General features: G+C 38.5%; 5 protein-coding genes across 12 annotated transcripts in view; 4 read left to right on the forward strand and 1 right to left on the reverse strand.

Moving 5' to 3' along the window:
* The window catches only part of kank1a (KN motif and ankyrin repeat domains 1a), a 50,723-nt gene extending 49,566 nt beyond the window's left edge, over window positions 1-1,157 (forward strand). For all 7 annotated transcript variants that reach the window (XM_034871426.1, XM_034871430.1, XM_034871428.1 and 4 more), the window contains 2 exons: window positions 1-67; window positions 191-1,157. The exon at window positions 1-67 is cut by the window's left edge and continues 32 nt beyond it. In XM_034871426.1, the coding sequence (XP_034727317.1) occupies window positions 1-67; window positions 191-253 (130 nt within the window). In that variant the 3' untranslated portion in view covers window positions 254-1,157. The remainder of the gene's footprint in view (window positions 68-190) is intronic.
* Window positions 1-9,527, reverse strand: part of LOC117944572 (cilia- and flagella-associated protein 157-like) — a 15,709-nt gene extending 6,182 nt beyond the window's left edge. Inside the window, exons 1-9 of the mRNA XM_034871521.1 lie at window positions 9,274-9,527; window positions 6,620-6,891; window positions 5,778-5,931; window positions 5,075-5,342; window positions 4,829-4,950; window positions 4,466-4,616; window positions 3,594-3,754; window positions 2,837-2,989; window positions 1,530-2,460 (exon numbers count right to left, since the gene is read on the reverse strand). Coding sequence (XP_034727412.1) covers window positions 2,379-2,460; window positions 2,837-2,989; window positions 3,594-3,754; window positions 4,466-4,616; window positions 4,829-4,950; window positions 5,075-5,342; window positions 5,778-5,931; window positions 6,620-6,891; window positions 9,274-9,437 — 1,527 coding nt within the window. The 5' untranslated portion in view covers window positions 9,438-9,527 and the 3' untranslated portion in view covers window positions 1,530-2,378. The remainder of the gene's footprint in view (window positions 1-1,529; window positions 2,461-2,836; window positions 2,990-3,593; window positions 3,755-4,465; window positions 4,617-4,828; window positions 4,951-5,074; window positions 5,343-5,777; window positions 5,932-6,619; window positions 6,892-9,273) is intronic.
* Window positions 9,528-13,006: 3,479 nt separating this feature from the next.
* dmrt1 (doublesex and mab-3 related transcription factor 1) lies at window positions 13,007-40,107 on the forward strand. Of its 2 annotated transcripts, none has more exons than XM_034871537.1 (5): window positions 13,007-13,413; window positions 14,720-14,894; window positions 18,251-18,408; window positions 22,948-23,131; window positions 39,260-40,107. In XM_034871537.1, the coding sequence occupies exons 1-5, from the start codon at window positions 13,195-13,197 to the stop codon at window positions 39,418-39,420; spliced, it is 897 nt and encodes a 298-aa protein (XP_034727428.1). In that variant the 5' UTR covers window positions 13,007-13,194; the 3' UTR covers window positions 39,421-40,107. The 2 variants fall into 2 exon arrangements, with proteins under 2 accessions (XP_034727428.1, XP_034727431.1); XM_034871540.1 differs by having other exon boundaries at window positions 22,951-23,131.
* Window positions 40,108-48,468: 8,361 nt separating this feature from the next.
* Window positions 48,469-52,519, forward strand: dmrt3a (doublesex and mab-3 related transcription factor 3a). The gene is made up of 2 exons (XM_034871525.1): window positions 48,469-49,297; window positions 51,101-52,519. The coding sequence occupies exons 1-2, from the start codon at window positions 48,898-48,900 to the stop codon at window positions 52,120-52,122; spliced, it is 1,422 nt and encodes a 473-aa protein (XP_034727416.1). The 5' UTR covers window positions 48,469-48,897; the 3' UTR covers window positions 52,123-52,519.
* An 8,744-nt stretch (window positions 52,520-61,263) lies between these two features.
* Window positions 61,264-66,109, forward strand: dmrt2a (doublesex and mab-3 related transcription factor 2a). The gene is made up of 4 exons (XM_034871520.1): window positions 61,264-61,422; window positions 62,156-62,564; window positions 64,225-64,327; window positions 64,768-66,109. Exons 2-4 carry the CDS (start codon window positions 62,208-62,210, stop codon window positions 65,856-65,858), a joined length of 1,551 nt encoding a protein of 516 aa, XP_034727411.1. The 5' UTR covers window positions 61,264-61,422; window positions 62,156-62,207; the 3' UTR covers window positions 65,859-66,109.
* Window positions 66,110-72,089: the final 5,980 nt, after the last annotated feature.

The following is a 72,089-nucleotide window of genomic DNA, read 5'->3' on the forward strand; positions in this document are numbered from 1 at the left end:
AGCAGGACACAAGGACATTGCAGTGTTGCTTTATGCACATGTCAACTTCTCCAAAGCCCAATCACCTGTAGGTCCTCCCCCCCCCCCCCCCCCCCCCCCCCCCCCCCCCCCCTACTCTGTTCTTCTTATGTCATGTCTGTTTACATGTTAACTGTCACATTAATCATTTACACTTGTATTTATATTCTAGGGGACCCCTCGACTCGGCAGAAAGACGTCACCTAGTCCCACTCGGAGGGGCATGTTTGATTAGAGGCCCCGCCTCTTCCCAAAAACCCTACGCTGCTATTGGTTCATGCTGAACCATGCCTTACCCACAGCTAGAAGAGGGACTTGATCCAAGCACCAACCAACCAATAAGACTTCTGGAAATATTTTTATTTATGTGCACACTGACGAGCCCAAAGTGCCCTTTGAATATGAATGTAACCAGCTGGTGTCTCTAGTCCCCTCACATTCTGGCTGAAATAATCAGCAAACCAACACAGACACAAATTCAACTACTAAATGCCATTTATAAGTCCTTTCTTTTCTTAATTTTTTTTTTTTTTGCAATTTGATTTTTTTTTTTTTTTTTTTTTTTTTTACTTTCAAAGCTCAATGTTGATCATTCAAGAGCACCAAAACATTTGATTTTTTTCGGGGGGGGGGGGATTTTTTGTGTTGTCGAGCGCGTCAGAGTAGAAAGAGTGAGAATAATCCACCCACATGTTAGAGGAAGTATTTCTTGCATATATTGCTCACCTCGACATCCCGGCCTGTGCGCCCAGCTCTCTGCAGTACGTGTACAACTCATGTGGATGAATGCATCAATGAGTAGACGCAACCTAGACTGGAGAAATTGTACTTTTATACAAATCATTTGTACCTATTTAAGAAGAATCACAGTATTTTGAATATTTCCTATTACTACATAACAACCCATGAAGTTATATATTTATCAAAGTATAGTTTTTAATGCAGATATATGTATTTCATTGTACATACGGTGGTCATTAGTTTAGTTATTCTCCTTTTTGTGTCCAGTTATTTTCTGTCTCTTGTGTAATATAAACTGTCCTCCTCCTAGTGTTCTTCTAGGTACTGACTTTCATCTTTGAATGAGAATTGAAGTTCCTGGGATGCCATATAACAATAAAAATCAATTAAAGAATATAGATCAGTGTCTTGTCTTCATTGGTGACCCACAAATCTTTGGTAAGTAAACCTATTACATTCACACATTTAAGGAAATAAAAGTGCAGTACGGATCATGTTTCTCTTACCACAGCCTGTCGGGAAAACATTTAGTTTCTTTTGGTTTTTATCTTACATTTTCAGACTGTTCTGGGTTTCTACATGCTCCTTTGGAAGAATAGAAGTTATTGGATATTTTTCACTCCAAACGTATTTTATTTCTAGACCAAGACGACATCTTTATATCCAATATTTAGCAAAGTGCTCTAAAAACTGCGCACTACCACAAAACAAAATGATGGATGCATAGAAAACAGTTCATTATTTTTTTTTACAATAAACACATCTCAGACGAGTAATATATGACATGCCCACTTAATCTTGAGTGATGATCAGAAACAATGAAATACAAAACGCAACATTTCATCAACATGCATAAACCCATCATGTGTAAATAAAATGCCTAAAGTACAAATGGGAAGCAGAAGAAGACAAACACGGACTCAAGACATAAATCAAAGCAGAATTAACATAATCAATATCTTCCCCTTTTGTTAATTCAAATGATGAGAATAATATGGTAATGACCTCCTTTTTGGCACAACATTAGTTATTAGTTACTTCACGGATTCAGATGAATAAAACACAGATTAAGATAATCCCCGGATGGGAAAGCTACCCACCAGTATATAAAGTAATTTATATTACTACCACCTTTACCAGTTGTAACATTCGTGATGAACACATTAATGCATCAATAATTATCCAATAACATAATGTAAATGATTCTGAAATGGGCCATTCTGGGTAATGAGTACTTACGCTATAGTTACGCCATAACTGTTTTGTCAAGAAAATCATGTTCGCTCAACCTAAACTATCATTTTGTAGTGAGACATTGAGGATTTGGAAAGCCATCGCTAAAGGAATGGTCATTTATTCTTTGATCAATTCTGAATGAATAGGACTTAAACCAACCCTTGGTTGTTACATTAAAAATACTCAGGTGTTTTACTGCTACATCCTTATTTTTTCTGGTATGACCAGACGGTCAATTTACAGTCAACACAAAACACATTTATAAGAAAAAGTATATATGAAATTGAGTAATTTGCGAAGGAAAGGTAGAACTAGCAGACTGGCTCCTCTGTATTTAGGTGAAATGAAGGGTTTTCTCCCACAAGAATAGGAGTCTAGTTTTGTTATTTGGGTTTAGAGAGTAAGTTTCCGACAGCTGAATGATTGTGGTTGTTGGAACTGGCTGTTTTCTGACTGGAGGGCTTCCTGGGGGGATGGAAAGAGCAACAAAAGTAAAATAAGGGGAAATATTTATAATAAACAGCAAATTTCCAACACAACAAACAGAATCCTCTACAATTATAGTGACATCTATTCTGGCAAAATGTGTGAAAATTCAAACTGTGTTTATGCATTGAAGTCTTTTAAGTATAGCCTCTATCAATTTAAACTGAGGTGAATGATAGTAATAGTAATTATTATTGTTTGTAAAAGGAATCCTACATTTAACACAAGGGCCAATTCTTTCCTCCAGGGCCCCTTATCAGTCCTTGCACTATAATTTTCTGTTTCTACATTCAGTTGTCAACAGGGCTAACAAAGGAAACTGAAGTAGTAGGTATATGTTGAGACCCAAACAAACCTGTGCAGAGGTACGTGGGTGGTGCTGGACACAGCTGCTCCCATCCTGGAGAAGTTGTGTTTGAGTGCTGGACGGGGTACGAGACCTAGGTCACCCGGCCTGTAGCGGGCCAGCTCGAACTGAAAACTCAATGCTGGATTCGGGGTCACATCTCTGTAAGGACAGACGGAACAGGGTGAAGGTAACCAAGCAGCACCAACTCAGAACAGAACTGTAATGTTGTGATGATTGTCCTCATTGGCAATATCTGAGACTTTTAATTTTTTGTTGTAATTGTGATAAGTGGATAAACCCAAACACACTAAAGTTGACAACAACAAAAAAAATATTTTCCCCATGACAACCTAGAGACTTTCCATAAAATCATGTCAATGCAAACCAAACCAGCTATTAGGCTAACTGAAATAAAATCATGCCAGTCTCTAAGTATGGTGAAGGGTATGTGATGATACTGGGTGAGTTTAATTCCAAAGGCTAAGGGAACGTTGTCAGGATGCATAGTATCCTGATCCATGAAATAACTGGCCTTGAAAATAAAAATCTTGAAAATTAAAAGCCTCCATGGGAATTTAAAACAAGGGTGGGCTTTCTTCTGCCCCCTGTATTTTAAGGAAGAACATTTATTTATTTACGATACATTGTTCATTCACAAAGAAAATTGGTGTCCTTAAAGGTTGGATTTTTTTTTTTTTTTTTTTGATTCACCTATGCTAAGCACTGTATACGAAGATGACAGATACTTTAGTGATTGTATGACCTGGGTGCTGCAGGGTCAGAAGTCTGCTCCTCATCCAGTTGTTGTTTCTCAGCGGTGGTGTTGGTGGGTGTGGGCCGGTCCAAGACCACCAGCAGCTTCTCCATCAGCTGCTTCCACTGGACAACAGAGTCCCCCTCCGAGACGTGGTGTGTGGGAGCGTCCTGCATGGAACGGAACCAAGATCACGGGCTTAAGTCGTAAAACACTTCAAAGAGGCTGAAACAATCCCATCGCATTATTAGGCTACTTAATACACTCGCTTTTCCGTTGTATAATACAATTTAAATTTGCAGCAGCAACTTTACACTTAGTTATTTCATATACCTCTCTGTTACATACAACAAAAGTAAGGTTGTTATTCCCAAATCTATTCTGTGTAATTTGGGTTTAATACCTTCTAACACTTCTACTATCTAATCGCCTCAGTTAACTTAGTGGTAGAAATGCTTGAGTGTATTCCTTAGCAATTCAGCTGGTTTGATGAAATGGAGGATGTTGTGTAGGTTGATCATATGATCATAGGGTTTAGAACAGGTGTGTTGTACAGAAGTTAGTGAAGATGCAGTAGGGAATTAGGGAAGTTATTTTATTTAATAAAGTTATTTACTTAAGGACGGGTCCGCTAGGCTAACTAGCTAACCTGATAAGATGATAAGAATCTTAAACTTCCCAATTTTTACATAACCGCCAACTAATGATGTTGCCAATGAGTTAAAAGGATTACAACTTTTTGACCAATATGTATGATGTATATCTATTTCAGACTAATTTTTGTTAACCTCTTTGCCACAGAAGAATAAAACAAAATTCTGCCAATGGGCGGAGATAATTTTTGAGTTTAGATGTTTCTAATCCTATTCTTTTTTTTTTACCATCAGGGCTTGTCTGAGAGTAATGGCTGCCTCCTGCATGATGCTCTTCATCCTGCTCCTCCTCTTCCTCTCCTGCTGTAGCTCTGCCTCCTGCCCGCTCACCTTGGCTCTGTTTTTACTGCACTGCTCGGACAGCGAGGTCCGGTCCTGTCTGAAAACACAACAAAAACAGTGAGTAACTTACCCATTTTTGTTTTGTTTTGATTTGTCCAGAAACCTTTATTTTGACAATTTGTAAGGTTTCCTGTCTGTAAATCATATTGAGACATTCTTGTGAATTTCTCTTAACATTTAAATTAATTGGACCTTGGATAAAGCATGAGTCAGTGGTATGTTGACAGTAAAGACGGAGTAAACTTTGACCTGAGTGCCTCCATCTCAGCCAGGACTCCTGTGTGTTTGGTCTGAAGCTGCTCGAGTTCTCGCTTACAGTCTTTCAACTCCGCCTGCAGCTGCTGACACTTTTCTGTAAGCTGCTCCACCACCTGATAGAGCAAAGATGAAGTACATAGTATAGAAGTATATGTTGTTTCTAAAGCTCCACCACCCACAGAATCTGATCCCACATTGGGCCCAAACGACGAATAGATGGGTATCTGTTACTCTTACCTTCTTGCGGATACAGCTCTTGCGGGACATCTCGCTGAGCATTTGCTCCAGGATATCCACATCCACACTGAGCCGACTCTTACGGTCCCGCAGGGCAGAGTTCTCCTCCATCAGGACATGTGTCTGCTCTGACAGCTGGCTGATCTGAGCCTTGACCTCCGAGTTCTCCTGAAGGGCCAACCTGGTTGTCTCTGGGAGCTTCTGGTCCACCAGGTGCTGTAACTCTGCCGCCATGGCCGCCACATGTTTCTCCATCTCCTTCTCTAACCTTTGGGGTAAATAATGTAAGCATATTATAGTTAACGATACTAAAGGCTTGCGAAGATTGTTAGACATTTGTTTATTTTTTATGTTACTTTCTTAACCCTGTACAAAAACTGCTTTTTACCTTTCACTTAAAAAAAGAAAAAGAAAAAAAAAAGGCCTGGAATTTTATGCTAACACAGGTAGGTCAATACAGTAGAGTAAAAAGTAAAATATTTTCCCCTTCTTTAACAGCTATAGTAGTACATCATAATAACACGCCATGTGTTTGCATTTAAAGCCTTACTTTTACCTGTAACTTTACTCAAGTAGCTATTGCTACACTGTGTTATTGCTACTTTAAAGATCTGACCCAGCTAACAAATTTTGGTTCCCAGAACCTTCAGGAAACGTTCGTTTTTGGTAAAGGCAATGCTTTCACAAAATCAGCAGTCATAACCTTGTCTTTTCCAGCAGTGCATTCATCTCCAGGCTGTGGATAGCAGCTTTGTGTTCCTCGTTCTGATTGGCCAGCTGCTTCGCCAGAGACTCCATGTTGGACGTCAGCTGCTCCTTTTGCTTCTGGAACTCCTCCAGATTAGCCAACCTCATCACTTGGAGCATGAGAGAAGAGTTAAAAGTTCACTCACTAAGGTTTAAATCAACCAATGAGTTCGTTCCTGCATCCAGTTAGTGTTAAATGCAGCGTACAGACTGCTAAACTGTTCAGCCACCTATCCTCACCTATCCCCCCCTGTGATATCAACACATTATGGGTTCACTCACCATGGTGAGTAAACTTATACTTATTGATATTACAGGTCCAGTGAGTTAAAAATAGAAAAAAATAATACCAATGTATTGTTATGTAATGCTATCATTGTACATATTATAGTCCCTTTGTAATGCTGTCTATAGTTAACTGGGTAGACCTACATTATAACCTACATTGTCTGTCCTTGATTCATCTCACACCCGGATGTCTATAAATAAAATATATTCTGTTTTTAGTAGTTTTTTGTTGGATGTGTGAATTAGTCTGTGAGTGTGCAAAACATTTCTTTCCATGTCATGTGCTGTAGTATATATCTGAGTGGCATTATTAATTTCCAAGAGGGTGGAAGACGTGACAATTTCATGCTGTGAGAAAAACAAGTTTCTTGTAACACCGGTATTATTTTCTCAATGAAATAATTATGTCTCAGTTTCAGTCTCAGTCAGGAGAGAAATTTCCACCACAAAACTATCTTCATCATGCTACAACTCGACCCGGCTTTAACCTAAAGAGATATTCAGTCTTACCGAGTGTGGTGTTTTCTACGTTGAGTTCTTCAATCCGGTCTTGAAGCTCTTGCCTCAGCAGACTGTGCTGCAACTGCAGACAGTCTCTGTCATTATCGGCAGCCTGCCGCTGACTCTCCAGAAGCTCTGTCAGCTCATCCACCTCGTCCTCCTTTTCTATCAGGGAGCGTTTCAGATACTCAACAATGTCCTTTTTCTCCTTCTCCAGTGCAGTGTACTGAACGTTTAAGTCATTCTTCTGCCTCTCTAGTTGATCACATTTCGGCTGATATCTGGAGGAAGAGGATCATACAGGCCCAACGGTTAAGGACAAAATCTTTAATGCTTCTTGCAGCGATGGAAAGTAACTAAGCACATGTAGTCAGGTACTTTACTTACGTACATGAAATTCTATACTTCTACTCCATCACATTATAAAGGCAAAAATGCATTATATGATAACTTCAGTTACTTTGCAGATTCTGATTAATAATACAATATATAAGCAATAAATGCATTAAGATATAATATTATAGAATAAGATAAAACTTCAATGATCCCTGTAGGGTCATTCATAAGCTAACACTTAAAGTATAAAAAGTAGTTATAACAAGCCCCACCAGTACCGGCTGCAACATTTCAGTGATGACTGCTTCAATAATTACAATCCAATAATTTATTAAACGTTATCCTGTAACGGGCCTTCTGCACAATAAGTATTGTTATTTTGGTACTTTAAGTATATTTTGGTGCTAATACTTTCTTACTTGTACTCAGGTAAAAGTTTGATAGCACAACTAGTGCAAGATGTGACTACTTCTTCTACCTCTGGATTCTTGTGGTACATACTGGACATGTAAAGTAGGGTGATGTGTATTTGCTTCTGGATCTCTGGGAGATTGTATGTCACATTGTAAATCACCTTGCTTTCTCTTGTAGAGCTGTGACGGTTGCATGCTGTGCTGTGGAGATGTTTTTTTCCATGTTGGAATTATATTGCAATTATTTGGCAGCTGCTTTTGTCCAAAGGAACTTACACAAGTGCACTTAGCCTCAGTGCGAACACCAGGTGTCATCAGAAACTGTAACAGAAACTGCACAGTTTCTGATGAGCTGCTCATGCTCTTAAGGAGCTCCCTGTCACCTCCCTCTGCTCCAGTCAATGACATGTTGCTGTCGCCCTGCTCGACAGTCACAGAGCTGCAGGTGATGCCAAGGTCACCAAGGTGATGCCATCCACCGCGTGCTACGGCGAGTGGTGGCGTAACAAATGACGTGCTGACACAGTACAGCCTGCGGGGAAGAAAGACAAAGAAGGCCTTCTAGGACCTGGCTGTATGCAGGGTTTTAACAGGCAGGTACTATTTTGTTGTTCACATCAGTATTATGCTTAGCTTGGCTGATAAGAGGTTTCAATTTGACTTAAAACTTTGCTTCATTTTGACTTCTACTCTAGCAGCCTGCCAGAAAAACCTCCCTGTGCTGACTGCTGCAGACACGGAGGACTTGATTGGAGAAGACCTGAAGTTTGCCCCACACAGTCGGTAAATTCTGCGTGATGTTCATAATGATCAAAGAAATGTGAAAACTATCAATATTTGTTATCACAAAAAACAGAGATGTTAGGCATTTTGTCTTGCTTTTGTCAACGTGTTCATTGTTAGTATGACATATCCAACTTTTGTTTCTTTCTTTTAAGGCCAGCTAAGAAGGATGAGCCGTCAAACCATGGAGCTCTATTTATTTTTTAAAAACTTTTTTTTATTGTTTGTATATTAAAGTTAGAAATCCCATCAAGTTTGCCATCATTAGTATATATATCTTTATATGTAAATATATACTAATGATTTTGCTATTAAAGTTTTTTTTAGGTAAAAGGAAGGTAAAAAATAACGTTAGGGGAACGTTCTCTAAAGGTTGTAATGTTAGAGTAACGTTAGGGGAACGTTCTGATCAACCACAACACAACCAAACCTAACCTTCAGGGAACGTTCCCGCAACCAAAAACGAACGTTTTCTGAACGTTCTGGGAACCAAAATTTGTTAGCTGGGTCAGATTTTTAAAGTAGCAATAACACAGTGTAGCAATAGCTACTTAAGTAAAGTTACAAGTAAAAGTAAGGCTTTAAATGCAAACACATGGCGTGTTATTATGATGTAGCTGTTAAATAAGGGGAAAATATTTTACTTTTTACTCTACTGGACTAGTACAGTACTGTACTAGTCCAGTAGAGTAAAAAGTAAAAGTAAAAAGTAAAATATTTCCCTCTGAAATGTTAGTGGAGTAGAAGTATAAAGTTGCAGAAAATAAAAATGCTTAAGTAAAATACCTCCATTTTTTTTATTTTAGTAAAGCACTAGAATAAATGCACTAGTTGCTTTTCAGTAACGCTAAATGCAAATGGCGTATAACGTTACACTTTTAAAGAAGCTAGCTAAATGTAAGTGATCACATAACTTAACGTGTAGCAACAAATGAGTAATATACCATGCGTAACGTTAGCTACAACAGGAACTGTGCCCTGAAGAGATTATTTTAAATCCAAGTTTTAAAAAAAGATTAACAAAAATATCCAATAATACATTTGCCCATAGGAATTAGGGTTCAAACGGATATAGCGTTAGCATTATTTCCTGAAATAGAAGCACTTATTGTTATAGTCCAACAGCCTCACCTCTCCAACTGCTCGTTCAGATATCTTATTTGAGTCAGATATAAATTCCTCTCTTTGTCGTCAGACCCGGTTTTATCTGCGGAGGCTGCAGAACTTTCCTTTTTCGATGTTTTCTTGGCTTCATCTTGTTTGTCGCCGCTTTTCTTATCCTTCTTTTTGGGCATTGTGTCAGAGAAAGTTGGCTAAAGCCGAGCTACTCATGTCAAGCAACTAAACTACGCTGTTGCTAGGCAATGCTGCCTTCAGGGACTCCTCGAAAACTTCTTCACGCGGGTACTTGGAAAAGAGGATTTACTGGATCATAGGATTAATTGGGCATTTATCGTCTTCAGCATTTCTAATTTTTTTTAAAGAATTGCGCAAATACGTACTACAGTATTAAACGTATGGTGTTAAATGTAATGTATATATATATATATATATACAGAATACAGTATACACTGTACACTTTAGATGAGACTCTGAGACACCACAATATTGCAATAAGGGCAACCTGCCGATTGGTTCATTTACATTTTGCACATTTGGTTTTTCCCCATCTTGTATATATTTAAATATTTGTTCTTATATTCTTATATTTTATTCTTATATTCTGTTTTTATTATTATTATTTCATGTATATTGTATGTATGTATATTTTGTGTGCTGCTGTAACACTGTAATTTCCCATTTTTTTGGGATCAATAAATATCTATCTATCTATCTATCTATCTATCTATCTATCTATCTATCTATCTATCTATCTATACACACACACAAACACACACACACACACACACACACACACGCACACTTACACGTATGTATATCTGTGGGTGTTATTTTTTATCTATGGGTGGTTTTGAACGGATTATAAAAGATTAATTTGCTTTGGTTACGTTGTTGTTAGAATTCAAATTTTCTCTTTTTTTTCTGAGCTAAACATCACCACATTTGGCCAGAAAAGATTGAAAAATTTGATTTTGAAAAAGACTTTTTGAGAAATGCTGACAAGCAATAATTTAAAGATTATTTTTGGGCGATAAGTTGCACAGAAAAGATGAAGACATGGAAGCAGAGAGAGAGGAGGAACGACTTGCAGCAAAGGGCTGCAAGTGGGAGTTGAACCCTCGGCTACCGCGTTGAGGAGTAAACCTCCTCTATACCTGTGCACCTGCACCATCAACTGAGCTAACCCAGCCATGCTGACAAGCAATGATAAAGTAAGAAATAATAATAACTTTATTCATACAGCACCTTTCACAACAAAGTGCTTTGCAATAAAAACACATACAAGAAAGTACATAATAGAAAATTACACATAGACTAATGTTTAATATGCTTCAATTCAAAGGCTCGTTTGTGTATTGTAAGTATGTAAAAGAAATAGATAATGAACCTTTTTTTCTCAAAATAGGCAACTTAACAATCTCCTCAAGCCATACATCTGTCACTGGCACACATAGTCTAATATCCTTGTGCGAGAGAAAACTCAGATTTTACAGATAGTCTAGCTGTCTCAATTTACCATGCAGAGATCTGAGGAGCAGTCAACCCCAGTCCTCATTACACCACTAAAGTTAAAATTTCCAACACAAAGAAAGCGGAAGGAAACGGACATCGGTGAAAATACACGCATCCGGTGGAATTTCCTGCAGCTGGACCAATCCCAAAAGGGGAACGTCAAGGATAATAGAATACCTGGCCATGACCTTTGGCCCCCTGATGATTTCCAACGCCGTGGTTAACTTAGGTGGTATGAGTCTGTAATGCAGAAGTGCATACACAAACAATTTCCCAATACATCAGCTGCTCCACCTTTCATTTGGTACACACGGACTTCGCTGCTGTTACCGGGTAGCTCTGCCATCAGTCATAATAGAAAGTTTATGTTTTTGATCACAGACTTCAATACTGTGTATATTCTATCATTTTTATCATATGCTAGAAGCAGTTAAACTCAGTGTTGTAACCTTGCTTTCAGTTACCTCACAGCACACCTTAGCCAATGAAGTGTAGGAATTTATTAATTCAGCACTGTGTAACTGCTTTCTTTCTAAGTTGTAACTTTTCATCTCCACTTTATTTGGCTGCAGGGATTTTAATTGGGTCCCTTTGTGTGTTTCACCACACTTCACTCCCTGCCCATAAATCCACTTGGCTGACTAAGTGACCAGTGTGGAGGTTAATTCAGTTTAAGCTCAGTCAAGCCTTGTAATTTAATAAGAGAGTATTAATTCACCATGTAGCATAATGAAAAAGGAGAGCTACAGTAAATATATGTTAGTAGGACTAAGATTTAACAGCAAATCTACAACCACAGGTGGAATACCACAAGGCTACCACTGGCCATCATAAATTGAGTACCATAGACACAAGAAAACAAAGAAAGAGAAACTAAGCTTTGATTGTCAATCCACCCAAAGTTGGTTAGTCGTTTTTACATGTCCTTGTTCCTATACAACTGAGCTTATTATTACAAGTTAGATTTTTAAAAATTAGGTTATGTGGCTAACACTTCCGAGGGCGAGGCACACCATGTTCATACAACCCGCCAGTGATCGGGATGGAAGGTACAATGATAAAGGATCAAGGGAATAATGTTAAAGTTATAAAAAAAAAAAAACTGATGCATGGTTTTTAAGTGTTTTATATTTTTTAGGGAGTACAATAATGGGGAATTGTAATTTTTAAAAATTTATTTTATGCAATTTTGACGCTGTCCCAGAGACTGTGTGTTACTGGGACAGACATTTCAGCTATCGCAATGAAAAGGATCCCAAGAAGTAGCTGCACCCATATTTCCAAAAATTAAATGTTTATTATTATTTTTGTTGTAAACCATACTTTCATGGGTTCATGCAGTAACAATTAAATGAGTTGTAAGTGTTGCCAAAAAACCTTGCCAATAAAGGTGTCCCAGTTTGACTATGGCACCTGGAAAAATGTGGTGTTGGGTCGGTGTTTGTTGGAGGAAGAGTTGTCCATCCTGTGTTTTATGATTCTTTCTTTTTTCTGTATAATATATTAGAGCTCTTAGGCCATTTAGAATAGTATCACTTGAGGGGCTAAAACATTTTGATCATAATTAAAAATTGACGCAGAAGGTGCATTTTCAGGAAGTGCCCCACTTTACCACTATTCACCCTAATTGGCCATGCAATTGCGCCATTGGCTTGGAGATGTTTTGGAGGATTGGTGCCGTTCTCAAGAGTCCCTTAGCAGTGCACAAGAGTTAAACTGGCACTCTAAAACTCCCAGTCTACACTGCATACTTGTTGGTTTGGGACTTTAACAAGCCGCCCACAGAAAGGGCAAAAGGATTTGAGATTAAGTTAATTAAGCATATTTGATAATCAGAGATTACTGTACAATTTGCATGCAAATTATCAAATAGTTTACAATCTTACAACCCTTATCAACCAACATACTATGATGTAATATTAGAATTTAAAACAATGTTTATTTACCTTTGTTTGTAAATACCCAAACCCAATCTCCTCAACAACAGGCTATATACAGTACATCTGCAGTTTCAAAATGATGATTACAAAAAAGAATCACAAAGCATTATAATCCAATCACATAATATAGGCAGTTTTGCCTATGGTTTATGGAAGACAGCTGCACGTAGTTGACTTGTTGCAGTAATACATTTTTTAAATGAAATAACTGTAAAAGAAAAAAGAAAAAAGAAAAAAAAAAGTCAGTGCGTGCAGAACTGTCCTGCCAGCTTTCTCCCCCGCTTCCAGCTTGATCCTCCCACAAGTCACAGCAGCAGGGCGGGGAGGGACGGTGACCTTATAGCCTCTATCGTGGCACCAGTGCAGGGCTTTAATCAACCGAGCCTGCAGGACAAGCTTAATAGTTGCTAAAGTGTGACTTTTGTTGTTCTTGGTTAGTTTAGCAGTTTTTTGTTGAGGTTTTATTATCCCAGCAGCCATGAGTAAGGACAAGCAGAGCAAGCAGGTGCCGGAGTGCACCGGACCTCTGTCCCCATCCAAAGGCCAGAAACCCCCGAGAATGCCCAAGTGTTCCCGGTGTAGGAACCACGGCTACGTATCTCCTCTTAAGGGACACAAGCGCTTCTGCAATTGGAGAGACTGTCAGTGTCCCAAATGCAAACTGATAGCTGAGAGGCAAAGAGTCATGGCGGCCCAGGTAACCGTTATTTTTTTAATTTATTCTTTTAACTGGTTAGCTAGCGCGCGGCTAACGTTAGCTTGAGCTGCGCTGAAAAGCTTTTAAACATCAAGATTTGGCTGTAAAACAAATTGTTCCCGCGGTGTGAAACAGGAAATACAACAACGTAATTGTTTGTAAACTATTTTAATTCAATGTTTGGATACCTTTTAACCCGTGTGGCTATGTTTGTAGTAGTTGTTTTTCTTAATTTTAATTTATGTAACATTAGCTACCGACATGTCAAAGGTCAAACTGATTAGCGTGAACGTTAACGGCCGATACAGAACTTTAGTAGTTAATGTTTGTTTTAGGTATGTTTTATAAGTATTTTTACACCTGTTGCTTACAGCAGACAGTTACTACATCGGATTTAAGTGATGGTTAGGCTACTATATATAGAGCAGCTACTGTGTGTTGTGGTAAAATACTTTGTAACTTTTTACTGGTAAATTGAAATTACGTTAACTGTTTTTGGAACCGCCATTGTTACATATTCAAATGACTTGTTTTGTCCAATTAATAGTTCAAACCCCAAATAGACTTATTTTGCAATGATGTAAAATAGATAAACACAGATATACTCAAATTTAAGGAACTTGTGTCAGAAAATGTGTGGAAATTCTGTTTGAAAAGTGAACTAATCAAAATATTTCCTGATAATTTTTGTCATGCACTTATTTAGTTATAGTTTCAGCTCTAGATCTAACTTTAACCATAAGTACATACATCTGTGCCTGAATCTTGTTTAGTTTAGTTTAGTTTAGTTTTGCATTGTTATTATTACCTTCCAGCGCTATATACATTAAATGTATTACTATTATTATCATTATTATTATTATTATTATTATTATTATTATTATTATTATTATTATTATTATTATTATTATTATACAGTGATAGCACGTGGTAATAAGCTGTATATTGGTATTGCAAGTACAGCACAACCTGTGTATTGGTGTCTTTGAATGGCTGCACTCATAATATATACTAATAATCTTAATTAATAATCTTCTTATTATTATTATTAATCTTAAAATAATTACTTCATTTTCCTGTGCAGCAATTACATAATATGAATATGGCATCTGTCCTATCCATTTAATACACATGGCTTTGTTTTTTAAGTAAGAAAACAATAAAAAACATTATGAACTATAACACATATCAGCATAGTAGTAAACCAAGGGGGAAAGTTATTATGTTGGTGCATTATCTTTGCGTTACTCAGTAAGTAGATATGGTAAGGGTAATGTTTTGTTTTTATTTCTTTCCTCCCCTCCAGGTTGCCCTGAGACGGCAACAGGCTCAGGAGGAGGAGCTTGGGATTTGTAGTCCGGTGGCTCTCACTGGCCCCGAGGTGATGGTGAAAAATGAAGCTGGAGCAGACTGCTTGTTCTCTTTGGAGGGACGATCCCCAACACCAACCAGTACCTCTACTTCTACTCATGCTGTCACAGGTGAGGTATTTCCAACTTTTATGCACTTAATGTCCTGCCTCTCACTACTCTGTAGCTGACAGCCGGTTATATGGCTGGGGACCGTTTCAGGAAGGAGGTTTAACAAATTCTGAATATAACCCTGATCTCTGAGTTGATTTACCCTGCGATGGGAAACTCTTTCAGAACAGCTGATTCGAGTTGGTTAAATCAACTCAGAGTAGGTTCATTCAAAGTTAAGCGCATGCAGCACCACAATAAAAAGGCAGCACAAAGGAGCCATGATACTATGATTCACCATGGTAACAATCAAGAAAAAACTGGTTGGCAGAAATACTCATGCACACATACAGCCAGTTTGAACATGTATTTAGTGAAAAAAAGCAATACAGAAGTTTCTGTAAAATAGCGAGAATTGGTGTGGAACAAAATTGCTGCTTGAGTCAATGCGTAAGTTCTAATATAGTGTATCAACTTCCTATTTAATCACAGGTGGTGAAAACTGAAACTGGACTATAATTTTATTAAGGTGCAATCCTGCGGGCGAAAAAGTAAACTACTACTGATCCCATTCTGAGATTGCAGCATTGCATTCATTAACAGAATATGGTTTACAGTAATGTATTTCTTTTTAATGTCTCTTACTGGTTTGTGTCCAGGGAACTCTACACAAACGTTTAAAACACATTTCAGAGCAAGTCAAATTCTTCTGATGGTGCTTTGCTATACAGTGGTATTATTAGTGGTACTAATATGCTCCGCATCAACAATGTTGTAAAGAAAACTGCAGTTTGCAAAAAAACGTAATGAAACACAAAGAATCTGCTGGGATTTAGAGCATGTCCTCGATGGGTGAAATTAGTGATATGAGGACGGATAATGTTATGAAGCTACAAAAAGAGAAGGGAAGGAGTATAAAAAATAGCTTTATGGGACATTTTATCTTCAAATTAGTCTATTGAAATCATGGAATGGGCCTAATGTCAAAAAAATTTCATAACTGATAGACTTGGAAGAAAATCGATACTGCTCAAATAGGTAGTTATCTGAAAATGAAACTACATCTACTGTATATAGTCAGGGCCTAATACCATCTCCCGACGTATATTTACTCCCTGCAAAGTAATACAGTTTCTTCATCAACGGGTTTGTCAACAAAAGGAAATGCCATTTTCAGAACAAAAACCTTTTCTAATCTGCCTAACAGTTATAAACCAACCCTGTTTTTATTCATGCAGATAACAAACTGCGCTAAAATGTGCCTGATACAGACTGAATGAATGGATGAGGAAATGAAAGAGCGCTGTGTCGGAGGCAGGAGACTGAGAGAAACTCAAGGTTTATTGAAGAAAACCTGATCCCGACCAGTTTAGGTTCACAGACTCAGTTACCATAGTAACTGACTCTGAGGTTTAATTACCTCTCATTCTGAAATGGGCTGGAGCTACCCCTCTCTCTCAGCTTTGATCAACCTCCCTTTCTGAAACAGAAAACCCACAGTTTCCCTCATATCAGGGTTAACACACTCAAAGTTTTCGCTAAACCTGCTTTCTGAAACGGACCCTAGGACAGGTGAGTCATTGTGTCTAAACAACAGCTCTGGGAAGAATGTAGAAGTAATTTGGTGACATTAACATTTGTATATTCAGCATGGAAAACACAGCTGAAGTGGTAAACAGATTTATAAAGAAGACACACTAGTTTTCACAGAAATCTTACTTTTGAAGGCTAAAATGAAGGGACTGATGGTCGTGTGCGACGTTAACTGACAAAAGACCTAGTTTTTAGAATTAAATGTACTATTTCAGAATATACAGTATATTTTGTATATTATATGTGAACCAATATTGTAAAGTATTAATTGTAGCTGTTTAAAGCAGCCTCAGCGCAAAGGATTGCCAGTGTTTATACAACTGTGGATTTTTTTGACTTGAGTGTAATTGGTGTATATGTTGAAATGCATTTTAATAGATTGTGGACTGATACATTTGGTCCTTTTCCTTTGTCCTTGAAAATCCCAGTGAACAGCTGACATGCTTCCGGGATACCCTTTAAAAGTTGTTGTTTTAATTAAATCATTTCTACAAATTATTTTTCTAAACTACAAAGCTTCTCTTAAGTCTATACAATTGACCTATTGACAATTGGAAATTCAGAAGAATTCAGAAGATTATTTTAATCTTTTGGCTTTCTATAGATGGTCAAGTAAAACCATTTATTTTGACAGCTTCTTGTCAAGAATTTTTCAATCACTGTAAACTAAGATTGCAAAAGTTTTTGTTTAACAGGCAGCAAAGGCACATTATTTTCAATCAATTATTTGGTGAGTTATATATGTACCTAGAAATCACTTTTAAATATAAAGTTTCTATTTCATGGTCAAAAAGGCTGAATTAAATGCACAATAAAACATTAAAAAGTCAGCAGGACAAGAATTCCTTACATACACCCAATTAGGGGCATATTCATGGGAAAATAAGTGAAAATCAAAGTTGATTTTGGTGGCAGCAGCATAAAAGGGCATCCTTGATGTCTTTCTTGGCGGCGGTATGGAGGGAACACAGATATCGTGTTCCCTGTTGGACTGATAGCAAATTTTAGGAGGTGGCAAATGACTGTGGTCAAGGCTGCTCATGTCTTCTGCTTTGTGTTCATGTTAGAATGGGTCTCTGGCTTGGCTACAGAGAGGAAAATACTGAGCTGGAAAAAGGAGTCAAGCACTCACTGATGACAAGAATTAGAACAGGGACAACAAATGTCATTATCTTTGGATTCAGTGGTGCACAGAGTCTTCATTGTGTACGAACAAAGGGTCAAGGTCTGAGAAGAATGTGGCCTTGTTGATAAGGAAAGAACAACGGATGATGATGATGATGATGATGTTGGTGACGGTCATATTAAATTTGATAGGGCAACCCACATTCCTGTACTGTGATGGTGTGTTGTGTGTGGTCTGCTAATTTGACGTCAAAAACACCTACCACCGGCAGGTGGTGCCGTTGATCACAATTTGAGCTACGGGTGACTTGACACATCTTGTAAAGATCAAGTGTTCTTTTCCTATTAAATTCTTATTCAAATATGTAGTCCAAGCCTACATCTGTTTAGGTTAGATGGATCTTTGAAGATCCTTTCATTGTTGATTGACTGGTTTTCATCATCAGCAAATACTCAACTGGGAAAATAAAATCCTAGAGCTTGAGCTCTGCCGTTGGATGCATAGTACAACAGGGTTAGTTTTCCTTTCAAGCAGGTAAATGCAATCCAGATCTAGATCCATATTTCAAATGTGATAATGATCTGAATATACTTTAGCCTCTGAAAAGATCTTTGTCTTATTTGTTGTCTTTCCTCCATGTGCGGGCGTGTCTCCCTAGGGAGTCGCTCAGCATTGTCCCCCAGCCCGTCAGCTGGTGCCCGGGTTCATACTGAGGGATCGGCAGACCTGCTGCTGGAAACTTCATATTACAACTTCTACCAGCCTTCCCGCTACCCCACTTATTACGGCAACCTCTACAACTACCAGCAATACCAGGTGATTAGCGATTACCATTCTGCTTTTTATCCGACACAGTCAAATTAAATTTGAAGCCTTTTTAAGGGCTCATACTAGGTATTTTACATACTGGTCCTGCTGGTTGGTTGGGTACCTGTGATGTCAGTTCAGCTTGCCTCAAGGGAGGGTTTTTGTGCCATCGTTTTGAACCAACTATGGGCAAGCACAGCAGGGGAGATTTGGACGTGTGCATATGTATGTGCCTTAAATTACGCACTATTTTATTTGGTCAAGATTTATCAGAAGACAGAGAACAACTAAGTTGAACCCAAACCCAGCTACCATTGCAACCCAGCTCTGGAAAATACAAACATACTAAAATACTTGTGCAATATAAATTATTATACAGGAAACAAACCTAGCAATAAGCTGAATAGACATCAAAAGAACTTCTTAAATTAAAAATGTATTAAAATGATTGGCGCCCAAGGTACCCAGTGGTCTGAAACCCATCATATACTGACAATATCACTGGTTTGATTATAACTAGGTGCCTTTATTGCATTCTCTCGCCTATCAAATGAAGGCAGAGAACACAGCTAGGGTTGCAAGTAGCAATTATTATCAATTAATCTGTTATGTTTTATTAATTTATAAATCATTTAGCCATCACAAGTTACCAGAATTAAAAATATGTATTTAAATTTACAAATTAACCAAACAAAAATCAGCTACATAAATCAGCACATTTGAGAAGCTGGAGCCAGCAAATATTTAGCATATTGTATGAATGATTCGCTAAAAAGTAATTCATTTTCTTGTCAAATGAATTAACAGACTAATCGTTTCAGCACTGAGGAAAGGCATCCTGGTATATAAAATAACAGTCTTACAGAACACAAAAATAAAGCAAATTGTAAATATAAAAATGGGAGAAAGCAGCATTTGATATGACAACTGATATGTAACTGATGCACGTGTAGGCAACCTTATGGACATTAGAAGTTTATTCTCTTTGTGTATGGAAGTGATTTATATAAACATTTTATTTCTTTGTTTTCCTTAGAGATGGATGAGAGTTTCTGTTTTAATGTTGGCACTTATGGTATAACGTAGGACACATTGGGGAGATAGTACCTAGCATCCCACCAACACACTCTTGGTCCTTCCTTCCCAATCTATATATTCACACTGATTTATGCTTAAATGTATCTCTATTGTGTCAAATGAGATGAGCTTGTGCATGAAGCAAATTAGATCCATAACTCTCCAGTGATCTCAGATGAGGTGGTTTGTTTTCTATGAAGAAGGTTTATCCACCCCTGCTCTCTCCTATCCACCCCCTCTCCGTTTCCCCAATAGCAACATCTAGTTTTGGGGTCACTGCCTCCGCTAACCTGGCAGCGCACAGCAGAGCCTGAATTGCAAAGGTTAATGGTATTGTCTGTCGGCAGAGGAACAAGCCGCTATGCCTCAGTGCTCAAAGGAGAAAGTGGGCACATTAATGCTAATCAGTTAGCACGCTTTAGCATAATTTGGCCATCCTACTTTGTGATTTATGATATTTTTAGTGAAGTTGTCAGGTTGAGAGGGGTACGTGCAACGTTTATTCAAATTCAGGGACTACTTTTTTGTATTTGCATGAAGAGCTGGTAGTTTGAAGATGATTTTCAATTGTGCCGAAAAATAACACAGTTGCACAATTTCTATAAACACTATATAACTATAAAGCGATGGAATATTTCTTTAGAAATAAAAGGAGATGATTGTTATTACTTGAATTTGAATAATTATAATTTATACCATTAAAAAAAAGATTTTATAAGATCTCTTTATTAAGATTTCTTGTGTCTCCCCTTTCTCCTTTACCTGTCCAAAACCTCCACAATTTAATGGGTTATACTTTAATCTTTGCATCCCTAACTGAAGTGATTATCCTTGAGTTACTTCATTTTGATTTGTCTCCATATTTGCTGTTCAAGCGTTTATCCCTGGGGTCTTTCTGCACTATCCAGAGGGCTGACGTTTTTTCCTTGACTTTTTGTTAGTTTCTGTTGCTCTTTTCTACGTCATAACAACATAATAATTATAATAATAATATAGTGAAAGTGTACTTTACATCTTTTTAAGAATTATTTAACTAAAACAAATTTTATTATTTAAATGGCAATTTTTGCCTACAACATGTTTTAGTTGTTTTTCTCTAGAATAGCCTATTGCTGGTTTCAAATGCTGTGCTCGACACACAGCGATAATTTTATAATAAAGTTTTTGTACCAGGTACTTGACATTTTATAATTACAGTAGATTGTTTGCAGAAGATTCAGGTAAGTAGTTGTTTTTCCTCTGCCAACCTCTTTGAAACTGTTTTTGTAAATGTCATTAAATATATACTTTTAATCATCAAGCTAACTGTAACAATGGTGAATTCTTCCTACAAGGAAACACTGTGGTCTTTATCAGTGTTAGGCCATCTACCTCCTCCTCCTCCTCTCCTCTCCTGTGCACTCAGTGGTGCTTGGCTGTCATGCAGGTGTATGATGATAATATAAGGGTGGTGTAGAGCTTCCAGACAGGAGATGGTGCCAGATAAGGAGACAGTCCCTCTCAGGGAGGTTCAGAAGCCCCCCCCCCCCCCAGGAGTCAGCAAGTTAGCCAGTGAGTTTGGAGGAAGGATTACACATGTATTGTTCTTATTATAACGTATTCAATAATGTTCCTGTAGGGCACATTTACAAGTTATTTTTACATAATTACTTAATTATTGGCATTAATGACTTGTTAATTATGACTTTCAGTCCACAACAACCAACTTAAATTCTATCCATTCATCTCTGCCAAAATTGGAAATTGACATTAGTTTACCTATTGCTTAGTGCTATGAAAATGCATTTAGAAACCTGACCTGGGGATGTAATTTGTCATTGAGTCTAAGTCATGTTGAGTTCATCTATGATTCTGATTCTATGATGTGCAGAACGCCTCTTTGAATGTAGTTCAGTGGGGAAACTAAAAACAAAATCCTACAGATGTGGTATGCTGTCAGATGCACTGCCTTCTGTTTCTGCCTTTACCATTAACTCTTTGATACTCTGTGTGTAACAGTACACAAAAGGTATTGTTGAATTTGGATATGGTGGTCATAGTTCAGTAGGATTTTAGTACAGTGTGAGAACCGTAAGAATTTCCTTTTCATTTATTTTTGAAAAACACTGAACAATGGCTCAAAGGCCATTCATGATAAAAATGAAGGTAATCAATCAATTGTATAAGGTCAAGAGTTAATCTAAAGGAAAACAAAAGGCAATATGTCAACAAAATTGCATACACAAACCAACATTATTGTGGAGCAATGAAAGGATTTCATGTGTAAATAGTATTGTAGCGTATCTGAAGCGATGAACACTCCCAAGGATTTTTTTTTTGTTTAAGCCTTTGGCCGCTTGAGCACGGAAGAGGAAGTGGTAGTAATGGACTCACTTTAGAGGTATTTCCACACATAATGTTACCAGACATAGTTGATGTTGCTATAATTCACAGAAAAGAAAACCATGACCCACACAAATCATTGACAGTATGAGAGAGTAAAACTTGCCTTTTTGTGAGCAACTTTTACCAAGCCAGTTATTTTTGGTGCTGTAGGTGTCCTGCAAACCGTAAACTTAGTGCACCTTTAATACTCCAGTCCAATCTCTGTTGTATTTTTCACAGCCTAATACAAGAGAAGAGTGTAGCTTAAATAACAGTTTATAAAGCTGTCGGAGAACTGATGGTGTGGACAACACGGATGACATATTACAGGCTGACAGAAATCAAATTCCATAAAAGTGAAATTGAAAACCCTCTGTGAGGCGGCCTTGCTGCTGAGTAGACAGCTTGTTTTAAAGTTTTCAGAGGAGTGGAGAAAGCCAGCACTGCGTGTTGCAGCTCATTTTTACAGCAAGACATGGACGTGTGAATTCAAACACTACTTATTTTCTGTCATATATTATTTTATCCTATATTTCTTCCTGGCAGATTAGGTTGTTAAAGTGTTGCCTGTAAATATCTGATGGCTGATTTGGAGGATTGTACAGTCAAACATTATGTGAAGGGGGTCACAGAAAAAAGGTGTTTGAATTGTATTGTACATTTTCAAACCCTAACCATAACCCTATTTTAGAGCTGAAACAGTCAATTGACCAAAAATGGATTGGCATCTAATTCATTTTTAAAGTTTCACAAATGCAAGTATTTGCTGCTTTTCTATGTTATATATATTATTTAATTGAATATTTTTTGGGTTGTGGACTGTTTGTCAGACAAAAAAAGACATTTGAAGATGTCAAAGTGATGATGTTTTAAATGCTTAACACTTAATTGGTTGACTAAAAATTGAGAAAATAATTGTTTATTGCAGCTCTATTCAAGTATTGAAGTACCCAAACATAGAATTACCAAAACCCAACAAGGGTCTTTGGTGGATTTAGCAAGGTCTCCAGAAATGGGGTGAGCATGATGTTGTCTATGAAATACAGCACATTAAGGGAATTGTTTCTCCGTTGTGTGTAAAATAGTTTTTTGTGGTTTTGTGTGAAGCAGATGCCCCATGGTGATGGCCGTGTGTCCAGCCACAACATGTCTTCTCAGTACCGCATGCATTCCTACTACCCAGCAGCCACCTACTTGAGTCAGAGCCTGGGCTCCTCCACCTGTGTGCCACCCCTCTTCAGCATCGATGACAACAACAACAACAACAACTGCTCTGAGACCTTGGCAGCCTGTAAGTTATTCACAAACACGCGCACACACACACACACACACCTTTGTGGGGACCCATCATTGACATAATGCATTCCCTAGCCCTTAATTTTTTTTGTTAAATGTATTTATCCAGGTAAGTCGATTGAGAACGAATTTTCATTTGAAATGATGACCTGTCGCATTCACACAGTTATACATTGATACCTGTATGTGCCCAGTCCAACCCCAGTCTGATCTGCTGGCCACTGAGCAGCTCCACTGGAGCAGTTGGGGTTAAGGGCCTTGCTCAAAGGTACCTCAGTGGTGGTAATGAGGAAGGGACAAGCACTGCTCTTTCTGCTCTTTCCCCACCCAGAATTTTATATTGTCGGTCTGGGGATTGAACAGCAACCTTACGGTCATAAGCTTGCATCTTTAACTTTTAGGCCACAATTGCCCTTAACCATCACAACTAAATGCCTAACCTTAGCCCTTACCCTCACTCTAACCATAACCTAATTCTAACCCTAATCCTAAAAGCAAGTCCTAACCCTCAACTAGCCCTATACAGTTGTGGTGTCCAGCATTTTGGCCCCACAAAGCTGTAGTCAAGGTAGTCACGTAGTCAGTCAGTCAAGTATGTCGTATTTCCGGTTCTTGGACCCCATGAATATAGTTAAACAAGAACACACACACACAAACACAAACACACACACACACACACACACACACACACACACACACACACACACACACACACACACACACACACACACACACACACAGTTTACAGGCCCCATAAAGTTTTACCCAGACTTTATCAACGATGTGGTTATGTAGATTCAAGGGAGGATTGCCCTCAAGTCAAGAGTGCCATAAAATGTATAAGATAAAACAAGTTTTTTTTAAACTTTTAATATCCATTTACTATACCTTTTTTTCCTTCACTTTACTTCAAATACAGAACTGTGTATGTGCAGTAGGTCTGACTCAAGTTCAAGTTATGTATTGCTTTACCTTTCAACTGAGAATTAAGGAAGGAAGAAAAGCTACAAAGTTAGTTTGTGTCTTATGTTATCTTTTCTGTTTAAATAATGACAGGAAGTTAAACGTATGCTCAGCACTTGGCATCAATGGAATTAACAAACAAAAATATTTTAACCATAAATAACCATAACCATAGCATCACAGAAAAAGTAATCAATTTTAAAACAACCACAAAACTGTCAAAGACCTGACAGTGCGACTCTGTTTCTTTTCGTCGCATTTAAAGATGAAGTAGATATGATCTCTGATCTCTGACAATGCAGCAGTAGATTTCTGGCCCTGTAATTTCAGCTGAGCATGGCTTCCGGAATCTTCTGCCTAACCCAGTAGCTTTAAATGTGTGTAAATCAGAAGCAAAATGCTTTTTTTGTGCTAAGTATTTGTGGAACTTTGCAAGGAATGCATGTAAGTGAATAATGAGATAATCCAGCAGTGTAGTGTGGTGTGAGAGAAAGGAAAATACTGGGCTGATTGGCATACCTGTTTAACAAACATGACTCGGATTCAAAATCTTGAATGTGTTTTTCTTTGTGCACCATTTTTGTTTAAGTGCACTTCAGGATAAAGGATGAATACATTTTAAAACACAATTTAGTGAGACATTTTCTCTCCATCTCTGGTGCATTCATGGGTTGTTTCAAAGGTGTTTTTGGAGCAAAGATTGCAAATGGTAGCATTTTGTTTCACAAACGATTGTCACTCACAAATTGCAGATACACTTGTAGTAGTAGTTTGTTGTTAAATAGGGGTATATTATTGGCTTGCAAGTACTGTTTGGCATTGCGTGGCTTTGTCTGTTGGTTTATTTTAAATCTTTGACAATAAACAATAAGATCAATGCAGAATACATCTACAAAAAGTCAAGACAGGAAGTTACTGCTTACATTACTCTGTTCTCACTGTTTACTCAATGTAAAGGAACCAATTTTAAGTTGAACTTTTTATTATTTGGACAGTCTGGGGATTTTAAATTGATTTTATTTCACTGTTCTATTTATGAAAGATGAATTCAGTTTATGCATCTGTATTTACCTTTTGGAAGTGTAATGTTTAAAAGATATTTTAAGAGTACTGTACTCCATTCCACAATTGTCTTAGTCCCGCTTTGCCAGACCTTCCTCCACAGCGCTGTGGAAGAGGGTCTAGCACTAGTTCACACAGCATTCCGTGATGGAAGAAAAACCTGCTCTAGTTTATTGAAAATTATTTAAAACAATCACAATAATCTTGGGCGGCTCTAAGCACCAAGGAGAGCCACGGTGCCTCTGGTGGAATGTGTATGTTCAAAAGTTGTTTTAGTTGTGCAACAGATAATTGATGTTGTCCTCTGATTGTCTAATTTACAAAGTATATATGCATATTCAAATGAAATGCTGTTGATGAATATTTTAGCACCAAGCAAGTCAGTATAACATTTTTCAAATTGCCGCTTAGATGAACCTGTCACACATCAGGTGTGCAGAGATACTTTTTAGTTACATGAAGCCTTAATTGTGCAAAACTTACAGTATATAGCCTATGGTAAAATAAATCTGTACCTACTTGAAATTACCAACTCTGTCTGGTGTTACTCTGGTTTGTCATGAATGGATTGTGATTGACAGAAGGCAGTCCTGTTACAACATGCCTCCTTTTGTTTGGAATTGAATGGGAGTAAAACAAGTCTAAAAGTTTAATAAAACTAATTAGTATCTTTAATGAGGTATACAAACAATAAATCAAAATTACAATCAAAATACAGCAGTTTGATCAGTGATCTTACCACGCAGCACCCCAGCACAAAGTATTATCTGTGTAGCCATCTGGGTGGGACTAGAACAAAAAGATATGAATTTGATTTGTCAAATAAAAGTGGTTTTATATAATATCACTCATTTAGAAAGGACATATAGGAAGAGCGTCATTAGCACAATATCAACATCCTTCTTATAGTGGAGTAGACTGCTGTAAACACCAGCATCCCTAAGCTAAAGACTCCCACATCTCCCCTTGTACCTGTATTTGTTTATGACTTTCACCTGTTCGTTTCCTGTGAGGGTCCCACATCAGCCTCATGTCTTGATTCTTCATGCTACATTACAAGATAACAACACTCACAGCAGGTGGTCCCACATTTGGTGTCGACTCACACTCTTAACACCAGAGAAACAAACTGCTTAAATCTGTTTGTTTTTTTATTAAACAGCGATTTTCTCTTTTTAACCAAATACAAATCCTTTTTTAATATGTTGAAAAATCAAAGCTGAATATATATGACACGACAGGGATGAAAAGTATTTTGAGCATCTGAAATTAATCAAGTGTCAGTTATTTATATTCTACATTCTATTTGACAGGTCAAAAATATTAGACCAAAATGAATCTCACATTGTACACTCACAGAAGGTACTTCTTGATTTTGATTACAAAATGGACACACAGAGAAAAATTGTTAACATTATGTATGTATTGCCTTTGAAATAGAGCTGGGCAATATATTGCCATTATATTGATATTGTGAAATGAGACTAGATATAGTCTTACATTTGGGATATTTTGATATGGCATGAGTGTTGTCTTTTCCTGGTTTTAAAGGATAAATTACAGTAAAGTGATTACCAGACTGTTGTAACTGTTCTATAATTTGCTTTTACCCACTTTGTCATTACATCCACATTAATGATGATTATTTATCAAAAATCTCATTGTGTAAATATTTTGTGAAAGCACTTGTACTCAAAACAACAATATTGTTGAGGTATTGATATTGAGGTACTTGGTAAAAAAATATTGTGATATTTGAATTTCTCCATCTTCAATACTTTGAACTATTAAATCTTGCCTAATGTTGACAGAACATGTATGAATTCTGGCTAATGGTGACTACCAAATCTTTTTTGGCAATCATTTAAATACATTTTTAGTTATAGACGCCTAAATATAACCTGCATTTCATAAGAAAGGGGCTAATATTTCAACCACAGTAGAGAAAAGTAGAAAAAAGTGTTATTTTGCAGTAGAAATAAGGGGGAGCTGAAGGATGCCATTCCTATAAAAAGATTTGGACTTAGTCAAAAGACTTGTCAAAGAGTCAGTATAAACATTGGGTGCCCGCTTGGTACAACCACAGCCAAATCCAGTGTGTGGGTGTGTGTCTTATCTAAAGAGGAGGCTTCCACTGACTGAATGAGTCAGAGCCTCTGTGTCTATAGATGTGTGTGTGAAACATTTTGGAGGCTAGTTCTTTCCCTTGTCTGTACAGTTATCTCTGTGCAAGGGACTGTGTCCTTGATGTTGTTCAAAGGCTAATTCCTATCTTATCAGCTGCTAAAATAACTGTAGGGTTATAAGCATGTTGTTCTTGTGAGCATCACATAATTAACTCTTTATCGTATGTAATGTGGCTGCAAACCGAACTGTAGCTTTTCTACTTTTTCTCTTTTGGAGTTATTGAATTAATTGCTGAATTACTGTATTTCACACTGATTTAGCTGGTATTATCCAGAGGTACATGGATTATTTTTTTAGTTTAGTAGTTAATTGAAGTCAAACTAAATTAATTAATTTTGTCATATTACCCAAAAATTACCAAACAAGTTTTATTTTTTCTTTCTATATATTTAAGATGAATGAAACATCTTATTTTCTCAATTAATTGTTTAGTCTACAATGCTTAAATAAATAATGAAAATGTCCCTCAAAAGTTTCTAGAGCAGTAGAAGTATCAAAGAAGACAAAACCTTTAAAATATTCACATTTGAGAAACTGGATCCATTTATGTTTTGGCACTTATGCTTAAAAAAATACTTTCACGATTTATCAATTATCAAAATAGTTGCTTCTTAATATTATGTTGATCCATGAATCAACTAAATGCCTCAGCACTATTGTGGACTGTTGGTCGGATAAATACATGTAATTTAAAGACGTTGTCTTGGGTTTTGATATGTTCACTTTCTGACAATTTTTGGACTTTTTTTAGGCTAAATGACTAATCAGTTAATTCATAAAATAATGAGTGGGTTGATTGATAATGTAAAGTTGCAGCCAAATTTCCCAACTTCCTAAACCAGCTAAAGTAAGAAAGCTTACAAAATATTGTCCTGCTTATTGATTAAATTTGCATCAGCACATAAAAATTTAGCCATATCTGCTTTTAATCTTTAAACTGTTAGGCTTCGACCGAACATTTCGTGGACCTCCAGATCATCCACGAGGATGAAATAGCCGTGAGCTCTGAGCCTACCTGCCCTCCCCTTATACCTGGCTGACAAACAGCGCCTCACCAGATTTATCTCCCTCCCAGGATAGGGCTAATCAGTTGGCCAAATACAGCGATCCAAATAACCTTCAGGAGTGCCACGCTGTCCTTACTCCTCCTCGCCTCCTTCTCCTCCTCTTCCTCCCCCCTCTCCGCCCTCCCCCTCCGCGGGCCCCGCTGTCTCCGCAAAATTGCCTTCTGGAGTTAGTGAGCGGGAACAGTTAAGATTTACAAACAATGATGAAGCTTGTCATGCGTCTTTCTCCATCCGTCACGGCGGGCCGGGCGGAGCTGTGGGTAGAGCCGTCCTGGTGTTCTTCATAAAAGCCAGCTCTCTGTGAAATACGCCCCCGGCCGGCCTGTTTACTGCCCCGCGCTCGTCAGCAGCCCCGCCGCCGTAAATCGCAGAGCGGGAGGTGACAGAGCAGTCTATCAAACTCCCACCCCACCTCGCTGCCTTCCCAACATCTCACATCACATTGCGGACATCCCCCCCCCCCTCTCTCCCCTCCATATACACACACAAAGACACACACACTGTTTCTCCACAAACACCAGCCCCACTTCCTCACTAGGAGGCCCAGATGAGCTGCCCCAAAAGAGTTATGGCTGTTTCAGTCTCACAGGAGACAGCTTCAAGCCGAGTCTGTCTGTTTATGTTCTTTCTTTTTTTGTCCTTGTCTAGACTTTTTTATTTCAATTTCAAAACTGCTCAAAGTTTTTCAACACAGCAACTTTCCTTTTACGTATTTCTTACCTTTTTTTTAAAAACAAGATTTATACAAATGTCAGACCTCAAAATTGAGCGCCGCTGTGCTGGCTATACGTTTGTCTGTTTTGTTATATTGGTGTCAGCACGGAGCATACAGTAATTTAAATGCAAATCAGATTGTTGAGGTATTGCAGATGTTAATCCTGCTAATCGATAGACCTGTGTGAGCCCATTAAGTTAGAAATCCATTACTATCTTTCTAGATGATATTTTATTGATTTTTCTTGCTTAAATCTATACTGTACTGTACACCAAAGTGAGTTACTGCGTATAAAGTTTGTCGTTTCAGGTTCTCCGCCTCCTCTGAAATAAAAGGAGTAAAAAAATGACTGAGATTGGCGTCAGTAAGTTTCTTTGTTTCGTGCTAAAATGGGATTTACCTGCTTTCATATCAGATTACTTCAAACTAATACCTACGTACTCTCTCTAACACATAAATAAACAGTAAAGGATGTCCCTTAAAACACACACACACACACACTTGAGGCTAGACTCATTGTGGAGATGTCAAAAAGGCCTCTCACTCTTTTGGATTTATTAAACCCAAAACAAATCTGTATTTCTAACCCAAGAGGTGACCTTTCCATAGGAGGTGCTTTTTTATGTCACCTCAGTACATGCCCTCTATTGTTTTGCTACCTGAGGAAAGCAAAGGCTAGAAGGTGTCTCAATAGTGGTTTGTGGTGAAATGTTTTAATCATGACGATTAATACTGTTTTTTAATTAATAAGTTTTTTGCTACTTATGTACATCATCAAGTTGTAGTACCTCATGTATCCCAGTAAGACTGGGCTAAAGTTGGTTTGTTCAACATAATTTCAAAATGAAGTTGGTGGTCCATATGTTGAAGATGGACCATCTTCAACATATTCATTTTAATCCTGATGCAAGCAATGATTATATGTTGCCCAGTCATTGAAAACAATTACACTTTTCAACCAAATGTAGGCAGGTTTTAACCTCTGTGCCATTCAACCAATCACTGTGTTCACTGGGAGATTGATTTAATGAAATTTCTGCTCAGTGTTGACGTTGGACAGGAAAGATGGAAGATCTATAGAACAGAAGGGAACCTGTGCAGTAAACCCTTGGAACCCCCTTTACATTAGAGGTTTATAAAACGTCATTCATAATTAATAAATCCATGTTCTTTTGATTTTATCACTGTGCATCCATTAAAGTGTTCCTGCTGGTTTGTACATTTGGTAAATGACATAATGTCTCTTTTTAATGAGAAAGATGAGGCAATATGGCAATTAACAGACTGCACAGTTTAAATGTTTCACCTTTTCTTAAGTTCAGTAAACACAACACACTTGAAAATGTATCAACATGTTTCAGTTTGAAAGGAACAATGTTGTTACATTTTAAACTCTTAGAGATTTGTCCAGTAGGTTAATAAATCCTAGAAGTTATTCAAATTCCTTTGTAGTGTTTTCAAAAAATGACTTGAGGTAAAAACTTGGTTCAATCTGTAAGTAAGAGCCAGCAGCAGAGAAAGTGACCCTGCTGGGGCCCCGGAGGGCCTCATTGAATGTGTGGCTGATTGAGTGTCACTCCTGGTTCTTGGTCACAGTGGAAAAGTAGTGTGCCTGTCAGATTGTCTTCCCACCCTGCTGTGCTGCTAAGTGCCCTGCTAGCCTTTGGGGCCTGTGGATAGGCTAAATACCAGTGTAATTGTCTGCTCAGGGCACAAGCACCGTTGTAATGTGTTGTACAACACCACCATTAACACAGGCCTGGGGCTGGAGAGGCATTAAATGGCCGGCACTGTGTAGTTTATGTCCTCTTCCCCTTACTCTGTTTTTCTCTCTCTCTCACTTACACACTAATACACACTGTCCAGCTTTGAGGACCTGAAGGGAAAAGAAACGTGATTCAATTGACTTCTGTTTTGTCTTATACCGTCTCTTGTTTTGCAATATATAACCATCAAAGGTAGCGTGAGTTATTTTAATGACGTTAACTTTTTTCTTTTTAGGGTCCAGGCACTAAAGTATAATCCAGATAAAAGAGGATTTAAAAGAAATTCTGATATTTTTTTATCTAGGTTGCCTTTATCTTACTGTGCCATCACAAAATATAAAAGCAGCAGTGTTATATTTGTGGACATTTATTGCCTCGCAGGTTGCCGTGAACATCTACTTAGTTAAGCGGTTTGGGGTTACAGTCAAGACCTGCACACACTAAGCTGAAACCTACTGAAATTTGGTCTTCATATCATTTAATATATATTGTGACTTGCAGGTGTCAATGTGTAGTGATAATATTTCCCAAGAAGATGGTAGAATTAATGTTAAAGAAAAGGCAGTGCTCTTTTTAATTAGAAAACAATGTGCATTAATAATAAAGGAAATCCCAGCATTCATAATTCTGACCTCCATTATGGGAAATACGATAGCTGATGCTCATTTGCTAATTTTCTTAAATTTGCCAAATTCCTCCCTGACCCAACTGAAGGGATTTCATGGGTTTTGTCCTTCAATTTAGACAAACGTCTGTCCAAACTAATATAACATTTAAATTACTAACATTTAAACTATTTTTATTGCATAGGGTGTGTATGTAAATGTAATCTGCATGTAAAATACTTACTAATACTTACACTCGTGTCTCTACACAAATAAAGTTTATCTTGTTTTCCTGATATCTTTGTACGAAACAGACTTGGCTAGTTACGGTGCGTTCCTACCTAATCATGCTCTTGTAGTCACTTTCCCTAAGTTGTTCTGATCAGCAGCGGGAGTAGCTCAGCGTGGATTGACGAATGGTGTCGCCTTGGCAGCTCTCTGAAACAGCTGAACGACTTGGATAAACATATATGGCAGCTTTAGCACCCACGGGAGGTGTCCTTCTTTTCATAGCCATATATTTCATTCTTCCTGTGTCCTTTACTTTGGCATTTTTCTTACGCTGTCGACTCACAATGAATCTCTTGTTTAAACCATAATGATAGAAAAGTCCCGCAAATATTGATCAGGTCATCTCAACTCATTATTGTATATCCATAACTTTTCGACGGATCACGTCAAAAAGCCCAACAATAGACTGACAGGCCATTTTATGAGTTGATGGGGCACAGTAGCCGAGATGGAGATTTAGCATAGGGACGAGGGCTGTGTCACGCCTCTCGGCAGTCATCTTCATCTGGGACAGATTGGTTAACAATGCAGGAGCAAAGGCTCCTCTCTGCTTTATTAGCCTTTGACCCCAACACTGATGCCTTCTGTCAGCCTGCGTCGGCCCTCTGCTCTCTTCAGCTCTACAGCAAACCAATAATGACCATTTAAGTGTTTTCTGACCTCCCGTAATGGCTGCATAACAGACTGCATCTATTTGAACAATAGTCTCAAAAGCGCTTCATTTGTGAGATGAAAGAATGAGAAATATGTGGAAGATTTAACTTGCACCCACATAAACTTGATGAAAATGCAAACGCTATTATTTGACTCTTTATTTAGTTATCTGATTAAGGTGTTTGATGTGGCTTGAAATTAGTAGTAGCTCAGGTTTCACTATTAGGCTTACTGTAAGAGCAGTGGTCCCAGTGGATTAACAGGAAATGTATACAGACATGTATTATTCTTAGAGGATAATAAATCTATTTTACTTTGGTGGTCCCTGTTTTTTTCCCCCAACACTGTCAACATATCAATATTTTCACTAATCCAGTGAACTAGCTCAACATCTGGATTGCCACAAGATTGTGGAACCAAAATTCATGGTGCCCAGTATATGGCCTTGATTGACATTTGTGGTTCAGGGTGAAATCCACGTCACTGATTACTGCTCATTTTGGTGCAGACATTCATGGTTTTTGGAAACAATGGAAACGACGGTCACCGTATCTTTTTGGCATTGCAGTGACTTCCTTTTGTCATAAGACAACATTTTCATCATAAACATTCTACAGAATTAGGAGTCATTCAAAAAAAGTCAGATATGAGCAGTGATTTGACACTGAGGGTGAAGGTCTGCGTTGTGAACATCAGCTGAGGGGCAAGAGCCTCCACTGTTCAGTGCTCAGAATTTAAAGCCTGTCTGCTCTTTGACTGAGTTTTCTGGGCCATTAAGTCCTGCTGCTGGCCTGATGATGAGGGGCCAGACGCCTATATCGTTTCTAGAGAGGAGAGCGTCCATCTCTACAAGGGTCGTCCTCTGTTGGACACCCATGGGACCCTGTCAAACTGGCCAGGGCTGATTTCTTTAGACACAGCTCGTATCATTTTAATGGGAGACATTTAATCCCAGGCCGACCTTGTCATATGACAAGCAACTCTTCATTTCTAAGATTGAATTTTTGTTACCATGATGATAGCCTCCACTAAGTGCTCTTGTCCCTCACGGCACTGACAAATTCAAACAGGTAATTGCTTTTTTGGTAACTTGCAGGTTGTGCATTGAATATTGTCACACTGAACAATGTATAGACTGTAAGACACTGTTGAATGCTCTTGAAAGGCTAAATGGATCTTTAATTTAGTTTATTTTGTCAAACTTGCACATTTGATGTCACATTGTGGTCAAAATCCCTTGTGGTTTAACTACAATAACAAGATGCAGTTAGCTCTGTAGCAAGTGTGTTAACATAATGAATTTGGCTTTAAGTCCTTAATAACGTACATGAAATTACTGTTTCGTATACTACTCAACTTCTTTTAAAACGTAAATGCAAAAAACATTTCTTTATTGACCAGGTTGTGTGCCTGGGGGTATTTGTCATGTGTGAAACAGGAAAAGGGCCTTCACCAAACTGTAACCGCAAAGTTGGAAGCACACTGTTATTTAACATACCACTGTATGCTAGTTGTAGCATTACGTAAGCTTTATATTTATTTGAACAAAATGGCAGTCCAAATATTAAACAGCCTTACTTCAAAAGTGCTCAAAAAATGGATGCCTATGTTTCCATGTAGTAAATTTAAGATGAAATACATAATCAATCATTATAGTCATTGACAGAGCAAAAAGTTCAGTACAGTAACTCACATTATAGTTAATGCAGAAATGTGTGTGTGTATGTGCATGTGCATGTGTGTGTGTGTGTGTGTTTGTGTGTGTGTGTGTGAGTGTGTGTGTGTGTGCGTGCGTGCGTGCGTGCGTGCGTGCATGCGTATGTGGGTGTTTACTAAAGTGTTATCTACCCCTATGACCCTAGTGTACGGTGGATGAGTGTAGAGTATGAAATCCACAGAGAGAGCTTATCCCCTCTTCATCAGACTGAATTACCATCTCCTCTCACATCTGGGCTTTTGTTCTCCTCTCTGGCAGCAGCAGAAATGATTGCACCTTTATTCACTCCCTCCCTCCTTCTCTTAACAGGACAAGTGGGAGGTTAGAAAGCCTGCTTTTGTTATTCCACACAAAGACTGTTTAATAGTTTGGAAATCTTATATAGAGCGCTGAGTGACTGGGAAAAGGTCAAAAGTTCATTAATCAGAATAAACTCTCTTTCAACCTCACCAGCAGGTAAAGTTGGTCTTGTAACAAGCTATTTTTTGGACACAGGTTGAACCTGAAAATAGACTATGTATTACACAACAGCTTTTCTTTTCATGGTGTTCACAATGAGAGAATTAAAACCCCTCACAACTGTAACATACAGTGTCAGCAGAATTGTCCTGTAACAGCTAGAATCTAAAAGATCTCGTGTTTCAAATTGTGGGACTGGAAGTGGCAGTTGTTAGGTGTCTAAAGACCTTTAAAACAAACTTTAACATGTTGGTGAAGTTTGTGACAAAAACTCAACAACTTCATATTACGAGTGACAAAGGTTTTGTTCCCAAAAGCATTACTGTATTACTATGGTTTTAAGTGTAATTGGAAGTGGTAGAAAGTAACTTTTTATTAAAGTGCTGTAGTTAAATTAAATTTGAGGTACCTAACCTAAGTATTTCCAGTTTTTTATATAACAGTTACAGTTACAAATTACTTTTCAATTTAAGATTTTACACGGAAAAAAGCATGTGGTCAGCTTCTAAAATTCAGTTAGTCAAGGCTGGTCTAGTTTGGCCACATTGTCTTGTCTCAGATGTCTATGAGTTGTTGACGGGTCTTTTCCCCTTTAAACTCTTCAGATGGTTTCATTAAAATGTCTTTAAAAAATTCAACAAGGACATGTTGCTATAGTTGCCTTCAAATAAGTATGTTTACCATCTCCCAAAAGATGGATAAAACACTTTAAAAAACAAATATCTAACAATATCTTTTTTTAAATCTTTGGATAACTTTAGTCTTTTTTGATTCAACAGTAATTTGGAGGAGACAGTGTTAAGATGCTTAATAACATGTAACTGTCTGTATAGATCATAGTATTTATGTTACATATAGTCTATTTGGGCTCCAGGTAATCAGGTCTTTTATATGCCGAACCATAACATTTGACAAACCAAAACCAGATTTCACTGAAAAAGCACATCATTGCTGCACTTCCTCTATATCATATTTAGTCTGATTTTTTAACATGAAAATAGTTATATATTTTGAAAGTATATAATAGAGCTTATATAAGTATAATAAATAATTCATAAACCTTTGTTTGACTAGTTAATTACTGAACCCAGCCACGCTGCGCTGCCACACCCTGCGACGTCACATCCTGTCCCACCCACCACCGCAAGTAAATTCACAACCTGTGGGAAACACTGAGTGAGAAAAGACTACTTTCATTCACTTACATTCATCAGGTGGCCAGAAACACAACTCCAAATAAATTGTGTTTCTCTGCAACTGCTGGATGGGTAAATTGGTAACTGTTAGCTAACTTACTACTTAAAAGATTATATGTCAATGTTGCGTTCACAACTTGAGAAAAATGATTACTAGTCGATAAAGTAATTCACCAATTGGACCAAACAAGTTATTTCAAGGCATCACTTTAAAATCTGAAAACTCAGTTTTCTGACATTGTTTTGGACCATTCTGCTGATCAAACATATAATAATAAAAAAAATTAATTGGCAATCAAATAACCTTTTAAATGTTTAATTGGCTCGAGCCTTAGTGTCGTTCTCAATGGCTAATCGAGAACAAGTCTTTCTGGTGTGTCAGCAGCATTAATCTGTATTAAACAGGAGAGCAGAGGACAGTCGGATGCAGTGAGGACATGTGTACAAGCAGTGTCGTGATTTAACATCTCTAGTGAAACTAACACGTCCAGTTGCTTTCAGCCTTTAATTACACATCATAGATTTCCTGCTGATGAACAGGCAGAGAATTAACAGGGAACGGAGCTAATTCACAGCAGCTGCTCTCCTCCACCCACATGCTGTTAATGCTGTACAAGTAGACCGCTGAGAGCAGGCTGCACTTAGCTACACAAACATTAGTATTAACGATTGGTCTGCCAGTTTGAAATTGGTGACAAACTGCAGACGGGCAAAAATTGAGAGTCCAAAACCAATCAGGAAGTTAATGAGGAGAAAAATGACTCCTCTTTTCCCCTCCCACCACTGCTGAGGAGTAGAGAGAGAGAAAGAGATGGTGAAGGATGAGAAAGCACAAGGGAGGCAAAACGAGAAGTCAGAGGATTCTGGGAAACACTGGACATCAGCTCTTGTTTATGTTATTGTTATACTGATCGTTAGGTTATTCTGACTAAATATTTGTGAAAGTCCAACATGATCATGAAAATGTAAAAGGCATGTACATTTTTCATGTTTTAAGCTTTGACTGGAGCACATTTAAACATCGTAAAATATCTTTAAAAACAGAATGTTATGAATTTTTTGGTTTTTAGTATTTTGTGAGAAACTGCCTCTAAATATTTCTAATGATCAGGGCTGATCTAATGAGAACTGAACTAATGATTGTTTTCAAAATCGATTAATCTGCCAGTCAGCTGGACCAGTCTTGATTCATTGATCAAGCTTTTGGTCCATATCACAAAAACGTGAAAAATTGTCCTCCACAATTTCTCAAAGCCCAAGGTGATGTTGTCAAATGTCTCATTTTGTTGACCAACAGTCCAAACCCCAAAGACTCTTACTTTACAATAAAAAGGAAAACCAGCAAAGATTCAAATTTAAAGAGTTGAAATCAATATATTCTTGGCATTTTTTGCTTAATAAGGTTACTACCTTAATACATTTTGGGTACTGATTACAATTAGTTTGTAGCAAAAGTAATGAAACCTAGCCTAAAATGTTCAAAGATTGGCTGCTTGTGTTCAGACAATATCTATATTTAACATGTTAGAACTTTGTTTTGTTTGTTAAAGGGAAATAGTTTTTTTTCATAAAAACGTGCCTTTATTCTTTTGTCCTATTGTTTTGGTATTGATACCGAATATTGGATCATATTGCAATAATATAGAAAAATGTCAAATGTTACTTGAATATTAAAACCATTCATTGACAAATAATTAAAAGATTAAACAATGTATCATATACCGTAAAAAAAAATCTGGAACACTGGAAAACAGAGCTGAAGAGTCTTTGTGTTTTTAAACTGTTTGTCAGACAAAACAACCAATTAAGTGACAAGATGTTACCTTCACGAGTAATTTTCATGATTTTCTGACATTATTTTTTGATTAATTGAGATATGCAATACAACATATAAAATATGAGGAGTTTCAGCCCTACTAGAAAGATACCCATCATCCGTTCCCATAGCAAAATGAGACGTCTTAATGTCTCTTTGTGGATTACAAGAGGACATAATGGGACATTACATGCATTATCATGGACGTTGTCATTGAGCATTTTGAATTTACTATATACAGTAATATACCTGTACTTGAGACTGTATATACATATACTGTACATACATACATACAAACATACATACATACATACATATCCCATATGCAACTCACCAAGAAGCAACGTGAAATGAAGCAACTTATGATCCTCACAACACAACTTAAATTTATCCGACCAAATACTTTCCCTTTTGAGCCAGTGAATGTTTGCCATTTTTACTTAATAAATTCCTTAAAAGATAAACTATTTTAACAAAATTGTTGCCTAATGAATCAGTTGACCAATTGTTTCAGCACAACACCAAAACAAATTCCAGGTTTCCTATTGTTAAGGACTTCAAAGTCTGTTTCTTCACAGATAAATATCCTGTTTTATGGCTCGATCACGGTTCTAAATGAGGATAAAACAAAACCTTTAAAGGTTCACAGAATTTATTAAATGTGCAACATTCTGATGTCTCTTGTAATTGTCCTCACAGTGTTATTAGAGTGTTATAAGAGTGGGCAGTTGCTGCAGACAAGTTGAAATGGGTGGATGCACAGACAGTAGCTCTCATGTAAACTGTAAAACTTTGTTTTGTGTTCAGTGCCTTCCCTTTTTGCTGACTTATTCAATTTGCTATATATCCTGAAGAATCGTTTGACCCCGCAGCCATATTTATATCAGGTGAAAACAGAGAGGATCATTTATTCTGCAGCGCTGATGATATGACTTTCCTCTGTCTCACTATAGTATTTCTCTTCTCCTTTTTATTTACTCACCTTACAGTGCAAAGACATTTTTTATTTTATGTGTGCTGCTGTGCTGTCTACCTACCCAAGGCAATATGAGTTTATCATATTAATGACTTTGAGGAGTATCCAAGAAAAAGGATTTGTCGCTCAATGCCTGAAAGAAAAGTGAGAGATTTGGGGTTTATTTACTTTTTAATTATATAAACATCCTTTACCATAGTGGAACAACAATTCTATGCTTTTTGCCATAAATCTGGCAATAATTATTATCATAGATGTGGTATTTTACCACTTTAACACATTTAATGTCGGTAAGGATGTTGATCTCACATTGGAGACTAGTTGTGGTGTGTGATACAGCGTATCTTTTAGCATCAACCAGTTACCAGTTGCAGCAGGGGGTATTATGGGTTTAATGAGATTATGATAGAAACAAGAGGACCAGAAGCTCCTGACGTACATGAATTGCATTTTCTATTGCTGATTGTCTGTAAAGTTGGTACAATATGCACTAAATTTGGATGGAAAACTGTTTACTGAGACAGGCAAGGCGCAGCGAATCATGTACCTGTTGATTTGTGTGAGGTGGCCCTGACTTTTGGATTGTCTGTTAGCTAGCATCCTCAGTGGCTCTCTGATCAGGACTGTCTTGTCTGTCTCGTCCCTGCAGCCTTCTCCCCCGGCAGCATCAGCACTGGTCACGACTCCACCATGACCTGCAGGTCCATCAGCTCCCTGGTTAACTCCAATGTCAACGCTGAGTGCGAGGTCGGCAGCGAAACGCCAAACTTCACCATCAACTCCATCATTGATGGTGACGCCACCAAATAAAAGAAGCTAAGGATAACGTTACATAACAAAAGCATTACGAGATCTTCATGGTTCACATTACGAGATCTTCATGGTTCACTGTTGCTGCAGTTACTGTTCGCTGCAGGTTTCTCTTTTTCTGTCCAGGAGGCACGATAATGTATTTTCCACACCTTGAGAGAATACAGTTCGTCTTCGGATTTTAGCTCATTTTTAGTTGTTAAATGATTTGTTGAAGCTAGTTCACCAGCATAGAAAGTGCTCGGAAAGTAAAAAACATTTACAAGTTCACAAATAACAACATGCAATTACTTCTCATTCTCCAGAAGATAAAAATAACCAAACACAAATTGAATAAGTCTCTTGATTATCAGTAATCAAGAATGGACCAAAATATTCAAACTAGAAGGTTGTACACTAGTATTTCCTCTTGAGATTTAGGCTGTTTGCATAAACCCTTTCTAAAGGCGACTAAACGTACAGTAAATAAGTGACGTGTTGTGTTTTTTTGTTTTTTTTTAAGTTGTACACTTGTTTTTCCTTTTCGGAAAGCAACTGTTTATGCAAAATAAAGTATTTTTGTATTATCCTAAAGATAAAGTGACGCAACATGCTGAATAATGATATTTAAATCCTTTTCTAGCATGCAGTAGAATTGACCAGTGCAGTTTTGACACAGTATGGTTAGATATTAGTCAACGATCTTTTGACAATCACAATACAGGCTAAGTGTTTGCAATCAGTGTTACTTTACATCTCAAGCACTTATTTAGAAATAGTCAAAGGCTAAAATTGGCCAAATGCCCTGGTTGACATGCAATACATTTAGTATAGGCTAATTATTTTTAATTTGTATTAGTTTATTGTTTTTCATCTTTTGAAGTCTGTTTTATGGTCTAGATAACCAGTAGACAAAGTTGAGCCCATCCTTTTTAGCAAGCACTGATTTGGTGAATTTCAGGTCAAAAGATGTCTAGGTTAAATAGTAATTCAACACCAGACTGAAAACAAGCCCTTGCCCTTTTTGGTTGAAAGTTTCAAGTGTGTTTCACCTGTGTTTCCACAGCCAACAATGATGTCACAGTCCACTGACACACCGTGGAGAACACAGCTACGTCACTGCAACAAAGGGGAGTTAAACCAAAGCAAAATAACTGTGTATATATATTTATGTATATAAATATATAAATATTGTCATTAAGACTTGGTAAAAACGGACACTACATTTTTGAAGAGGGAAATAATAATGTTTTAGAGTTGAAAACTTTGATGATCCATCGGATTCGGTTACATTAAAATTTTCTTTTGGTATTTCTGTAGAGCAATTAATTGTTGACACTACTATGAATCCATCTGCTGATATTGGGTAGCCTGGACTATTTGTCCATCTAGCTCTATGAAAAACTTTCTAACCAAAAATTGCCCAGATTTATGCCTATACTAATGCCAAAGACATCTTTTGACCTGTTTGTACAGTATGAACAACGATCAGATGGTTTTGGAAAAAAATGTTATAACAGCATTTCCTTTTGTCTGATATAAATAAATGTGTCACTGAATTCAAGTTTATTAGAGTGGACAAAATCTCTGATAGAGATCAGGGATATCCTCCTGCAGGACGTGTTACTGGAGGGTTAGCATGGAGAAAAACAGGCAGGTTAGACATAAATCATGTTTCCCTCCACTGGCATGTGATGAGCACCGGCTTCTTATTTATGGCACGGATCCAGCGGCATCATTTATTCCACATTCCAATTTGCATGTCTATTGTATATTTAACCCCTTCAGGCCTGTAGTTCTACTAAACATATGGGTTACTGTTTACACACCTTGGTACGGCCTTGTAGATACAGCAGAAGCTGAGGACCTGGATTTGTAGCAGCGATGTGTAGAGCTGAAACAATTTGTTGATTAGTTGAAAACGAATCGGCAACCATTTGATAATCAGTTAATCATTTAAGGCATTTTTCAAGCAAGGTTGTCTTAAATGTAAGTATGTTTTCTTTTTGTTTTGGACTGTAATGTCACTTTGGGATTTGGAAAAATGCCACTTTCCATTGCTTTCTGATGCTTTATAGACCAAATAACTAATCAATAAGAAATAAATGATTAGAATAATCTATATTAAAAAAAAAAAATGGTTGTGTTCTTTAAAATAAATACCTGGTCACAGTTGCTTTGTGTAAGTAAATACCCCTAAAGCTGTTTTTTGTATTCCATGAACTAATGAATGTAATCCTGTTGCCCACTTTTGAGTTGTATTGTTTAAATGTTAATTAAAAAACAACTCGGATAAGATTTTGCCAACTTTTCTGCCTTTGTGAAGCTGACTGGTTCTCCACTGTACTGCATATTGTTGATGTGGTTTGTGTTTTATGGAGATCCATTTTCATTCGCATGCTTTGAATGTGTTTATTTGTGTTTGTGTTTGAATAAGACAGCAACAAAAGTAATTTGGAGTCTTGGAGTTTATGTCGCTACAACTTTTAGGTAAATAAAAACGCTTTAAAGTGATGGAGTGTAAATGTGATGCTGGAAACAACAATATAAAACAGACAAAGAAAATTACTTGTATTTTCTTTCTGCTGCGTTGTGGGAACATTCATTGGATTCTGCCCCATCTGTTGTAATCAATAACGTGACCATCTTGTTTTTTTATGAAACGCACTTACTCTTAATTTCATCCACCAGTGGTTTTAGAGAGAAGAATGTGGAGTTACCTAGAAGGCTTTGACATTATAAATCACCTCTTGAGACCAGATTGTACAGCAGTATCGATTGATCCTGATATATCACAGAAATTTACTGTCACTTCTGTTTTCAATTAAAGATACAATCAGTCAGATAATGACTTAATTGGATTTTACAGAAGATTGAGTTTTATTGCCCCGTGCTTTACGAGTTTAGTTAAGGAAGGCCATTTTATCACGGTTGTCAGGGGCGACCGGCTGCCGCTTGCCTTGTCCTTCTGTAGCTGTTGCCCCAGTATACAGCGCAGGGTAGAAAGTGTCACAGGATTGGTTTTCCTTGAGCTGCCTCTGCCTCCATGAATCACGCCCTCCCCATAATAGATAAAATCTGCTCGGATCCCACCGTGACACCTCCAGGTGGAGTGATTGCTGCTCGACAGAGACAGGAAGTGTTGACTGAGGATGCAGTGATCTTAGAGGTGGAAACTTAAAACTGTTTTGGATCACTTTTAGATTATATATTCATGTCTGGGGAGTAAAGAATATTAATTAAGTTACTTTGGATCAGCTCACCTGCTCAGGTGCCCTGAGAAATCTAATTGGTTGTGTGTTGCACCCAAGCGGAAACGTGTATGAACTGAAAACTATTACTGAAAAATGAAGGGGAAGGGGGAAATCACAATTTACACTCTGTTATTACACACATTACGCACACATGCTCATTACCTATACATGCACTTAATGGATAGCAGTTGGGGGTTTGGTGCCTTGCTCAAGAGTACATTGGCAGTGCCCAGGAGGTGAACTGGCACCTCTTCAGTTACCAATCCACCACCACTGTCTTTTGGTCTCTATAGTTTGTATTATATGCAGGCCTAAAGTTCTGCATTTCTAAGGTTGTTCTGCTTTGAGTGACAGGTGGGCGTCGTTGCAGGAGGCAAGCATAGACTGTTGGCTTCATTCTGCCTCAGCTCCATCCACACTCCACCTTTTAGCCCATTTTTGGATTAGCCGACGTCAGGCACTGCCAAGATGACGGCAGCTGGAGCTACCGAGAGCCAGCCTCTTTGAGTTTTATATTGTCTCTTCAAAAACATGACGTCACTGGTTAAACCTCAAGGAACCACAGTTTTTAAGGAGTGAAGTCATCAAAGGGTTATGTCCACTCACAAACTATATTTGGTCCCCTCTATTAAAAAAAAATTATAATTCTGTCTTTTTACAAAATATCTCCATTCACATGCACACATCAAAACCAGGAGTTTATGCACACTGTTTAAGTGAAGCCAAAACATCTCAATCGCCCCCTAGTGGCTGGCTGCAGTATAGGTCATTTTAGGTAGTTCTTATCATGCTGAGGTTTGATTGAGTGTTCATTATGATTGCTATAAAAAACGTGGTGAAGCGTCATGATTGACAGATTCCTAGATCTTCCTCCGCAGTGCTGGGGCTACCTGGCTAGTCCATATACAGCAGGATGGGATCAAACGTTCTCTGGTTTATTGGCATTCCTTTAAACCAATCACAATCGTCTTGGGCGTTCCTAAGCACAGGACAGATCAACGGCGCCTCTGCAAATTAGCCTCAAAAGGATCTTGTTTTAGTGGAACATGTAATGGAAGGTGTAGTTTAAAGGTTGTTTTAGTCGTGCAACAGAAAACTCTACAGATAGTCTAGCTAGCTGTCTGGATTTACCCTTCAGAGATGTGAGGAGAGGTTAACCATAGTCCTCATGAATCACCGGCATTTAAAATGCCAACACATAAACAGCGAAAGTGACCGACATCCGGTCAAAATGAACGACATCTGACGGAATTTCCGGCACCTGAACAATTCTGGAAATGAAATGTTAACAAACACTACTACTGTGCAGAGTCGATCTCTAAAATTGCAAGATTCGGGATATGTTGCCTTCACTTTTGCACAGTGGGAAGAAATGGAGATGCTTTAACCACTTTTATTTACAGTTTACTATCCAAACAAACAAGCATGCCAAGCCAGTAGATGGCGAAAAAAGTACCTCAAATACCAGAGAACAACATTCTGAGAAGTGAGTTTTTTTTTCCATTTTCCTTTGACGGTATTAATTTAAGAACACAAACAATAGTAGGTAATTATTTTTTTATTGACAGACAAATTACTTTTCAGTAGACCTGGGTGTTTATCAGCTTCTGCTCCGATCGGCAGGGATGAGAAAAGGACACCCGGGGGGACGTGCTGATTTAAATCCCTTTTCCAGTAACGCGCATTGCCTCCTTTTATAATTTCTGTCATCTCAGCCACATACTCAAAGCAGCGCTCGGACATTATTCCAAATTAGTCAGCACCGAGTTTGAGAGAGAGAGACTGAATAAGTCACTTTCTACTGTTTACTAACCCTGTGTTCCAGCACGTGTGATGTTGAGCATGACACACGAGAAGAATAAACATATAGGCTAACTGGTGGAATGGCATATTTTTAACGAGTTTCCCCTCCTTTAAATAACCTTCTTAGTTAAATTTTACACCTTGAACCCCTGCCAAATAGTGTAACATTGTGTATTCTGCATCTGCTTGTTCCTACTAAGTGACATAATTATTTTCTAGACACCACAAGCATCACTTGGTTCACATTTAGTCAGACATACTTAGGATCTTGTATAGCCGGCTGAACTTCATTCGTTTTGTGGGTTGAAACAAAAACTGGACTTACTGCAAAATATGAGGTTGTCTTGATTTGACCTGTTTAAATCATCTGATAAATTCAGTATTGTCAGAAAGACACTATTGATTAAAATGTGGGTTACTAAAGTGGTCAAATAAACAGGTCATTATATGTGTGGGGGTAATGTGGGGGTAAACCAACAAACACATTTGGGAACATGCATGGCCACAGTAGGCCTGTCACTACATAAAGCCTCTCCAACTAAAAGGTGTATGACATGAGCCAACATCTTTCTCAGTTTTCTGCCTGAAGTGCTGCCTAATTTACAGACACTCTAATGCAGATTTCCCCTACCAACTGTTGTAGTTGCTGCAGGTCTTGATACTTCATCAACTTTATGCCACTCAGATGGAAACACCTGTATCCATGTACAAGGTCTTGGAGTTTTTCTACAGACTGAAACTGTAAAGGGCTCAAATTGAAACACACTTGAAATGCCAAAGCAAATGAGGTGGATATATTAAACACTTTTCAAAATATATATATATATATATATATATATATATATATATCATCTTGAAAAAAAGATAATTATGAAAACAGACATTTGACAATTGTTGTTTGGAAAAAATGTATTACGTTTCTTTTTGTCCTACCACATGTAGGTGGTACAAGCTAAATCACAAAAAAGAGCATCTTTTACACATTGAGATGCTGATTTGTACAATTTGTGTAGCCAAACTTTTCTCTTTAACATGTTTTATCATTTAAGCCCTGTCGTTTTTTTAGTTTTTCAAAGCATCTTTGACATCCCGGGTTTTACCTGCCGTCCTGAGAAATGACAGCATGTCATTTACATATTTTACTCAGGCAGCTGTATCAATTCTATTTGCCTTCTAATATTCCTTGAATATTTTTAAAGAAGCTAAAAGCCAACTTCTCTGCATGTACTGGCTGTAGTTGATAGTCTGTCCTGTTTGCTGGCTAGTAGTTGGAGGAGTGCAGTGCTGTTTGAAGGACAGGCAGAGCTCCGCTCATAAATGTCCAAGCGCCAATAAACAGGCCGAACTAGACAGACTAAACCAACTTAACAGGCTGCTGCGACTCTGTGCATCCACAACCAATCTGAGGACGTTACCCATCACTTGCCTTTACACCTGCTCTGCCTGATCTGAGAGGAGGACCACACATCCATAATTGACTTAGACTTTAAGATTTTCCTTTATTCCACGATGACCCCTCAAGAAGGTATATTGATATAGTTACACATGAAGCCCGAAAGAAACACAAGAAAAAAAAGAAATAGATAATGAAAGACTAACAATGATCATGTTTATAATTACCATAATTACCATATTTACTGTAGATGTAGTAGACTTTTTTTCTACATTTAGTGATCGTGTCGTGTTCTTCAACTTATTTTGTAGTATCCTAAAAAAAAATATAGACTTCCTTTTCCCCTGAGATTGATGGTGGCTGAGTGATGTTCTCACTAATTCAGACGTCCGGCTAATTCCTCTGTAGGATCTCCGGGGAGGCTTAAATCAGCGTTTCTGTGACAGGATTTCTGAGTGGCAGCAACGCCCCCAATCAGCACCTAATAATAACTCCACTCAGCAGAGGTCAGCTCCTCCTCCTGCTCCTACACCTTCTGAAGAGGGGCCCTGCTGGGAGAGTTGCCTCTGCTAATATAAACATGAGGTCCAAGATGTTGAATGAGTGACAAGAGTAAAGCAAATATTGAAGAGACAAGAAAAGAAAAAAATGTCAAAGCAGAAATTAATTTCTGAAAAAAATTAAAAATTAATAAGAATAATTTTGGAGGCCCCTCTGCAGTGACTCTGAGGGTCCCCTGTTGAGGCTCTCTGCTCTAAATGATGTGCTAATTATGAACAGTAATGCTAGACCAACATACAGTTGGCTATTATTAGGCCTTTATAAAGAACATGTATTTTTGTAGATTGAAATATTTTTGTGTGTGTGATTTATATTAAATGCACATTCAGCAGATGATGTTTAAATAAGTCTTTCTGCATCTTTAACTTGCATCCAAAAAAGAAAAAAAGAAAACAATGCAATTACATTGCATCCTGCAGTAAAAACTTTTATTCCAGTTTGTGTTTTAGTCTTTTATCAACGAACAACATGAATAAATTTATTATGCGTTGTGGTGTAGGCGTTCACCCGCCACCTCCCACTCCCCACAAATCTACTCGGCCGGCACAAACTGCAAAGCCACTCTAGTCACCTTGAAATTTCCTCTGCTATTTTCCAATTAAAAGCTTAATAGCCCTGGAGACGGGCTTCATATGGGGAAGTTTACCGTGCTCTTATTCTCTGTAAGCCGCACAAGGCTCGGATCCCATTATTTGCTTGAATAAACCTTTTTTTACGGTCAGAAATGGGCCCCGGCTTTGTCCGGTGTTATGTTTCAATGCCCTCTATTAGTCCAACAGAAGGGACATATCAGCATCCTCAACATAGTTCCCAAAGGGCTTTTATACATGTAGAGACCTAATCATCTAAGTTATGTACGATTGTGTAAAAGGTACGAGAAGCTGGGAGCACTTTGTCCAAATTAAGTCTTATAGCCTGGGGGCCTGCAGGCAACAGGGAGGGGAAATATACACTAAAGTCTTGACTTTTAAAATCAAAATATATGAGATCTCTGAATGCTTTATGTTTAGGTTATTTCCTAAAAATGAACATTGGTGGGAGTATGTATCTGAAGAGACCTAAGTGTTAAGAGCTGGGATGTCACATTTTTCTGATTTGATTGTAATAATTGAGTTGTTGGACTTAAAAATAAGTGTAAAGCTTTATTCTAATCATTTATGATGCTGTTTTCAGTCTTAATGGCATGCTTTGTCTTTTGTTGAAGGGTTAAAATATGAATTTGATGTTATATTTTTCTAAATCTACAAATCGATGCCAACAGAAAAGGCACAGACATGTGCATGTAGTCTTTTAAAGTGTTGTTTAATTGGTTGGTTGCTTTATGCAGGGACTTGTTTTTCCCTCAGTTGATATTCAGTTCACTTATGACTACACATCTTTTACAGCAGGTATTTATGGTGCTACTATGAGTTTAAATGTCATGTTTTCTTTCCCCCATCTTTACTTGTTTTAAGAAATGGGCATGCTTTATATTTTTTAAAATCTGTGGAGGCCAATGGAAAAGACTCTAACTTGTGTGGCTTGTCTTTTAAACTATATCTTTACCATAAATGTTTCCTGATTGTTGGGGGGGCAGTGGTTCAGAGGTACGGTAGAGTGGGTCGGCCCTCAACCACAAAATTGGCGGTAATTTCAGTATAAATGTCATGTTTTTCTCATGTTAACTTAACTGTTCTATAGGCTATTTTTAAAATCTTCAAATGGGTATTTGGGTATCAACTTTAGTATTCTAACTTCCTTTGAATCATTTAATGGATATTTGTTTTATAAAGGAAGTTTTCCTGCATATAATGTGACATTACAGGCCAGTATTGACAGCTGGTTTGTTAACATTTTTTAAAATATATTTAGCGGAAAAGTGGAAAAGTTGAGTTTGGATATGATTCATAAGCTCATATCTTTTTTTATATATTTTCCCAAGGGGAGAAATGAATTGTCCTGCAGTTTGACCTTTTTCTGGACCAATTCCAGAGATTAAGTTGCAGCTACCTTGATAAAGCTTTGAAGAGGCTCAACCTTTCATTTCAACTCCATGATCAAGTCTTACAATCTTTTGTTTCTGCAACCCAGTATGTTTGTAGTCTTCTTGAATTTTGACATAAAGTTATTGTCCCGTTTTTAAGGTAACTCTACAAACGTGTGAACCTTTGCAGAGAAACATTATCTGATCCTCACTGGCAGGCTGCTTTTTTTCCCCCTCTAAGCCTCACATGGACATTTTTTGCAGCGTGCTTTGACGCAATTGACAGCCTTTGGTTACTCGTCTCCATAAGTGCGTGGCAGCCCTGATGCATATCTGTGCTGTCAGCCGGAGTAAAAGGTGGATCCTCCACAACAAGCCAACACCTCTTATCGTCATCCTGTCATGCGTGTAGCAGAGCAGCTCCATCCAGCTCCATCTCTCGGACTGCTGCTGACAACAACACTCCCGCCCCACCTCGCCTCTTCGCAGATACACTTGCGCGTCCTGGAAAACACGCTGACAGGATGAATGGCTACGGGTCCCCCTACCTGTACATGGGCGCTCCGGTGTCTCAGCCTCGGGCCCCGCTGCAGAGGACCCCCAAGTGCGCGCGCTGCAGGAACCACGGCGTGCTGTCGTGGCTCAAAGGTCACAAGCGCTACTGCCGCTTCAAGGACTGCACCTGCGAGAAGTGCATCCTCATCATCGAGCGGCAGCGCGTCATGGCGGCACAGGTGGCGCTCCGCAGGCAGCAGGCCAACGAGAGTCTGGAGAGCCTCATCCCGGAGTCCCTCAGAGTGCTGCCCGGCATCGGCATAGCTGGAGCCGGCGAGGGGAACCAGGGAGCCCCGGCGAGGACAGAAGAGCTGGAGCTGAGGTGGAGCAGCACGGAGCCGGTGCAGGCCGAAGCCCAAACATGCACAGGTGGGAGAAAACTTAAGAGGACTCCAGGACAGAGTTCGACTTGAAATATTTCAATTTCTGATCAATTTACCCTTTTATTTGATGGAATGGTATCAATGAAAAATGGCCCAAATTATGAAATGACGTTATTTTTTGCAGAAAAAAACAAATAACGACAGAAATGATTACTTGTGGCAAGGCTGCAAGCTATTGTTCAAACTAAATAAGTCTTAAAGTGCCACATTATAACAGGACCTTTTTCCCAATACATCTCTATTTTGTGCATTGTCTTTTACAGTTTTCACTCAATCATGCATGAAGATTATGTCAGAAAAAAATTTAAAATTAGAAAAACAAGGCAATCCATTCCTAAATAAATCCAGGCAGATGTTTATCTAATATTGTACACATTGTTTGGATGGTAGCGCATTTTTTAAAAGTAGCCTATTTTAAGATTATGTCATTTTTGTGCATTTTTAGGTCATATGCTCTAAACGTTGCTTTATGTAGGGAATGACAACTTTGCTAAAATGAAAGGATTCATTCCAGCCAGTTCCATTGTTTTCAAATAATCATGATGCGATATGAAATATAAAACTATACTGAAATATACACGTCACAGCAGCACAAAAGGCTTAAACAATCAAACAATCATTTAAAAAAATGTATATTTTATTTATTGTGCAAAAGTTAAAATAAAAAATGTTAAAATGTTTTTGTGAAATTTTTACAAAATAGTTTTAAAGATATTTGAATTTTTTTAAAAGCCTCCCCCCCCAAAAAAAAATATCATTAAGCTTATATGCGTTATTAAAAGGGATGAACATCTGGTTCTGACAGGTTCATGTTGCATTTGTGGTTTTTTGTTTGTCATTATGTGTAAAGCCATATTGAAAATAGCTGTTTTTTCTTTTTCTTTTACAAGGAATTATTTTACAGTAAGCTTACAAAAATAAAAAACAATTATTCAAAGTTTACTATTTTACAAAATGGAACAGACCTGTTGTCAATTTGCGGCTGCAAAACTCCTTTATAAAAAAATAATATCAATTAGTAGATAAAGCTGTTTTAATTTCAGTATTTTCTGTAGTTTGTTACCTTTGGTTTGTTGTTGAGGAAGCAAATACTTTTTATTTAAGTTTCCATAAATAGTAAAATGATAATACTCCACCTGCCGTGATAATTATAGGCTCTACTGAATTAGCCTTCTGAATATTATGTTATAATATCTAACAGAAAAGTGCATATTTGGGTCGTTTTTGACTCCACTTTGGTTGTTTTCTGAGACTTAAACATTTGGACACAGTCACCGATCAGCTGACTCCACATCACGCTGACAAACGGAGCTGAGTGGTTTCAAAGATTACAGTAATCAGCGGTGGACAGGACCAATCGAATGTAATCGCCATATTTCTTGCAGGAGGTCAACTTCAGATGAAATGCAAGAGAGCAACAAGCGATCTGTTTACAAAATGTGGTCAAAAGGCATTGACGGTAGATTCCTCACTGACACACAGTCAGCACTTTGTGTTAACAGCCTCGCAGAGGAGAAAGCCAAGTAGGCCTAACTCCGCAGTATTCTCTGTGTTGGAGACAAGTTGACAAGCCATTCCTTTTGTGTTACGTTTCTCATGACGAGAGCTCAGGAGAGTGGATTAGTTTGCATTAGGCAAAGGGCAGAAATGCTTTTGAAGTCAGATTTGTGTGTTTTATTCATTTAATAGACCACTTCGTGCATGGCTTTCCTGCAAGCTGAAATGTCTTTTTACCCTGGGTGTTTCCTGTCCAAAGTGTCTCCCTGACTGTCTGTTCCTTGGGTTGCAGAGCCGACTGAGGACGGTCCTGATGAGGGGTCCGGGGGTGAAAACGGGGGCAGCTTCAGTGAGAAGGAGCAGGACCCGGTCAGCTCCCCTGAAGGCTCCAAACCAAACTCCTGTTACACCCCGGAGCCCCCAGAGACCCCCTCCCACCCGGAGGACAGTCGCTACAGCGTCCCTAAAGCCGGCAGCACAGAGAAGGAGGCCAAAGCCGAGAGTCCTCAGAAGTATCCGGTCAGCTCTGGAGAGCAGGGCGTGCTGATCGAAGGCCTCGCCGGCTCCATCAACCTGCCCTTCAGCCTCCGATCCAACCGGCCACCGCTGGAGGTTCTCAAGAAGATCTTCCCCGCTCACAAGCCTCCTGTCCTGGACCTCATCCTCCGAGGCTGCGGGGGGGATCTGGTGGGGGCTATCGAGGTACTGCTGTCCAGCCGGAGTCCTGACGGGAGCGCGCACCCGCACGCAGACTCGCACCAGGACGCCCTATTGCTACCTTCAAACGGACACCTGTTCGAGCACACCCTGGGCTCCTACCACCCGGTGTCCTCCTCCGCCAAGTGGTCGGTGGGCTCTGCTTTCCGTGTCCCCGAGTCCCTCCGGTTCACATCCGACTCTGCTTCAGGCGTGGTGTCCACCGGTCCGCTGGGTGTCCCCCTCCAGCACCCGTCCTTCCCGCAGCCCACGCGCTACCCGCTCATGCTGCGCAACTCTCTGACTCGCAGCCAGGCCAGCCCCTTCATGCACAACGACGTGACTCTGTGGAATACCATGGCTCTGCAGCAGCAGTACCAGCTCCGCTCGGCGGCCCAGTACGTGTCGCCGTTCTCTTCCGCAACTCCAACCGGCCCCGGTGGCTCCTTGTTCCGCAGCTCCCCCATCCTCCCCTCCAGACCCTCCGAGGAGCCGCGCATCAGCATCCAGGAGGAGAGCTGCACGCTGGGATCCAAACCCGGCCTCTACTCCCCTGATGAGGAGTACGAAGAACGCTCCGACTCTGCAGACTCCCGCATCCTGAACTCATCCACCTAAAGTTGCTGCTGATGGACTAATACAGCAGGGGACACCAAAATGTATTATTGTGAATGGACATCCAGTGTGTCTGTGTGTGTGTGTGTGTGTGTGTGTGTGTGTGTGTGTGTGTGTGTGTGTGTGTGTGTAGCCAAATGGGTCTTTTTCTGTCTTGTTTGAATTGAACTTTGTCAAGCAATCACCCTTTGATAAGGTGTTAACCCTCTAACATCCACTCATGCTTTGCAGATGTCACGTGGAAACGACCAAAAATGGATGAATGTACCAGACTCACATTGTTTTGAAAATCTCTCCTCTATTTCCTGCAAGCATGTTTAGTACTGTGAACATTTTCGATGTTAAGGATCATCAATGCATGTGAAGAGTATGCCAAATAAATCTGAGTTTTCCAAATGGATCAGATTGTTGTTTTTTTGTGTTTTAGTGACCATTAATAATGATATAATTCCAAATGGTTGGCTGAATTTACATTTAAATGAGATTTAAATATTTCAAATTAAATGTATAACACAGCTGGTAGCTCAATGTAGACTTTAGTGTAACAGTGGTACGAATGACTTAAACTAGTCTAATACCCTTCTTAAGCATCATGTAGAGACAAACAGTAACAACGTATATTAACTACTGCACTTAGGTAATTCTGAGGTACTTTCCGTAAGTCTTTCCATGTTATGTTATTTTATTATTCTACTCCACATACTTTTCAGAGGTTAACGTTTTAACACATTACATTTAACAACGTTACAGACTCAGATTCATAATAACGATACAAAATATAAACAACTAATACATTATGTAATATTAAAATGTACAAATAAAATTAGCTTCACTTTTACCAGCTGCAACATTGTGATGAGTACATTAATGCATGATTAACTATAATCCAATAATATATATGGTTTTTGAAGTGGGCCATTCTGCATAATGAGTACTTTTACTCTTGGCACTTGAGGTAGGCTGATGCTAATACTTTGATACCTAAAGTTTTTAATGCAGGACTTTCACTTGTGACAGAGTATTTCAAATTGTATTGGTACTTGTATAAGTGACGGGTTTGAATACTTCCCCTACCACTGGAGACGGGACAGACATGTCAATTCATAACAATTCAACAAAAGCTCTATACAGTAATGGGGGTTCTTTTTGAGGTGACCATGTGTGGCCAATTTGCAGAATATTTCAAATGTAACAGCACTTCACATGAAGCATTGTGTATCTAACAAAATTCAGCTCTGATGTACAGATCTGAGCATGCAGGATTGGTTAAAGTACCACCACAAAACATAACAGTAACACACACAGATGCTAAAAAAGAACCACACATCTTTAAAAAGTGTTCATGGTGTCAGAAAAACAGCCCTGTTTTCAGCTTTCAAATTCATCAAATTCATAGTTTATTTAGCTCAAGAAGTAGGAGGAGTTTCTCAATATAGCCTACACATTTCATCCTATGGTTTGTCACAATTCAAAATCAACATTGCATTCACTGGACAAGAAGGGGATGGTTATCTGAAATGTGACAAAAGCTGTCAGACAAATATATAATTAAGTAGTATTCATATTTTTCTCTGAGATGTAGTGTAGGAAAAGTCTAAAGTTGCATGCAACAACACTTAATTTGTTCAGTACTTGAATAAATATGTTATACGCTACCACTGATGGTTGGTAATAAATTGGTGTGTTAAAATAAATAGTGTGGACACTAGTGTCAAAGTATTCAGTTACCTGTGCTTAGTTAACATTATACAGCTAGGTTAAAGAAATGAAGATTTAAAAACACAGTAAAACTAAACATCGTTGGAGGTCATTGAATCAGACCTCAGGTGAGACAGGTTTACAGGCCGAGCATCGTCCCGTTCGACGCATCTGGAAATGTTCTTGGTACATTTGTGCCGCTGATGTTTCTCACAGAGGTTTGTAATTAAACTGATCTTCAGTGCTGAGAGTTGCTGGTTGGTTTCTTTGAAAGTCAGAAACTCTGCTGTAATCAGACCTAACTGACTTTTACAAGTAAATTAACAGCTGGGGGCTTCTTTTTATGTTTTAATACCCAATTTTAAAGGCCAACATATTTCAGCTTCCCGACTCCTTTTGGACTCAAAGGATGAAGCATCATTTTATTTAGTTTATTTTGCTTACTGTAGAACGGATAACACATTCTAAATTAATAATAACTAGCTTTAAAACCTGTTATTTTTTTACACTCTAGCACTGATTTATTAGGCTTCCTGAATAATAAGCAGTGGTAGAAAGTGACTAAGGACTGAACCAAAGTACACTTTTGCAGTACAACTACTTGTACTTTACGTGAACATTTCTCTTTACCGTTACTTTATACTTCTACTCCACTACATTTCACAGAAATGTGAGCTGTTGTACTTTTCCTCCATTATGCAATGACACTGTATTGTACTGATACAATCCATTTTGCAAATAAAGAGGTGCAGAAACTACTACTTAGTAATCATCTCCCTTAATTAAAACCTTTCGAATGCTGCCATCTAGTGGTGAAATACATCTACATCATGTTTAGGCCAAAGGCCAAAATCTCATGACTTAACACATTAAAATTCATTAAGGTCAAAGTTGTAGAAAAGTCAAAGAAAACACATCCCCATAACATATTTTTAGACTCATGTTATCATCACTCATTTTCTAAATGTCTCCAGGGTTTGAATCCCAATCCATGCTCAAGGGAACCTCAACAGAGTGAGGAGAGTATTTATTGTATCACTGTCTCTACAGTTTTCCCAAACCAGTTAAATAAAACACGCTGTGTGTTTCTGATCAACTTTCTAAACACAATTTCTGATCATGTATCTGTTATGAGGTTGTTTTCTTCACTGAAAACAGCTCCAGTCTGCCACCCTGTGGCCAAAACAGCCATGTGGTTTTACTATATCACATCATCTTGGGACGTACAGTTAAGTACACTATATCACGGAGGTGAAAGGTGACAATGCTTCATTTATTTCTCATCATCAATATTTTATTACAACATGTAAAGGCAGCTGGTGCAGCTTCATTAAATGTAGCACAGACTTTATGCAGGAAAATAGTTTTGGTATGACTGTTATGAACAGGCCCTGTTCAGACCGGGCTTTAACATGTTTTAAGTGGACAGCTATAAGTCAATGTCAATGTCAATGTCAATTTTATTTCTATAGCACATTAAAAAACAACAGCAGTTGACCAAAGTGCTGAACAGGGTCAATGTCAAATACATAAATGACAAAAGTAAAAAAACAAATAAACTAAATACATCACAGGGAAACAAACAACAACACTTTAAAACTTCATAATCCAGGTTAACAAGGGTTAAAAGTACGTTAAGTACATTTACACACATGAACTTGAGTTGTAGTAGAGGCCTCTGGCTTTAGACTCCATATGCATCAGGAGTGACCACTTGTGATTAGAGCATACTTTCCAGCTCTACACGCAAAAACACATGCACAGCCTTTTTATTGGCAAAGACAATGTACGTTATTGTGTTTTTCTTTTTTCCTTTTTTTTTTATTGGATGAATTGCAGAATACAGGTTACGTATGTCAAACAATACTGTTCCCTTCGCTTTTTCTTTTCTAATAAACAGGAACAAGATTACCCTCAACCACCCTTCCCATACCACTCTTGGCAGTTGACAGTGACAGTTGAAAGTTCATGCCACCACCCAAAAAATCATAATAATATTAAAACTAAATAATGAAATAAATAAATACAGAATAAAAAAAAAATATGCACAATATTAATAATACAAAAAAATATAAAAATAAAATGAAAAATAAATAAATAAATTAAATGACATTACTGTACATTCTCACAGTTATGCATCAAAATCACCCAAAACATACTTACAAAACAAGTACGTTATTGGTTTTAATGGTTTTAACCTGCCAGGGTAATTCTTACCACATTTCTCACTATTAACAAAATTTGTACCAAACAAACAAACAACGGAGAAAGTAATCATCAGATTAATCCATATTGACAAAAAACAACATTAGGTTAAGTTTGATGAATAAAAATAGTTAAAATGAGCTCCACTTTAACCAACATCAGTACAATTCTGCTTTTACACGCATGCATACAATGCATGAACAGCACAAATCTAATGATATACTGTATTATAGTTTAGAAGTCATAGGGGAACATTTTGCATTTGAAAGTACATGTTGATTACATACTTTTACTTGAGTAACACTTTAAATGCAGAACTTTAAAGTTTGGTATCAGTACTTTTACTAAAGTAAATAATCTGAATACTTTCTCCACCACTGCAGTCCACAGGTGATGGACACATCCTCCTGTTTGTTGCACATTATCCAGGAGAGGTCGAGGTGTCAGACAGAGACAAATGTCCCGCCTGGTTTTGTATTCAGCTGCATGTGTTGTTGGTCCATCAGAGGCTAATTAACATAACAGGATCCCCAGTGATCCCACTCTGCTCTTCTGTCTACACACAGCTCCTGTTACACTTTACGGCATGCACAGCGGGACACTTCCAACAAGATGCTGTTGTTTCAATCAACCCCAAAAGTAAACTGGACAGCGTGTGAGAAAGTGTCATTATGTGTCTGTGTCTTTCTCCAGGTTGAGCCCATTAAAAAGGATCAGCTAAACCTTTGTACTGACTAATTTCCAGAGACAACACCCTAAATAAACATTACGACAAAGAGCTATACTAAATTTAAGACAGATATGCCCTTGTTCAGAAAGACAAACGTTGGAGCTAGGCCTTCATTCTTTTGAAGTCCTTTTAAGTCTTCAGGGATAGAAAAAATACCACAAGATTATATGTTCATATTTCATGTTTATTGAATGCGGAAAAACATGGATTCTAGACACATTTTCCAAAGTTCTTTTTTTAAAGAAATAATAATAAAAAAGTTTGTTTAATTTTGCATCATGATACCTGGGATCCCATCAAGGATCTGTGCAAATGCCTGAAGGATCCCAAGTCCTGTACAAGGACCCTTGAAGTTCCTTCAATAATGTCTGAAGCCCCGTGAAGGATCGTTGGATCCCTGTGACCCTTCAGGAAAAAAAACACCTGGAAATCTATTCAGTGACACCCCTGCAATGGTCAACATTCAAACTCCTATACTAACTCCTCAAGGGTACCTGGACGATGTCAAAAAAATCCTCCTTTAAAGTGCCCATCTTATGAAAAAAAAATGGAATTTCTGGAATTTGCAGTGTTATTTTGTGTCTCTGGTGCTTCCACACGCATACAAACTTGAAAATAAAAACCATCCATGCTGTTTTGAATGAGAGAAGGTTTCTGAATGTCCTCTGCCTTCCGTCTCTGGGTGAGCTGTTCAAAATCTGCACGGCATTCTACGTCACTAGCTGAGACGAGGTGGCTGACAGTAGCATGCTAGCACTAGCTAGCAGTCTGAAACCACTTTAGGGATCATGGGAGCTTTGAAAAGATCCCCAAACCCCTGCAATGACCACGGAAATGTCTTCAATATTGCCTGAACCCTTTCAATGATTCCTGGAAGCTTTTCAAGGCTCTTACAAAGATGCTCAAACCATGTACTCCAGACCTTGCAAAAGACCAACCTTGTCACTAGAATACATATTAGGATCAATTGGAATTCTAGTGGATTCCTAATGGATTTTCCAAATACTTGAACTTCCTCTAAGGAAAATTCAGGATTTTCAGAGTTTGTTGCAGAGCTCTTGGGTCCTGGGAGTTTTTGAGGTCCTTGAAGAGGTTTTTGAGAATCCTTGAAGGAGATCAAATTATCTTTTTGAAGGGTTTCGGGGGCCTTTAAAGTTGTCCAGGTTATTCTGAGGGAGTTTCCGGCCATGACAGGGGTAGAGGGATCTCTCAGGATTTTTCAGGGAACATCAAAATAAATTCAAAAAATGATAAAGCTACAGAGGTTTTGAATGGGCCCATGACAAAGGATACCAGGCACTATTAAAAACCCTTACCACCCAAGTCTGTTTGAGCCTCTTCTAGATTCCCCAAGACCCTTTGAAAGGCTGTCTTTAAATGCATGGGATTCTTTCAAGGGACCGTGGAATGTCCTAAAAGATTCTCTGAAACTCATTGAAGGACCTCTGGAGGCCCCTTGCCCCACACTGCCAAAATGAGCCAGCGGACACAGACAACACATTTCACCTGGAGGGTCCAGCTCCGTGCGAATCCTCTTTTCCAACCGTCCAGGCCGCTCTCAACATCAAAGCATTCCTGATGTGGAAGCAGCAGCCTGGGGTGGCCGGTCATAACCTCCATAATAAATTAGGATGAAGTGGCAAATAAAGCTGCACCTGCAGGCCTGACGTCTTCACCTCCAACACATGGAGGAACCGTTAAGAGGCACTGCCATCATCTGGAGAAAATATTAAATAACAACAGTGATTTTTTAGAAGACAACAGTCATGTGTTTCTCCATTTAATTAAAAGTCTAGAAATATGTTTTCTAGAACCCCAGAGCTTAATTAATTTGTAAGACATTTTAAAATGTTTTGAAGGAGTGATGCAATCAAAGATAAAAAGCCATGATGACGTAGTTTGATAGCTAACAGCTAAAATAGCTAATTGCCGAAAAGATCTCTTCAAGAATATAGATGTCATGTCAAATAAATAAATCAATTAATTCAAAAAAAAAAACCATAGAATTAAACTACAATAAACACGTTGTTGAACAGTTACTAGTCTAACAAATACTACAAGTCCTTTGCTTAACAAAACATAATATTTACACTCTAGAGATCTGATGAAAAGAAAGAAAATGTTAATAGTAAAGAACTATTACCACAAAATGTTTTTCACATGATTGATATAAGAATGTGAAAATGAATTTACATGTTCATCATTTATAAAGTGAAATATGAAGTATGAGATCTGAGATTGAGAAAATTTGTTACACATTATACAAATAAAACGTAACATGTAGGCCTTGAGCACTGAAGTATAGTTTTAAAACTCCTGTTTCAAATCAAGCAGGATTCAAACAGGACCAAACAAACAGGGCACTACCCTGTTCGGTACCCGTCCCTTATTTTGAATGGAATATACAACATGTCTTCCTTTTAATGTCACTTTGTTCGTTAATTTCACATAACAACTAGCTAAGCAGACAAAAGGTTAAAGTCAACATTATTGTCCATGCAGTAGGCCATGTGGATGTCTTCATTGTCCTTGTCAGTTCCCATGAAAGTCAGTTGGCGCTGAGTAAATGCTACGATGTCTCTTTTTTTGTTTTGGACTCAAGCTTTTAGTCAACAAGCTGCAAACAAAGAGCCAAACATAGAAAGTTGTCGACATTCCTCTTCTAAATTTATTCATTCAAAGTCATCGGTCACACCCTGCTGTGTGCAAATAAGGGCCAACAATCACTGGAATTATTGTATAAGCTATTGTATTGCCTAAAGACAATGAGAAAAGAAGCATCATTGTGTTATTGCCAAGCAAACAAAGGTTTTTCTTGCTTTTATTCTGAGAAGGATCAAATGTCATTGCAATTTCAAAATAAACCTCGTAAAAATGAGCAGGGTTTAGCGTTATAGGAATGAAGGGATAATGTAATGTGTATTTAAGTCTACAAGGACTAATACACAGATACAAAGCAGCATTTATTTGTCCTAAGGTTTCTTAAATTTGTAAGGCTTTTAGTTCAGGGTCATGGTTTGGAATAAGGCCTAAAGTGAAGAGTTTTTATTTGGGAGTTTTAGAGGTTTAGAAGGGAAGACTTGGATCTATCGTTAAGGTCAGTTAAAGTTTGTTGCTGTAAGTAAAATCTATATTTTAGGGCGGGTTTTACTTGTTGTGTGTGGGACTCTGCATGCTGACATGGTGTTATTTTTGTCAGGTGTGATTGTTGTGAAAACAGTGTAATCATCATCGTCAGTTACTTCTGGCAGGAGGACAGACTGTAACAACCTGCAGGACACATTTATCACCTGTCCATCAAGGCAGTTTGATCTCTGTGAGGTGTATTTACACACATCACAGATTAGACACTATGCAGGATATCATGTGCTTGTCATGCTGTAGTATTATTTTAAAGACTTTCATTGTGCCCCTTGGATGGGCTGTAGGCCCAACCTTAGTCTTTTTTCTTCTTTTTTTACATTTGTGTTGCACTAATATAATAATACTATACTATGCTGTTTGTCAAAGAATTTGCACTGCATCGGATGTTAAATAGCTTGTTCCTATTCATTGCATTTTTTAAATCTGTTATTGGTGCCATTGTAGAGGGTTTTTAAAATAAATAAATTCCAGGGTTACTGTACAATAGCCTGAAGACATAAATTGTTGGATTGTAAAATACATGGAAAACTGATCTGAGAAAAGCAATGTATGAAGCCTATGTTTTTTGTTTATCTTCAATTGGTGAAGTGGCCAAATATACCTGCAATTCGAGTTTGATTACAGGCGTTTAGCACACAAATAGGATACAATATCCAATTTTGAGATTTTATGGACGAATGCCTTGCTTTTACATTATGAAATACTGTAAGCCATTCTGAGTCAACATCTCTCTAACCTTTGACAACAGAGTAGGCTGACAACATTATCAGGCGGTTTCTTTTAGTTTAACATATCTTTGCCTAAAGGCTCTCCCTATTATTAATTAATCATAGACTGTCTGCTTGTTGAATAACAAATCAGAATCAAGCTAAGAGCAGTATATAGGTGCTCAAAAAAGTAATATGTTAGGAAAACTCAGTGTCCTCTTGAGTGGTAAACTAAAAAGCTAAATATTCTTTATGACATTTTTATCCATAACAAAAGACAATACGCTATTGTGTGGATGCAGGGAACTGTCAGTTAAACAAGCTAACTTAGTTTAAGAATAATTAGCTCTAGGTTCCAAAGACAGCCTACTGTTCTGCATGGGAAGAGCACGGCTGTAATATCAACAGACTGTGTTAAAATGGGGCCCTAAAACAAAACAACAGTTAGAAGTATTTTCTATTATTATTTTTTTAACTGAGCTACATTACTGAAAAGTCAACACGTTGCTGAGGTAAAGTAATCAAATTACTGTTTACTAAGAGGACTCTCCCCGGCCCCTGCACCGAATAACTGCTCGTAATCCTATTGGTCAGTGCGTGTTTGGAAGCAGCCAATCAGAGGACAGAGAACGCAGACTGAAGCGGTTCATAGGAGTGGCGCTGTGAGTGTCTGCTTCAGAGGAAACTTGGATCTGTTCGGAGTGTGACACTCATTTATCCACTCAATTAACAGCTAATTACAAGCCTGTTCTGGAGTCCGGACTGTGTGTGATTTATCACGGTGCTTAACGACGTCCCACACCGAATCAACGTCTGGAGGTAGGCTAAACTGGACTCTTTTCTCCTGTTTCTTATATGTTTATTTACAGAGTAGGCTATTTCAAAAAGTCTTGAGTGGGATAATAAAACTCAAACTTTTGATCAAATGCACTCATGAAATAACCAATTAAATGTCAACCACGTAGACCTTTTGGGCAGAGAGAGAAGCGATGGCCGAAGTGTGGTTAGACTATTTTTGGGCTGATGTGATAAATCATAGGTGATCATGAGGTGATTTATTTTAGGCTTCCAATAATAGATTTTTATATTTGCTTACTCCCTTTGTTTTCTAACCGTTGTAGGCTGCAACGTGAAATAGCTTATAGGTTTCTTTCTAGTTTTGTATCTTCAATAGCTTAAGCTTAAATAAATGTCAACAATCATATCAAATAGAGGTCTTTTTTAAAAGTTTAGATTTAGTTTGTGTTGACAGACGGGTTTCTGCTCTATATGGTTTTAAGTATTTTTTTCTTAATATGTGTTTGCAAATTAGTTAAAACTATGCGTTTATCAAATCTTTTTTCTCTCCCTTTCCATGGATTTTTCTCTTTTGTGTCAAGAAATTTAGTTTAGCTTAGAGGTAAAACAAAAATAAAATAGCCTACTTGGCCTACTGCTAAACCATTGAAGATGTATGATGAGTGATAGGCTAATTTTATATAAATGCCTTGTAAACCTCCATAATAATAATAGGCTATTAATAATAACAATAATATTTCATATTTGTCAACAGAGATAAACTGCTTGTAGGCCTACAGACAGCCTGCCGGAGGACTCGGGCAGACATGTCAGACAACGCCGGTTGCGAGTTTGAAATCGACGTGGAGAGCCTGGAGACCGAGAGCGACGACCCGGCAGACTGCTGCAGCCGCCCCGGCTCCGCTCCGCTCGAGGACGACGGAGACGGCAGCAAGGGCGACGACAAGCAGGCTCCCGGCGGCCTGGGTCCGGGGGAGCAGCGGAAGCTGAGCCGGACGCCGAAGTGCGCGCGCTGCCGTAACCACGGCGTGGTGTCCTGCCTGAAGGGACACAAGCGCTTCTGCCGCTGGAGGGACTGCCAGTGCGCCAACTGCCTGCTGGTGGTGGAGAGACAGCGGGTGATGGCGGCGCAGGTGGCCCTCAGGAGGCAACAAGCCACTGAGGTAGGCGCGGTGTGTGTGTGTGTGTGTGTGTGTGTGTGTGTGTGTGTGTGTGTGTGTGTGTGTGTGTGTGTGTGTGTGTGTGTGTGTGTGTGTGTGGGCCTAGGTCACAAATGTTAAAGACTGGAACCCTGAAACCTTGAAAGTTTTGATGCCAACTCAAGTGCTTTTATTTAGCTAAAGCTAACAAATTAGACCCCACTGTAAAAGTTATTTCACCTCATCGTCAATACGCCACTGCTTTCCTGTGAGTATAGCCTACTGGTCTAAAAACAGACGAAATTACCGATTAAACAAATCGGCAAATCCGATCCAAAGTGCAGGCCTACTCAAATTTGGGTATGCATTGTAGGATGCCTCCAGATGTATGGCCTCAGACCCCTCCTCTCGCTTCCTCTTTGAATCCTCAGTTACTGCCATACACATTACTTCAAAATCCCTAACTGCTGTTCGGCTAGAAATCCATGTTAAAAATGTAAAGACATCTTTAAAACTATATCAATTAGTTAGCAGTAAAACACACATCACAATCAAATGGCAATACCTAAAATTATGCATTGGCTTTAAATGAGCTTCAAATGTGGCCATAACAGGCCTGAGAAGTTTTTGATCAACACAATTGTTCAGTTTTAAAGAGCATTTGTTTTGAAATGCAAAAGAATTACATGCTTGACATGATTTCTCTTTGTTCAGTGGCCTAAAGGTCACTAAAGCATTAGCAACTTGAAACATAGCCTACGTTTTTTGTTCCAAATTTGGAATCAGGTTTAGCTTGAGTTTGGATGTAGTGGATCAGAGTAAGGTTGAGGGTTCGGCAGGTAATTTAGGTATTTTTGTAAATACTACATCTCTTTGTTTGACTCAATAAACATAAATGTCAATCATTTGTTCTCAAAGTGGCATCACATGATCCCTGAAAGTTCTTAATTTTGTAAATAAACAATCATGTAATAAATCAAAGCCCAATTACATGGTTTGATTATAGAATATACAAATAATTGGTCTCTCGTGGTCTTTACCCTCCAATTATATGTTTCCATTTTTACTTGTTAACAAACACAAATCCTATTTTCAATTTTAATGTGTGTGTGTGTGTGTGTGTGTGTGTGTGTGTGTGTGTGCTTTGATTGCGGTCACATTCAAATATTTGAGAATGTCTGCGGTGAAATAGCCTAATGAACCACGTCAGCTGTGGTATTTTGAAGATGATACCAGATGGAAGTTTTTCAGTTTAAGTGTGTGTGTGTGTGTGTGTGTGTGTGTGTGTGTGTGTGTGTGTGTGTGTGTGTGCGTGAAACCGTTATTACACAGTCTTATGAAAATATTGCAGTTTAAAGTAATGCCATCAGATTTAGTTGTAAAACATTAATTTCTCATTTCTTTATCTTTAACATGCCAAAAATGAATGTGAACATGTGATTTATGAAAGGTTGGCTAATTAATAGGCCTACCTCTAATGTTTAAAAACATACTGTAGTGATTTTGCTTTAATTTGAAGACAGTAACAGAAAACAGTAACACAATTCATATTTTAAGTATACTATTAAGACGTTGGATTATATTATCCAAACACTGGCCTTGGACTTTATAGCTGTGACAAATCAGGCATTTTTCAAGAAAAAACTCCTGACACCCCTTCTTTTTTATTTTCTTTATTTATCAGGATAAGAAAGGAATATCTGGGAAACAAATCCCAGCAGAGAGGAGGACGATATATCAGCGACACATTCGCCCGTCCACCATGCTCGCCAAAAGCATCCTCGAAGGTAACAAGGAAACAAATCTGACAAATAGAAACATGTTCGATGTTTCTGATCTTTTTCAGTTTCTCTTGGCATCCTATGTCTCTGTTTAATTATGATACAACCTCCGTTTCTCCTGTCTTGGATTCCTATATTTTCCATTGAAACAGTGCTAAGGACTAGTTAACACCTGTAAGCAGTTACTTGATAAACTTGTTTGGCATGCAATAAGTTCTCTAATTATCATCTGCTGTACTGTCACGTCTCACAACATAAAAAATATGATTTAATTACTGAGCATGATTTATGTTTTCTTTAATTCAGAGAGAAATTTTTGTTTTCATTTTGCATGTTTATCAGTGTGAACATTCTGCATGCATACTTGACTTTAGCTTAAATCCAAAACACATTGACTGTTGTAAACCTTGACCTGTCAAACTAAATGGGGGCTCTTTTGATGACAGGATACCGTCCGGTGCAGTCTGATTCATTCCTAGCGGCCAACCCGTCTCTCCCCCAGCCGCTGAGCGATCGCATGAGAAAGAGAAGGGCCTTCGCCGACAAGGAGCTGGAAACCATCATGCTGGAGCGGGAGTACAAAGAACGAGAGCTGCTGGAGAACAGCCAGGCGACCTCGCTCATCTTCCCTAACAGCATGGCTCACCACGCCGCAGAGTACAACTACAAGACGGCCTACTCGCCAGCTGCTCAGGTTGAGCCCCAGCCCAAAGAGCTGTGCAACTTCCTTGGCCCTAACTGCCTGGATCTGTCCATGCAGTACCCCCCCAGCTCAGCCAACGTCGAGCTCATCTCCTCCAACGTCAGCGTGGCCACCACCTACCGCCACTACCCGCTGCAGCCATCACGAGGTGGCTTCATGATGTGGCCCCGTGGTGCAGCCAACCTGGGTGACGCCCTGCTCTACCAGCAGTGCCTGTTCAATGCCACGGCGGTGCAGAACATGAAGCCAGGTGCTGTGTGGGAGCCCAAGGCGATGCCTGCTGAGAGCCAGCCGCCAGAGCAGGAGGCCGCCCTCGCGGCTAAACTGGAAGGATCCCGAGCAGCTGCGCTGCAGGACTCACCAGACCCTCTACGGGCTGACCCCAAACTTCACGGTGTCACCCAGGGGGGCCAGAGGGAGTGTTCAGCCTTCTCTCCACTCAAGAGGAGCTTTGGACAATCCTTCCCGAACAACTCACATTCCCAAAACTCCAGCCAAGCCCTGAACAAGCTGAACAAGGACAGCGCTAAGCTTTCCATGAAACTCAACTCCTTTCAATCCCTCATCCAGCACTCGCTGAGTGAGAAAACCAGCGGCGGGGCCGGGCTGGAGCTCAGGGCTCCATACTGCAAAGAGCTCTTAGAGGAGGCTGCCCGAAAGTTCAGGGAGGGCTCTGCCAAAGACATTCAGGCCGCCAAAATCACTGACAGGTACGCCAAAGACTTTCTTTCCAAACCCGTGGGGACCAAGATGGCGTCCAGTGAGTCTCTGTCCTTCTCCGTGGAGGCAATACTGAAGAGACCCACACCTGCCATGAGTCGAGCATTCCATTAATTTCCATTAAGTGTCTTTTCTTGCACTATAAACTTCAGGTTTGTCTCAGTTAGAGGACATCTCAAGTTTTGGTTTTGGGGTCAAACTAATTCTGATTTGACAAGCTAGAAAATATCTATTTTTCCCAATGTAATATTTATGTACTGTATATATTTCCCATGTGCATGTTTTAATAACTTTATTGTGTAGAGTATTTAAACATCATCCCAATGTTTTCCTCATGTCAATAAACTTTAAACGACTGAACTCTTGCCATAAAGTTTTGTATTTCATTTAATGCTGAAGTTATGGCATGTTTAACTGTGAACAGGTTTTTGTTTAGGTCAGAAGGTAGTCTACACACACTAGTAAATCACGATGTTTTTATATTTATGAGAGTTTACACCAAACACGAGATATAGCACTCATAAAAAACAACTTATTGTACACATAATATTACCAGCAGATAGAAAACAGTTAATCGTATTTGTTAACATTTTTATGCGTCAAACAACATATGCCACAAACAAATTTTCTTTTAACATTTCTCTCTTTTTTTTAAAATCATCCTTTTATATTACTTTAAAATATTTTTTACACACATTGTTGATAGTGAGATTTACAAAATAAGTGCAAATATTCAGTTTGCATCTGTGTGCTGTTGGAAAAGTGCCAGTTATTAGTAACTTAATTGTCAAGAATATAAAACAATCACAAATTTAGTGGTACAGATGTAGTTGCTGTTGACTTTACCAGAAATAAGTGCCTTATTTTTATTTTCTATTTTTTTTTATTTTGGAGCTCATTTAACCGTAACTAACGTTGAAACCTGACATGTTTTGTGTAAAACATAGAGGAGGATTTTGTCAAGATGACAAAAATCAAGTAAATCAGAGCAACAGAGTTATATCTAAGTTCTTCTGAATTCTTCAGCAATCATTGGGACATTAAATCAGATCCCGACAATGAAACAAAGTTGTTTTACATAAATGTGAGAACAGATATTTAACTTTTCCCAAAAAAATAACCTAAAGCTGTAAACCTTAGACTCATTGAGAGGCATTAAAGGAATATTCCCCATTGTTTTTTTATGATATTGTGTATTTGCATAAACACGAAACACACAAAAAGACATATAAATTAAGTGTAAATGTAGTCTAACTGTGTTCTGCCGGGGTTTGAAATATGATATCAGTCCACAAATTCATGATCACCATCATCTCGTCTGTTCAAGATGCATTTCACTCATTCCTTTCCAGTTATGGACTCAATGTGTGTGTGTGTGTGTGTGTGTGTGGTTGTCTGTGTGTCCACGCTGAAAGAAAGCTTCAAACATGGGTTTCACATGAGCTGCAGAACACTGATCTGTGCAATAAAGAACAAGACGAGAGGTTAAAGAAAAAAGTCACTAATCTCTTCTTTCTGGCACAAACTGAACGTTTCATCGGCATGAAAAACCACTTTAATGCTCTATTTTCTTGTGACTTTACGTTTTTTCTTTTCTTCTTCTACTCTTAAACCCACTGAGAAATCTCATGTCGGGAGGAGATTTTTCGACGTGTGATCGTTTCATTGAGTCTTTTTGTTCCTGCTGTAGCTGGATTGGATCTGATGATGACATTGTGTGTTACCGGAGAGAGCTGACATCATTTTAAATAGCCTGTGGTGTCAAATAATTTACTAGTGTGTGTGAGAGTGAGAATAGCTTGTGCAATCATGGAGGTTTACTCTCCAACAAAAAAAAACTGGTGAAATCTTTTTTTTATATAATTTTACTAGAGACTGTTTCAGAAAATACGTTGTTTTAATTATTCTTTTAAAAATGCCTACTTTTATATCCCATAGTATCTTAATAAAAATAAAAATTGCAAACATTTTTGAGTGTAAAAATGTGTACTTTTTAAAATTAAAATATTTTGGAAAATACTTGGAATACTCTATATGCTTATTCACGTTTAGAGTAGAGTTAGAGACAGAATATGAATACCACTTTCATGTTTTTACAATAAACATGAAGCTGCCAACAGCAGCCAGTTAGCTTAGCCTCGCACTTCAGCAGGAAACAGCTGGCCTGGCTCTGTCCGGCTGTCTGTGTACTGCCTTTTTTGAAAGCTACAGAGGAGAAAGAGTGGGATGAAAACCCAAACTGTTAAAATCAAAAGTCATCCCTTCTATCCGACACAGTTTTTGGGTTGGGCTAAGCATCTTGTATCAAGTACATGAGGACCTCACGCCATAGCTGTGTACAACTCCAACCTGATCAGGTCTAATCAGCAAAAAAGTTAAAAACACCTGTGACGGTATGTATAACCTTTGATCTATAACAATGCATATTTCATAAATAGATCAAATATTTTGTATGTAAAGTTTAATGTAAAATGTCTAATATTTCTTTCTGTAATATGTAGGAAGAGAAGTAGAAAGTAGAACAAATTGGATGTCAATAACAACAAAAAGTCAAAGCACAAACAGCTCAAAACTGAACTTACAGTAAAAAAACTACTTGAGAAAATGAAAAAGAGTTAACATGGAAATTTATAATTTTTTATCCACCTTAATTCCTGATGTATCAAATACTGAGATATAACACGATAAAATGGGAGCACAATGAAGACATTGTTCTGCCTGCATCTTGGTGTGTGTGTGTGTGTGTTTGTGTGACACAACAGTTGGCCGCTGAGCAGAAGGTGACAGTGTTTGTCTGCACTAACCGCCACTGATAAGTATCTGCTGAAGTCTGTACTGAGGTCTTATTCTCAAAGTGTGAGATTTAACATGTCAGCAGAGTGAACTGGATTGTTGACTCCCCCCCCCCCCCCCCCCCCCCCCCCCCCCCCCCCCCCCCCCCCCCCCCCCCCCCCCCCCCCCCCCCCCCCCCCCCTCCTCCCTTCTCTTCCCCCTCTCCTCTTCCTTGCCTCCACCAGCCTCTTATCAACAGTTGTGGTTCACACAGTAGCATTTTATGTGGGACTTGCAGGTGTCACTTGGCATTTAGAGACTTCAGTGACTTTCCTTTATGCTGTGATGTTGGGATCAACACAGACACACACACACACACACACATTCACATGTTGGACTAAGAAGGTGAGTCCAGTAAACAATAAACCTGTCAAACATCAACGTGTTAGCGTGGAAACGTTAGCATTTAGCTCAAAAAACTGCTGCTACTTAAGTACAGCCTCACAGAGCTGCTAGCATGGCTGTACTCCCAGTCTTGTTACAGCAATAAGTGTATGCAGAAACTATTCAGCCTGGAGATAAGTCCCATTGTCAATCATACGTAATGTTTTGTTAGAACAAAAGTCCAACAAAAAGAAAAAGAAAATGCAAGGATCACAGAGTATGGACTTCCCAAGCTGCGATACAACAGCTCCATTCTTCTTCTGTCCTCCTGCCCATATAGCATTTGGCTGCCCTGCCAGTGATTGTGACGTTGGTTTATTGCTTTATCACAACCAAGCACTCAACCACACACACACACACACACACACACACACACACACACACACACACACACACACACACACACACACACACACACACACACACACACACACACACACACACACACACACACACACACACACACACACACACACACACACATCCACACAAACACACACACATAAACCCTTCTCCAGGTGTTGAAGCAAGCCATCCGTTCCACTGTTGCCGTTGTCACGCCAGTAACTCCCAGACCCTCTGATACGCTACAATCCTTTGCACATTAAGAATCTATTAAGCACCGCAAAACTCAAGCACACACATTTACAGAAAAAATCCCACGGTGGGTTATTTTGACTCTAGAAATAAAGGTCACATGCTGTATTTAGAATTGGCCATCAGCGGGCGTGAAGAAAAGGGTAGGTTCCCTATTCATTTTGTCTCTACCAGCAGCACTAGGGAGAGGAACACCGGCCAGTTCCTGCATTCCCTCCCAGCACCTTGTAATCCAAGAAGAAATGTGTAGCACTGCAGCTTTTTGACAAGTTGCTCCCACTTAATTACCATGTTGTCAGGGCTGACAGGCCTAGGGTACGATAGGGGCGAAATGCTGGTGGTTCATGGCCGGGGTGTCTGGGAATATTCTGAAAATACTGTCACATACACTTCTCATCTTTTTTCGTTTAGCTAACGTCACAGTTTTTCGATTGCTAAACCGCAGTGGGCACAACTGGAGCTACATGTGCAAAACTCTAAGTACAGTCTGTATTACCAAAAGTCATCTGAGCTAAACATTTCACATCAGCATGCCAAGCAACACAACTCTGAACACACATCTGAAAACAGGCTCAGTGCAGCCAAACACTGTGAACAATCCTCACTGAGATAACACACACTGCCACTGAGAACACACAGAGAGTAAAAACACTAGCATCAAACATCAATACAGAAAATACTAACTTTTCATCTTTACAGTTTGAACAATTTGAATGACTTCACACTACTCAATAGTTTATTTAAAGAAAAGATACAGATTTTATTATATACCAATTGTATAAGTAAGGTAAACAAGAAGGAATGAAAATCAGCAGTTTGCTTCAATAGATTTCATACAGCCTAGTTGTGTCGAGTTACAATTAGTTCAGAGGTAAGTTTCAATTTTGAAATTATTCCTGCCTCAAAGCAGCTTTCCCATCAACAGTCGCAACATCTAAACCTCTAATCTGCCATGTTTACACAAACACAGGCTGAAGGCCAACACTGACACAGAAATGTCCACTGTCCCGTACAGCGTCCAGTTGCCTCCAGAGACTCGACAATTATTTTTTCTATCATTGGCACGACACATGGGCTCTTGTTGTTGTCGCAGTAGCCTCCAGCATCACTTGGAACATCTGCTCACAGTGGGAGGGGGGAGAAAAAGACAAGTCACCTTCTCCTCAGGTTCATAAAACACTGGGAAGGGAGAAGGAAGCAGAGATTACATCACATCTGTATGCTGCACCGTGCTTTGTTTTAGTAAAAACCAATTGTTAACTGGGAGTCCACTTTAATTTGCAAGTTGAGGCTACTTGAAGGTGTGTCTAGTCTTCTCTGGAATCATTTTGAAACATTCACGCAAGGATCAAGGAGAAAGGCAAATTCAGCCACTTCAAATCCAGATGATACCAGCATTTGCAAGTTAATGCAAATATTTGTAAATCTTTGAGCAGCTGGTGTCTGGGAAGGTGAACCTTGAGAATGATAAAAAAAGACTAACACAATCACCTTTTACATAATGTGGCATCTATTTTCACCATCACTTGTAACATTTGATGACCTGTGTTTCCCATTGCTGCTCGAGTCTTTTCAGTTCTGAGATGTTCTTGATTCCCCCATTTTACGTTTAAGAAAAATGTCTTTGTTTTGTGACATACTGTATACAAACATTGGCCTCTTTTCCATCTGTGGAGCTTTTGCAGGGAATTTGCCAGTCTAAACATTCATGTAAATGTTATGGAAAAATGCTTTGTGTTGCACTGTCCCCCAAAGAAAATAGTTGTTGTAGGGTTGTTGTCTTTGCTGCCTTCTGCAATCACCCTGAATTTATTCAGGGCACTTTGTAGCTACAGTACAAATGGAAAAAAAGAGATCCGTTGAGGCTGTTGCAGCACAACTGCACGTAGAGGTTGCTGCAGATGATGCAGCTGTAATTCCACAGTGATAAATGACCATCGTACCTGGCTTAACCTAACTACAGTAAACACCACATTTGCTAATTTAACACTTAAGAGCTGTGATTTGCATAGGCCTATAAGAGTGTATTCAAATGTACACACCCTAAACAGAACGTCTATGTTTAGAGTGAGGCATCTTGTTGTCTTTTAAGGCTGAGTTTTAAAAAAAAGACACTGATAACACAAAAAATACATTTAAATGATTCAGTCACAGACATGGTTTCATTTTGAAGGCAATTAAAGGGTGGAAAGATACAAGAACTCTCGCAGCACCACGGGGCATTTTAGGTAATTCTTAGGCATTTATTTCCTTTCTCCCTTGACTGGTCATGTGTAAATGACTCTGAGTAATTAAAACAGATAAGATTTTTTTTAGGTTTCATTCATGTTTTTTTTTTCTGTGTTAAGTAGAGAATATGTAGATAATAAAAGCACAGTTTGACAGTACACAGTATATGAGTGAACACTTGGGTCAAAGCCGTGTATAGTTTCAGGAACACAGAACGAGATGTAATACATCCTTTTAGTGTGACTAACTAGACATCCTTGGTTGATGATTGCCCTACGGGAGTGATAAAGTCCCTGCAGTGTA

This window comes from Etheostoma cragini, chromosome 5 (genome assembly GCF_013103735.1).
Source record: "Etheostoma cragini isolate CJK2018 chromosome 5, CSU_Ecrag_1.0, whole genome shotgun sequence".
Lineage (NCBI taxonomy): Eukaryota > Metazoa > Chordata > Actinopteri > Perciformes > Percidae > Etheostoma > Etheostoma cragini.

Coding starts and splice junctions, on each gene's coding strand:
- dmrt1 (XM_034871537.1), top strand. CDS start 13,195: ATGAGTAAGGACAAGCAGAGCAAGCAGGTGCCGGAGTGCACCGGACCT. Junction 13,414..14,719: donor AAAGAGTCATGGCGGCCCAG/GTAACCGTTATT, acceptor CCTCCCCTCCAG/GTTGCCCTGAGACGGCAACA. Junction 18,409..22,947: donor ACAACTACCAGCAATACCAG/GTGATTAGCGAT, acceptor TTTTGTGTGAAG/CAGATGCCCCATGGTGATGG.
- dmrt3a (XM_034871525.1), top strand. CDS start 48,898: ATGAATGGCTACGGGTCCCCCTACCTGTACATGGGCGCTCCGGTGTCT. Junction 49,298..51,100: donor CGAAGCCCAAACATGCACAG/GTGGGAGAAAAC, acceptor CTTGGGTTGCAG/AGCCGACTGAGGACGGTCCT.
- dmrt2a (XM_034871520.1), top strand. CDS start 62,208: ATGTCAGACAACGCCGGTTGCGAGTTTGAAATCGACGTGGAGAGCCTG. Junction 62,565..64,224: donor GGAGGCAACAAGCCACTGAG/GTAGGCGCGGTG, acceptor TTTATTTATCAG/GATAAGAAAGGAATATCTGG. Junction 64,328..64,767: donor CGCCAAAAGCATCCTCGAAG/GTAACAAGGAAA, acceptor TTTTGATGACAG/GATACCGTCCGGTGCAGTCT.